General features: G+C 38.0%; 3 protein-coding genes, 1 long non-coding RNA gene and 1 pseudogene across 6 annotated transcripts; 2 read left to right on the plus strand and 3 right to left on the minus strand.

The window, feature by feature from the left end:
• Positions 1–3,144: 3,144 nt before the first annotated feature.
• LOC113729138 (uncharacterized) lies at positions 3,145–4,556 on the minus strand. The gene is made up of 3 exons (XM_027253465.2): positions 4,017–4,556; positions 3,701–3,929; positions 3,145–3,596 (listed from the first exon to the last, which is right to left on the minus strand). Exons 1-3 carry the CDS (start codon positions 4,554–4,556, stop codon positions 3,145–3,147), a joined length of 1,221 nt encoding a protein of 406 aa, XP_027109266.2.
• Positions 4,557–6,469: 1,913 nt separating this feature from the next.
• On the minus strand, positions 6,470–11,131 carry LOC113732556 (uncharacterized). 2 transcript variants are annotated; one of them, XM_027258398.2, is made up of 5 exons: positions 10,816–11,131; positions 9,260–9,339; positions 9,089–9,177; positions 8,629–8,952; positions 6,470–7,567 (listed from the first exon to the last, which is right to left on the minus strand). In XM_027258398.2, exons 2-5 carry the CDS (start codon positions 9,294–9,296, stop codon positions 6,929–6,931), a joined length of 1,089 nt encoding a protein of 362 aa, XP_027114199.1. In that variant the 5' UTR covers positions 9,297–9,339; positions 10,816–11,131; the 3' UTR covers positions 6,470–6,928. The 2 variants fall into 2 exon arrangements, with proteins under 2 accessions (XP_027114199.1, XP_071936661.1); XM_072080560.1 differs by lacking the exon at positions 9,260–9,339 and having other exon boundaries at positions 10,816–11,130.
• A 3,725-nt stretch (positions 11,132–14,856) lies between these two features.
• On the minus strand, positions 14,857–15,759 carry LOC113729139 (probable small nuclear ribonucleoprotein F; annotated as a pseudogene).
• Positions 15,760–16,515: 756 nt separating this feature from the next.
• LOC113732557 (uncharacterized) lies at positions 16,516–23,769 on the plus strand. 2 transcript variants are annotated; one of them, XM_027258399.2, is made up of 6 exons: positions 16,516–16,667; positions 17,095–17,258; positions 17,454–17,611; positions 18,122–18,188; positions 23,116–23,217; positions 23,327–23,769. In XM_027258399.2, exons 2-5 carry the CDS (start codon positions 17,127–17,129, stop codon positions 23,212–23,214), a joined length of 456 nt encoding a protein of 151 aa, XP_027114200.1. In that variant the 5' UTR covers positions 16,516–16,667; positions 17,095–17,126; the 3' UTR covers positions 23,215–23,217; positions 23,327–23,769. The 2 variants fall into 2 exon arrangements, with proteins under 2 accessions (XP_027114200.1, XP_027114201.1); XM_027258400.2 differs by having other exon boundaries at positions 16,531–16,667; positions 17,111–17,258; positions 23,327–23,508.
• Positions 23,770–26,117: 2,348 nt separating this feature from the next.
• On the plus strand, positions 26,118–32,174 carry LOC140037020 (uncharacterized). The gene is made up of 2 exons (XR_011840839.1): positions 26,118–28,330; positions 31,973–32,174. It is a non-coding gene; the product is annotated as an uncharacterized lncRNA (long non-coding RNA).
• The last annotated feature ends 39,383 nt before the right edge of the window (positions 32,175–71,557 follow it).

Genomic DNA, 71,557 nt, shown 5'->3' on the forward strand with positions numbered 1-71,557 from the left:
ATCGGTAAAGAAAGTGGAATGCATCTTTGAATGTCAATCTTGTACTGAGAATGAGAAGGTAAAATTGGCTACCCTTACTTTTAATCATTAGGCTCTAACATGGTGGGATCAATTTGTGAAGGATCGTTGGTTTTGTGGTCTACCATCAATTGCCACTTGATGTGCATTGAAGAGGATAATGCTTAAGAGATATGCTCCTACTTTAGGGCATTGCTGCAAAAATTCCAACTACTTAATCAACGTTCTAAGACTGTGGTTGAGTATTATGAAAAGACCGAGTCAATAATGAAGCAAGTTGGGATTGAGGAAGATCTAGACACTACCATTGATCAAATTTTGGATGGTTTGAATAGGAAGATTGCTAATCGCATTGAAGTACTACCTCATATGAAGTTGAGGGATGTGATAAGTACTACGGTTAAAATTGAAAGGTGACTTTGAAGAAGGAAAGAGGAGGTTTATATGATAACTTCCATGTCTAAGTCTAAGAATGAGTCACATGAGGAGTCATGGTGGGACATCTACCAACGTCTACTATATGAGAAGCAAGTAAAGGAGAAAGCTGAATGCAATACTCAGGCATCTTGTAATATGAACTTTGTGGAAGCTGTTGCTATTAAAAATCAGCCTAAGCCCATCCAAAGTGAAGTCAAACTTGAAAAAATCAATAATGTACAAAGTGTACAAAGTGGGAGGAGGAAGTTGAGAGTGAGCTCAATAATGTACAAAGTGTGAATGAAAAAGAGAGTGAATTGTGCTTAAGTGAGAAAATGAGTTAGAGTTCCCTTGAGATGGAGAGTATGATTATAAAAGCTGTGAGAGTTAGTGAGAGCACTTCTTTGTCTACTAACAATCTTGACTTTGCTTTGTTTAGTATTCATTGTCTTGTACAAGTTAAGCAAGGAGAAGTGAAGTTTTTTATGACATGCACTATTCCTAATCCCGTTGAAGGAGTAATGATTTTTTGAGGAATTGCATATTTTTACCATCTTGCAATGGAGGAGTGCAATGCCTTAGCTATTCAATCTACAACATTGCCAAGAAATTTTTAATTGAGAGAAGTTCAAATTGAGATTAATTCTTTCGACTCTGCTGATCATACTATTTTGTGCATATTGTGTTAAGCATTTTGATAGTTCTACACGTCATCTTAAGCATTGTGTTCATCATAGTTGTGAGAGTCCAGTTTTGAGTCCTTGTGAATTCTTTAAATTGTGCGATTATTGTATTAGTATTTATGATGTTTGTTCGATTAGCAGTTCTAGTGTGTCTTTAGGTCAAGTTAAAAGTCTTCAAATGATGCATGGTGACCAAGTTTTTCCTACTTGTTATCAACTAGGTGAGTTTAGTATTTGTGAGTCTTTCATCATCATTCATTCCTTTTCTTTCATGTTGGACCCAGGTATCGATTCGAGATTGAATCTTTTCTACCACGGAGGGAATGATAGAGGATTGAATGATAAAGAATGTTCATGCTTCATGCAACATGAGTCAGAACATGTGCCTTGGTTCATGATCAAATTGAGTTGTTACGAATCCAAGTGCTACCTTCAAGTGTTACGAATCCAAGTTCTACCTTCAAGAGTTTAAGTTGTGAAGTTCTAGTTCATGATCATTTGAAGTACTTAAGATTTTTGAAGGAATGGAGTATGGAAGAACAAAGCATCAATGAGGCTTTTCCAGGGTTATTTCAAGCTCAAATAGAGGTAAAAGGCCTTAAAAATAATGGAATGAACAAGAGAGGGTGTTGCCTTAGAGCTTGGAAGAGGTTGGCTTGGATCATCGTCGAAACAAAACAAAAGAAACTGCAGTAGAAGCAGATCCGCGAGGTTGGCTTGGATTTCTTGCTTTTCGTTTCAGGTTCTAGCAATGTCCGGTCTCATGTCCCGAGCCAATCTTTGTCGAGTCAAATTTTCATATTTTTAATGATTGTCATGATTTTTAAGTTAGTTTCAATTGTCTAGTGTTCGTTTGAGTCTTGTAAGCCTACTAAGGCATATCTAGTATATCTAATTAGTGTTATTAAGGTTTAGGAAGTTGTGTCAAGTTTAGATGTCAAGTCAAATAAGGAAACTTGCATTGTCTCCACTTTGGATTAGATTTTGCAGCTTGTAAGGCTATAAATAAGCCTAGTTTGCAACGTTTTCAAAAGTAAGTCATATATGAATAAAAATTGAGAGTTTTCTCCTTCTTGTTCCTAGGGAATGCCTTGATACAAAGCGAGAGTGTCACCTTTATTCAAATCTTGGCTTATCAATTAACGACCTCGATTGCTTTTGGCACCGTTCTACCAAACAACCTTAGTTGCCGTTCTACCAAACAACCTTAGTTGTATCTATCACTTATTGTGGGTAAGAATCATTCTTGGATCACAATCAAGGGGTTTATAGGGTATCAGTTTCCATTTTATTGTCCATAGTCTGGTCAAGATAGATCCTTCCGCTATCTGAACGATTCGTTTCTTCAAGAGTGTGAGTTTGGAGAATCGAGATTCATATCATTACATAAAAGAGATTTATCAAGAAATTCAAGATTTGTACATGGATGAAGATTACAACGGTAGGGAAGGATTAGCAAATGTTATTGGTAACAAGGGGATGCAAAATCTAGAAAACATGCTTGATCTATAGAGAAAATAAAAGAAAAAAGAGAGAGATTAGCCAACAACCAAAAACATTTCACTAGAATGTCTCAGGAATTAGCCAAGGGATATCATTGGCCCATGGGCCCAAAAGAAAACAAAAATGATGATAAAAGTTTTCAAATATAGCCATGCGATGGATTTGATGGGATTCAATATTGGCTCCGTTTGGATTGTAAGTTATTTGAGATATTTTTTAGGTTACTTTTTAAGATTGCGTAAATATGAAATAAGCGTTTGGATAGTAAGTAAATCGTGTAAATTAGCGTTTGGACAGGTGCTCATTATTGAATTTAAGCAGGTGACTTTGACTTTGAAAATTTTGACTTTGACTTCGAAAATTTTGACTTTATACTACGTTTACGCTAAACCAATTGCATACTTAATACACAAACGGTACAGATTAATTTAGAAGTTGGAAATCGAGGGCATTTCTAGTACACTCTACACATGGGAAAATAAATTGCCTGGACAATTACAATCCTTTGTAATGCGATGAACACCTAAAAGCGGCGTCGCCCCTGTGCTGCGTACATTTGAGTCGCTATGTAGTCTCGTTTAGCTTTCCATTCCGCAAGCTCTGCAGGAGATACGTTTAATGCGAACGGCTGAGGTACTAGCCCGCCTATTTCTGGCTCTTCATTTAAGTGCACGTCTTCTGATTCAAACCGTTGAAAATGGGCATCTTCTGGTTGGTGCATCCTTAAAAAGTTGTGCAATGCACAACAAGCAATGACTATACTGATTTGAGTGCTCATATAGAAATTATCTACCGGACCCTTTAACCATTTGAATCTTTTCTTAAGCACACCAAATGTGCGCTCAATGACATTGCGAAGTTGCGAATGTCGAGTATTGAGCAAGGCCTTTGCCGGAGATTCGGACCCCACGTTCTTATACGGGGGCATGAAACCTGGAGCATTCTTGTATGCCGCATCAACTAAGTAGTACCGGCCTAATTGACAAAGTTATTCTAATTAATAAACGCGATAAAAAATAGGAGTTGTGGTAATAAAGCATAGCACATGCTTGACTTGAAATATTGGACCCATCACTTACCAGGTTGCGGCAGTGGAAAATCGGACGGATATGCTAATGCTGACTCCAACACTCGCGCATCGTGTGCACTTCCCTCCCATCCAGCATACACATAGATGAAGCGCATGTCATGGTCACAAACTGCCAGAACATTCTGTGATTGCCACCCGTGCCGATTTGTATATGCCATTTGCTCGCCTGTCGGAGGACAAGCTGAGATGTGGGTACCATCCATCGCTCCCACGGCATCCTAATATGTGTAAAAAATATATATAATCAACTTTCTAGAATCGTCTTACTACATCAAGCCAAAAATCACTTATGCTTTCCACATTACCTTGAACCATGGATAAAAATTAGTTGAGTTTGCAATTCGTGGATGAACTGCAGTCTGGTCACCCGGTCGTATTATTTCAGCTACAAATAGACACAGGCCTCGGAGCACCTTTTTTATATTTCGATTAATCGTCTCGATGGATCGATCAAAAATTGTCCCCAAGACACGGTGCGTATGCTTGTGGCTGACCAACATTAAGGTCATAGCAAGCGCCTCCTGTATGGGCACGCGCTGTTGGTAATTGTGTGGAACGTATTGTCTCTCGACAAGGATATTGGACAGCAGCAAGAAATTATCAACCGTGATACGCATGTTGTCTATTGAGCGTCTATGATGACCGTAGAGTACGCTTTCGACCCACTGCCTATCTGTGAATGACCCATCATGTTGCGGAAGTGGTTGATTATTATCCACGTGTGCAAGTGACGGATGCATTAACATTAACGAGGCACTCATAAGAAGTAAGGCCTCATCTTCCTCATCTTGCCTCATGCGGTCCGCATTGCGTCCTCTAGCACCACGGCGGTTGTTCCAGGCCATGATAATTGATATATCTGTATATATGTTTACAATGAGTTTGTTTGAATAATAGATTATTTACACAAATTTATTTACTTATATCATAAACATATTTTTTAATTATTTTTTATTTCATATACGTCACATAAAACAAATATTGTTATGTTATTTATTTATTTCTTTCAAAGACACTCAAGCTAGAACAACACATTACAACCTGTATCCGCATGCTTAAAAGTAAAAATTATGTACCTTTATAAATCTTTCTCGAGACAGATCTATAAATGTAATTAATAATATGTATAAATGTATAATTAATATTATGTTTATTAATATAAATATATAAATGTATTACGTAAGCGTATATAAAACAACAATTCAAGCGAAACTAATTCCAGGCCGTACTATCTCAAAAAACAGATCTCACCAGGTTACTTCAAGTTGTAACACCTCAAAAAGAAGAAGCAGCCGAGGATGGGCTAAAGGCTTCTGCTGGGGTGAATAAAATATATACTAGTTGAAGAGGCAGGGAGAGATGATGAATAAAATATATATATGGTCGGATTGAAGATTGAGAAGTTTGAATGAGTTTCCACCACTGGTGGTTTTGAAGCTGGTATTTCTAAGGACGGTCAGACCCGAGAGCACACGTTGCTTGCTTTCACCCTTGGTGTGAGACAAATGATTTGCTGCTGCAACAAGGTGAGCTCCTGGGGGTGTAATATTAAACACAAATACTGCAGGCCTGTTGTTTATCTCTAACTTCTCTTCAATCTTTTTTGTTGCCTAGATGGATGCCATAGTCAGTACTCCAAGGCACGTTATGATGAAATTGTGAAGGAAGTGTCTTCCTACTTGAAGAAGGTCGGATACAATCCTGACAAAATAAACTTTTGTCCCTATCTCTGGATTTGAGGGAGACAACGGGTTTGGTCGCACGCTCTATAGAGAAGCTTAAGAGAGCGCATTGCTTGGAAACTGCGGTGTTGGCAGACTTTTTTGTCTTCGTTCGTTTTTTTGGCTGATTTGCATTGGAGTTTTTAGAGAACTTCCACCAAAGTGTCCACTTTGTCGTTGCAGGAACTTTCTTTCTTCAGATTCGTGCGTCTTTTATTTTGGACTAGTATGAGGGTACGTGCCTTGCACAGTATGCAGTAATTCTGATATTTGTTGAATAGATTCTAAATTACAAAAGAAACACTGTTGAGATCGGATCAACACTACTGTTTGATAAATCTAACAGATTTTCGTGTACGTTCTCTTTTTTATTTTTCATTTATGTGTATAGTAGGAAATTTCTGATGCATGTCCTTTTCAGGAGTTTGGTTGATAGGTTCCACAATTTTAGCCATAGGACGTCTGATTTTGGAGTCAGTGTAGAGGCCCACCATCACTGATTACGATTTTTCTTTGAATGAAATATATATGAGATGATTAGCCCACCATTTGGATTAGCCCACCATTTTTCCGTACAAAAATATATTACTACTTTAATTTGATATATATATGAGATGAAAAAAGAGATTGAAAAATATATTTAAAAAATTTTTAGAAAAAAAAAGTCGATCTAAACAAAGCGTTCGGTACTGACCCAGGAATTATATTTATGGGATGAGATGATGGGTTAATTTAATGCTGCAAGCAGTAAACCTACAAAAGTTCTTCCCCAATCTTTATTATTATTACAGTACAAAAGTTCAGATTATTTTTCTGGTGCAATAATCTTTCAAATAGTTAAATGGTGGACATTAATCCAGTGGCCTGCTTCTTTTTAGTTCATCGGTTAAGACTCTCACGACTGCTATTTGATACTGCTAATTAATTTCAAATGTAGATCAAAGATGCAACAAACTGATACTACTTATATTTGATGTTAGTCTCTCAACTCTTTCAATGCGAAGTTAAAACGAATAGAAAAGCTTTGACAAGAGAAGTATTTGTTAATACGTTGTTATTTACCATCTCAAGCATAATCCAATTTGCAATTCAGTACCTGTTGCTTTTGGTATGGATTGTAGGCAGATTGATCCAAATAGGTACCTGTGCAGTAACATTCGTGGTCTCAAACTTCCACAAGGCAATATCAATGGTGATACCACGTTCACGCTCAGCCTTGAGCTTGTCAAGCACCCAAGCATACTTGAATGACCTCTTGTTCATTTCAGCAGCTTCTTTCTCAAACCTCTGCATCACATGCTTGTCAATTCCTCCAAGCTTGTAGATGAAGTGACCAGTAGTGGTCGACTTTCCAGAGTCGACGTGACCAATGACCACAATGTTGATATGAACCTTTTCCTTACCCATTCTGAAGTTTTTTTAAAACTGAAAACAGGACAGTAAATACTTTAATAGTACAAACATTCCACATAAGTGGCATGCCACAGAAAGTGTTCTTAGGCCAAGCCTTTCGCCTTCATCAACTTCAGGATGTAGCCGTAGCGATCGGCTGCAGAAGCTCTAATAAAAATAATCCTTGCACCCTCGTTCTCATATTTGGCATAGTGATCACATGCTTCAAGTCTCCACTCGTCCGGAATATCCATTGAGGTGATCACATCCTGGCACTGCATTATGCCGTGGAGGGAGTCGTACTCCGACCTACTCCGTCTGTCCTCAAGAACGAAGTCGGTGTAATTCCCGATCTTGCTTAGAGCATCCTCAAGACCAGTAGATGACCGTGTCGATTTTGAACCTCTACTCCCTTCAGGTTCACCACTGGTTCCTAGGCTTGAGGCTGACCGTTTTTGTCCAACTGCACCAGGAACTGGGGGAACATAGTAGACGTCGTCGTCATCCTCAACTGCTGGTACGTTCACCGGAGTAGGCACCCTCGAGCTAGAGGCTTTACCTTTTCCCTTTCGACTTTTACTAGCAGAGTTGATCCGTTCTCGGCGAGGCGGTTCCAAATGAACGACCTCGCTTGCAGACTGGGCACGGCTGCCTGTGGCATGTCTTCCAAGCAGTAGAGGTGTCAACCGATCGTACCAGTAGCATGAATTCTCTTTTTTGAAGTCAACGTACGAGGCATTGGTCTGGTGAAATGCAAATATGAAGTCAAGACACAGGAATTGATAGTGTACAAGGAAAATATCTTAATATTCGAGTTATTTCAACAAGGAAAATGCTAATTCAATTAACTTTGTCGATAGCTAAATCCAGGATCCAAAACTTTGTCGATAGCTATTTTTTTGTATATTAAACAAAGAGTTGTGAATGACAAATCACCAGCAGCTAAGCCGAGCAAATTCCACCACATTTTGCAGTCAAATAATCCAATCAAAGCTAATCCAGTTAATGACAATGCCCAGAAAAGAATGGTCAACTAAGCGAAGGATAATCCAACTTCAAGTAAATCATATCATGGAAACAAGAACCCAGATTTATAAATTTACTCACTAATGCTGCCTTGATTTGCTACTATCACATCTTACTTCCAATATAACCCATACAGAGAGGATAAAAGAATCCAAAGCCACACTGATTACTTTGTGAAGAAACAGAAAACACAACCAAGTCTCCAAAACACATGGACAAAAAAGCTGATTCAGCAAGAAAGACTAAAAATGAGGATGAAAAGGGATGTAACTCGAGTTGTCATCCGAATTCATTGAAGCTGTATTTTTTTTTAAAGTAAAAAATTCATGCGCTTACTGAAAACTCTAAATATTCAAGTTATTTTAACAAGGAAAATATATATTATTCAGGAACCTCCCCTTATAACCCTTTATAACCCAAATCTAGCATGCTTCAGAATTGAATATTATGAGTTGTGGACCAAATTACAGGTTCTTTTCATCATTCAATCTAATAAGGATGTAATGACTGAGCGTCAATTCGTAACTCATCTCAAGACTTTGCGGAAAAAAAAAAGATGGAATAACAAGTGGAGTCAGCATATAAAACTTGATGAAGTCACCGGCAAACTCAAGGATGAAAAGACATCAAGGATTAGACACAAGTGAGAATAACAAGTGCAGTTTAAACAAGATTGAGTGCTCAGCTTTTAGTTCAATAGGGAATCTAAAGTCACCTTTGAAATCTGAAGTACAGAGAAATTCAATTAACAGAAGTCAAGGAAGCGACAAGTCCATACCTGCTCCAAGTTGGCCCAATGTTCATCATCAGCAGTGAAACAGTAGCTGTCCTCACTCCACCCAACCCCGGTCTCTGTCTTTGATGAAATCCCACGCAGATTGCAGAACAGGTCCCATTTCTTCTTGATGTAATAGAATCTGGTCTGCAATTGCTGGCCAGTCACAGTCAGTATGTGATTGCTCGCCAAATGGGCTGCCAACATGTCGTAGTTGGTCTCTAGCGACTTCCTGTTGTCCCAAATGTTATTTTCCCGAAAACTGACGTAGGCTGTGAGGAAAGCTTCATCCATTGCATCAGTCCAGTGAATCCTAGAAGCCATTTGCTAAGTTTGATGGGGAAAAACAGTTAGCAGTGGACTGATATAACATAAATTGAATTAAAGTGGTTTGGAAACAGATCTGGACAATCAATAGTGAAAGCAAAAACAGGTGCAGAAGGAACTCAACCAAGGCACTTGCCTCAAAGTAGACCTCAAGGCACTTGATGTAGTTGTTGGATGCAGTTGACGAACAGGTAGAGCAATGGGACGTACAGCTAACAGGTGCGGCTTCAAAATTCGAACAAAATGTATTATTAACCAATTAATATGCTGTGAAAATTACTTTCTAATACAGCGTAGAAGGACATACAATCACAAGAAGGCTTCTTCCTCTTCTCAGCGGTCATAACCGAAGAGAGAACTGCCTCACAACAACCGTAATGGCAGCAGCTGGACAGTAAAATTATTAACTCATTGCAAAAAATATGCATCCAAACAGCAAATGGGAGTTTGCATCCAAACAAATTCCCAGCATGTTAGCTTTCAAATTCCAGTGTGAAACAAAAAATCCCATGCGTCTGTTAATTCTGGAAATTAGCAGTCCACTATAATACATGTTTTTAACTCCTAACAATAAGATTATGACCTAATTGACATGTATCTAACCTCATCAAATGAGACTTACAACAGAACCAAAAGTTATGAATTCAAGCATCTATAACTGTGCAGGCTGTGGTAAGCACCGTATACGATTTCTTGGTTGAAAAGGTGCAAATCATCTGCTTTTTTTCTTTTTTCTTTTGTTCTGGGTCAGACTCAAAATGTAAAGAATCTTTTCTCTGGGCCACTCATGTAAACTTTTGTTGTCAAGTATATGTCCCATCTCAGTATTCTTCAAAACCATTTTTTCTATTCCTTCATAAAGTGTCTGAGTTATGACTTATCAAGTAGCATCCCATTAAACAACTTATACTACAATAATCCAGGGACAAGTAATAATAATCAACTTATGAGTTTATTATTCAATAATAATCAACATGATCAATGCCAAGGACAAGTAACTTGCTGCTAACTTCAAAGTATTAATCCAGGGACTCGTTGGCTCATTATCAGTAATATTTTGCATATTACTGCCTTAGGCATCCAGACGCTTAAACATTTAACTTTAAATACTTTAAAAATTTTGCAGCAAACCAGTATATTTTGATTTTATGTTTCCTATCACATCCAATCCTTGTGCGTTATGAGGCAAACCTTTTTAATTGGAAAGAAAGCAAAAAAAACCATGGAAAAAAAGAAAACTGATTGCCAAAGGCCAATGCAACTAAGCAGTGAAAATCCCTTGTATTTTTTCGGCAAAACTTTTATTAAACAACTTCTATCCTTCTTTAATTTACGTCATAGAATATATTTTACTTCAATTATTTTTTTTAAGGGTGATGAATTTATTTTTTTAAGGGTCATAATATATATTTCACTTCTGTCCACCTTCAATTATTTTACTTCTTAAATTGACATATTCCAAAGCAAAATTAACTTCTAACATTGACTTATCCTCCTAATAAATTCAGGACAGATTTTATTTTCCCCATTAAATATTTTGTTTCCATGATAAGAAAAAAGCCCAAAGACGATAAATCTCCCTGCTTGCAATTTATCCAGTTAATCCAGTTTTAATGCTCATAACCTCCCAATTTGGAAGGCCAGAGCAGCTTTATTCCACCATTCATTCAGATTCGGGTTCAATTAATCCTAAGTAGATTTTAATCTAGCATAAACAAAATCTACTCTTCGCACACACCCAACACAAAATCAGGTGTCCAAGGGAGATAATCAGCTGATGAAGCCGTGGACAACTAGAAAGAGAGATCAACGCAGGTTTATGGAATGTAAATTGCAGCTAATGGTAAATCGAGGGAATTGTACCTGCCGCTGTAGATAGGGAGAAAGTGGAATGGCCTCGGAGCACCCAATTCCGCTTGGGTGTTGGAAGTGTCGACCGCGGCAGGGTGAAATGCGTCCGATAGATTCAAAACGCAGTCAATCTGGTTGTTTGCCGGACGTCGCCGCAGGCTTCGCTTGATTGCTGCTGTCTTTCCCGTCTGTTGGTAGATGAAAATGGTGAAGAGAGGCCCGAACAGAGGAGCTCGTGAAGCCTTTGTGCTGTGTTCAGGAGTAAATGCCTTTTACTGTGGCTTTACTCCTCAACCAACGGTTATTTTTATTAAAGCCCTTTGAAAAATTCAGACTCCACGTGAGCGAATGAATTGTTTGCATGACTTTAGTGCAAAAGGCTGCACCTAAGGAATCCAATGTCGGAACTCTACGCAGTAAAAAACCCCACTTTTTATTTTACACAGTACAAACGCCAATTTAAAAAAATTTCAAATAACCTCCCAATTATGCTTTCCAAACAAACCCATTGGATAATTGAGGCTCCACTCTAGCAGCTCTGTTGTCAATAAGCAGAAGAAAATATAGCATCCAAACAAGCCTTCGGTCTCTCACATGGTGATAATTTTGATCAACGATTCAACCTGCAATACAAAAACCTTAATAGAAAAAAGCAATAATTCAAGCAAGTAATAGGAACAATTAGAATCTATAAAAGGATCAAGAAATGAAGATGGAAGAGCAAGCCTTGAAGAGAGCATATGAGGCAACCGAGGCATCAAATATCTACATCAAGCTAGAAACAAAGACAGAGGAGAAGCTCAAGAGTCTCTTAGTCTCTTACAAGCCAATCTAAGACACTTTTTAGATTGTAGCAATTATAAACACTTTATCCTAATAGTAGTATTCGTGCCATAGTAATTGGAATTTTCTCATATTTTCAGCATAAGTTGTATTGGCATCTTCTATAAGTGTAAGTAGTTCTTATTCATTTCTCTATTATTCTATTCAAAATTTTTTTGGTTAAAAAAGTGATATAATAAGAAAAACTTATCCGAGGATTCTTCTATTAACAAGTTTGTCTTTTCATATGTTAAAATTATAAATTAATTTTAAAAGACCTTCGAGCCTATTTTGTGTCCAAAGCACCCATTTCAGGTGTTAAAACCATTTAAGTGGAAAGAAGGGTTTTTGAATCTGAACATGCCAAATAAAATTGAGAAATAATTTTAGTATAAGAGAAAATAAACCTTTTATCAATGTCTAAGAAAAACCTTGCTCGGATTCGAATTCGCCAATCTTTTATTAAATCAAGAATTACTTTATTAGAAAGAAAATTGTAAAGGTTATAGGCGAGGAACTTTAAGGGCGATTTAGGAAATAGATTTTAAAATAACAAAGAAAGAATAAAATAAGAGTTAGTAGAAGGAGTTTGATTCTTTACAAAATTTCCCTTCTCATTCGTCACATTCACATAAGTTCGATACTTGAATTGTTAGCACCCCTAGTCAGAACTCTCACAATTTGGGAACTCTTTTTGAAAGTATCACTATTTGAGAATTCACTAAGCTATTCGAGGAACCAAAATGATAGTTTTTCATGACCAAAGTAACTCTAGAAAATATATTTTTTTGTCATTTTTGTCTTGTATTGAACAATTTGGGTATATATATTATTGCATCTGTGTGTGCTTGGGCATTTGTACATGTATATTTTTTTGAAGAAATCCCGTGTAGTTCTTCAAAATTTTAAAAACAAATCATGTAGTTTCAAAAAAAAATTTCTATTCTTTTTTCTCTTGTAAGTTGAAGCTAGAATTTCAATCTAGTTATTTTGTGCATTATCTTAAGATAACCATCTTACACTTAAGAAAATTATTTGAATCTTAAAAATACACAAAATTGGAAGCCCTTTTTCTCAAGATTTGCAATTGAAATGACAATATTGACAAATAAGTACAAGAATAGTAATATATAGGACAATTTTTTGAACCATTATCAAGTGCAAAAGCAGCAAAACTACACCATATAAATATGGTACATGTGTATCCATTCTCTTGAGCAAAGCTATAACCTTTATGTGAATAACACCCCACACTTACACCATCTAGTTTTATCACTCAAGAAGGGTTCGTGATATCTTAAATTCTTAATATACTATTAGCAAATTATAATTATCTAAAAAGTAAATCGGATGTCAAACCCTACAATTGGATCATAAAAGAGGATTTCATGAGAATTTGTTTTTTATCCCTTTTCTTTTTCCTTTCCCTAACGAATAATAATAATAATAATAATAAATCCTAAGACATAGAAAATTTTACATGGATTGTTATGTGGTCTTCGAGGTCTTGGATTATAGGTTAATATTATTAGAGAAAACAATTTTTCATAATTCATAAATTGGGAACTAAAAACTATTCATTTAATTAAAAAATAGATATATTATAAAATGATTAAATTACCCATTTCCCATTCACTCAATATGGGACCCATCATGTCAAAAATTTCAATAGCCAAAATTTTTCTTTTGACCCTCCAATATTTTTGGTCATTTTATGGCCTTATATTAAGGGTTCATTTGGTTCACTGATTGAATGAAATGGGATGACTCATTCTTGAATTATTAATCCTAAGTTAAGTCATTCTTGGATTTATAATCTAAATTATCTAGTGCTTGGTTAAATGTAGGTTGGATGAGATATATTGGGAAATAATCCTATCATGTATTTGGTTGAAGATTGAACGAGATAGGACTACAATTTTAATGACTAAAGTACTCCTTTAGTCATTAAAAATTTGAAAATTTAATAAAATAATTTAATAATTTGAAACTTTAGAATTATAAAGTAAATCAAGGGTTTGGTATATAAAAATTTGCATTCACTCAAACTCAACCCATTCGAGCCCTTAAAAATAGGTTTTGACCTAGTTTAAACTAAATTTGAAATTCAATTAAATAATGGGCCGTGTTTTAGCTAAATTAAGGTTAAATTGAATAATGGGCCATTTAAGAGTTTTAAATAAGCCAAACTAAAGCCAATATTGAAGATTTTTCTTTGGGCTGAGGTTGAGCTTATTGAAACTCTTATTCGCAAAGTCCAATTGATAAAGTTATGTATTTATATAGAATTTGGTTAAGAAAATAAGGTTAGTAAGGGCAATTTAGTTTAAGGGCAATATAGTTCTTTTATTATACTATAAGTAGAGGCAAATTAATCAAAAATTTTGTATTAATTAATAGGGATAAATTTGTCAAAAAATTTATAATAATGAATAGGGGCAAATTAGTGAAAAATTTTTGATGTAGTTAGTTAGGGCAAATTAGTACATTTATTATCATATTATTATGTGAGACTATAGCTATATAATATTCAATGTGAATTTGTATCATTCGCAAGGGTAAACTAGTTCAAATATTGTTATATTGGTAGTAGGGCCAAATTAGTCAAAAAATTTTAAATTAATTAGTGGGGGCAAATTAGTCCATTCATGTTATATTATCCTATCATGGTAAGGTTATACAATTATGAGAGTATAAATTTATATTATTTGTAAGGATCAATTAGTTTAAAATTTTATCATCTTATCTTTTAGTTATTCTGGGATGACTAATACCACCTCCCCCATGAGATTAATTTAGTTAGTTGGGATGTGCCATCCCATCTATAAAATGCAACCAAACAGGGGATGACAGAATGATTAATCCAATTTTATGTCATTCCATGAACCAAATGGACCCTAAAGACACATTGAAGGAAAAACACTCAACAATCGTAGCTAAAAATTCCCAAAAAAACCAACCAATACAAGTTGATTTTTTATGTGATATTTCACGAAAATTGTGCAACTAATTTTTTTCACTATGGCATATCATATTATGAAATCATATTGAAGACACTTTGCAATAAAGCTGAACCAAAAATCATAGCCAAATATTCCTGGATGAATAGGAAAAGATTGCCCCTTATACCATTTTCGAAGGGGCAAAACTTTGTGTAGACCCGGTCTATGGGCCTATTTGTAAACCGAACGATGGTGAAATTGCCATGTCATGACAATCCACTAGAAACATTCAGCATAGTCCTTGCTTGACCTCTTTATCTTCTAGAACTCCATGAATATAGAGAATATTGTTACATCTTATCAGAATCTCTCCAAGATTTCCAGTAAACTGCCTCTCAATATATTCCTCAGCATTAGCTTAGCTGCAAGTTCATGTACTAGTCCACAGAGGCAAGAAGACCTTTGTACTCCATTGCCCACTTGAGCTTTACCATAACAGGCTCTCCAGTAAGATTGTTCAGGAAAGGTTTAGGATTAATTGGTACAGTAGCCATTATAGTTGACTGGGGATCAGCGGAGCTTATCTATCACCTTGTTTGACTTCAATGCTTTGCACTTTCGTCTCTCTCTGTCTCTCTCAATTTTTGTAAATTCCTCTTTTGAAATACATACAAGTACAAATCAAAATCTAATAGCAACAGTTTTTTAAGCTAGGTTTCCTTTTGCTTTCTTGCCAACCTCCATCTCAGCCTTGTAAAATTTCCAAAAACCCCAGCTCCATGTCTTCAATTTTCTTTTTCTGTAATTTCTAATTGGATTTGGTTTGTTATTTTGGCTTTATTTTTTGTTTTCCTTAAACAATTATGAGCTTCCCTCCCCCCTCTCCAAAAAAAAAAAAAAAGGAAAACCCCCTAAAGCATCTTAGGAAATGAAAAAGGGAAAGAAACCCCAAAGAAGGAGAGTGGTGATGGTTTCAGTGGAGAAGGATCTTAGGAATAGGTACCGGTGAAAGAAAAAAGGAGGAATAAACGAGTTACAACTTTTGGGGAGGAAAGAGAGAGAAAGTAATGAAGGGATGTAGATAATATGGTGATGATGATAAGCGTAGGAAGGATGTGGTGATTGTGGGGGAAGTAGTAGTTAAGGAATAGATGCTGATGACTGGGGTATCATGGAAGGTAGGAAGCAAATTTGGGATTGAATGGGGAGTAGAAGGTTTGAAGGGAGTATAGTGATATGAGGGGCAGATTGGCACATAGTGGTGTGGCGCAACTTGCACCACTTAGTCTACATGTGGGCCCCTATACCAAGTCTATGCAAGTTTTTGCCTTTTGAATAAGGTTTAGCACTGAGTTTGGTCTACTAGAATGTTTATCCTTGGTCTCCAATAGCTACTCTATAGTGTTTGCAATTTATAGATGATCTTTTGCGACACAAGTTCGCGAACTATCTTTGCTAGTAATAATACATCATGTAAAAATTACTAAAGTATGTTAACATTTTTAGAAAAGAGGCATGGAAAGTAAAAGGAATAGCCATGAAACATCCATCTGGTGATTGCACTGTAAACAATTGTTGTGCTATAAACTAAGGATCACCACATAGGTCTCGGCAAAAGAAAGCTACCAGCGAACACATAAGTGGATCTGAGGGTAATTTATAATGGAGGGATTGAGAAAGAAAAATGAAGAATTAAGAGGCCAATTTGTAAAATAAAATATAAAAAGGGTGGCACAGGGGAAAGGAGACCTCCCATTTACACTAAAAAAAATTAAAAAATTCAAATTTTGTGGATATTATAGTCAAGAAATATTAAATAAGGAGCAAAGTGCCTGTTTAAAAAGTTCAAGGGTCAAAATGCATTTCGTGTAAAAGTTGGAGGGGTTTAATGTGCAAAAGCCCTGGCAAGCATCTATTATCATCAAGGCATCGCCTGTACAGTAAATTGCAAAGCACAAAAGAACCCAAAAAAAAGAAAAAAAAAAAAAGGAAATTCCAGAAAGCGAAAAGGATAGCAAAGCCGACGACGTGGAGCTGCCGTTGACGTCACACCTCGCCGGAGCCGACCTCTACTGCCGAAATTGTCATCGGAATTACACAGTAATGTCCTTCTTATGCTCTCAACTTCGATTCCCTTCAAATTTTGTTGGAATTTTCTTAAATGGCATGAATACCTGTTTGTTGGTTTTTCTCGCCTTTTTTAAATAAAAGAATTGAAGCTTGTTTATTCCTACCCCATGTGGATTGTTTTTCTGTTCCCATCTGTGATGTAATTTTGCAATTAACAAGAAGAAGAATTCAATTCCCTTCCAATTTTGTTGAAATTTTCTAAAATGGCATGAATACTTGTTATTGTTGTTGTTGTTGTGTTCTTTTTTTTTTCAAAGAAAAGAACTGAAGCTTGTTTATTTCTACCCAATTTGAACTGTTTTTCTGTTCCCACGTGTGATATGATTATGCAGTTAATAACAAGAAGAAGAGTTGAGTTATTTGTTTCTTTCCCTTTTTTCGGTTGATGTTCATACAGTAATTACAAAATATAGAAGACAAGAATAAAAGATGAACTATCTTCTGACAACATTAACAAAGAAGCAAGAAGTGGATTCCATGATCAGAGACACTATTGATAAAGTCCTTGTCCTTTGCTTTGGTCGAGCCTCTGACTCCATTTTTCTCCAACTTGATGAAATTGTGAGTAATTGCATACTCTTCTTTGCTCTCTTCTACTCCTTTTGATTTTTTCCACCCAATGGAAAGCATTGTTTGTTTTTATTCTTATAGCAAGATTAAGGTTGGCTTCTTTGTTGAATGTTTGGCTATTTCATAATCACAAAAAATGATTGTCACTTGAACTATGCTTCTGATCATCACTTGACGAATGTTCAGCTGTATAAATCAGTGAGGGAGGTATCTAAGTTTGCAACTGTGGCTCTGGTGGATATCGATTCAGATGATGTGCAAGTTTATGTCAAGTATTTTGACATAACTTTGATTCCATCTACGGTGTTTTTCTTCAATGCTCACCACATGAAGATGGATTGCGGGTATGTCGATCTCCTCTTTTAATGTATTCTTTCCAAAAAATACTGTTTTTACTTCTTTGTTTTTGCTTTTGTTTTCTAATAGAGTATGATTAATTTATGATGGAAGTCTTTGTGGTATGGCTTAAGCACTAGAAAAGGTGGGCAATTTCAATCTGACCTAAGTTTTACTTGTGGTAATTTACCTGCAACTAATCTGTTCTGGGACTCTGTGCGTCAAGAAGTCTTTAAATGGTGTTTAGAAAATTTTCTAGGGCACATACTTCTCTTAGGTGAAAGATGTCTTTGGTATTCTTTCTTTTGTAGAAAATGTTGTGATGGACTTCTAATTTTGGAATCTCTTTGCTGCATTGTCAATTGAAAGAATACACAAAAGTATTAGTGCACGCTTACAAATTATCAGATGATTGAAATAGATGTTTCACTCGCCTTCAGTTTTAATACAGAAAGATTTTTAGTTGCTTGTTTGGGTTGGCTGTGTGTAATTTTTGTATTCTCTGCAATCCTTTATAGGAGTGCAGATCACACCAAGTGGGTTGGTACCTTCCTCAGAAAACAAGATTTTCTTGATGTTGTCGAGGTATGGATTTGTTAATTTTAATGTCCCAAAAAATAGCTAGTCATGCTGATGCAAGTAAAATGTTTTATCTTCCTCTTCCTCCTCCTCCTCCTCCTATTCTTCTTCTTCTTAAATGTGTAGTTAAGGTCTGGATGATTTGCATGTGTTACGGTTGTGACAGAACATGAAAAAACACCAAAAACCAGCTTAAAGCTACTTCCTTCATGAGTAAATGTATGCTATGTTCATTATTCTTCCATAAGCATCATACAGATTAGTAAACATGCATTAAAGCCATATTGCTTCTAAGTAAAGATAAGACAAAAATAAAAAAAATGAAATAGACAATAGAGAAACTTATGTGAAGGGTTTTTAAATAATCTTTGGCTTATGTTGCTTCCTCTCCAGAGGATCGGTTACCATGAGGCTATTTGAATAGCTTAGGCCACTATCCTCATAAACCAATTTGAATTTTTTAAATTTCTATATCTGCTTTTATAGTTCATCTCTGGAAAAATAATAAAATATCAACTTTCATGCTATGGGGACTGCCATACACACACTCATACATATAGATATGCACATATATATATATATATTGTTCCATTGGTGTTCTCAGTTTCAGTGCTACCCTGCTTGGTCAACAAGGAGTATAGATATGTTATCATTTATTAACTTCTTGACCAAGCATCATCTATCGTTTCTTGGAAAAAAAAAAAAAAACTTCTTGACCAACCATGGAATTCCATCTCTGCCCTTCTTCTTGCCGAATAGGTTATGAAACTCCAAGATGAACATGAGCAACGTTAAGTTGTAATACTTAATAACTACTGCCCCACCAACACCAACCCCACCCCATTCACAGAACTTCCTCTTATTTTAGTACTATCCTTTGAGATTAAATTATTCAACCATGTAGGAGATGATAAGAAAAAGGAGCTAGTAGCATTTTGATGTTGTCATTGTCCTCAGATAATTCCCATGTGGACTAGAAAAGGAATTAGGGTAATTGATAACCATACAGTGTGGTATATGCTTGAGAAACTATTTACTCAAACTCTATGAATACAAATGAAAAACCAGGATGACATAAAGAAAGGAAAGTGCTATTGTGCTCAAGCAGTAAAATCTGCCCATCAGAAAAAGTTTTTCGCAACCTATGTTTTCATTGTATGTAATTACTCTATAAATGTTTCTTTTTAGTTTCAAGCCTTACTCAAATTATTCATCTATTAGTGTAAGGTGCAATTTTAAAATGTCCAAAGATTGTTTGGAAGGCAAGAGACACAATTCTTGCAAAAATTCTGAATTTTTTGTTTCCATGGTTGCTCTCCATAATTGAGATCAAACTTTTCTCCTCTTGGATGTGTTTTGATGTATAAATTTTTATGTGAACAAATTTGTCATGCACTGCTTCTTTTGGAGGATAATATAAGAGCCATTGGTCCAATTTACCTTCTGTTTTTTACAGTTATAGGACTTTCCTTCATTAATAAATTGCTTTTGGGAAAGGCAGTCTTGGGATTTGTAAATTATTTGATCAAATGAAAGAATCATGAGTTCAATCCTAGTGGTTGGCTTAGATAGAATAGCCTTTGATGGAAATTTCAGCTGCAATTCTGCTTATATATGGAAGTGTGTAATGTTTCTTACCATAGTGTATGGGCAGAGAGAAAGAAAAGTTGTCCTAAGTATGGAGTCTAAGATGGATATACCAGACGAATTGGTATGGCACTATTATTACATCTGTGCCTGTGTAGATTACAACTTGTGCCAGACATCTTCCCTGCTTCATCTTAACTCTTAGATGTTAACATTCCCTAGTATAATCTTTTTACATCGAATGAGATTTTAGCCAAATCTTATCCTTGAGGTGAAGTACTATACCCCATAATATCAATTATTAATTGGAAGAAACTAAACTTAGAAGCCTGGGGAACTTTAATTATGATGATATGGATATTGGATACTGAGTTGAACTTTGGTTTCATGCTCGAATTTACTTGGGACTTGACCTTTGTGATCCTTAATACTAAAACCCAGTAGGAAATTCTAAATTTAGGAGAGCCAGATCTAGCAATTGTTATGCAAATATTATGAACTTTCTGACAGTTCTTGAGCCAGTTTTATTTGAATGAACCAGGCCATTTGTCATTTTTAAAAGATAAACCTCCCTCATTGTAGAAATTGTTAAATGTTGAACTTGTTGGCGCAGCTTCACTGCATCAAATGTGCAGGGTAGACGTTTACTAGTGACAATTTTTGGTGATTACACTTGAGATGGCTTAGCATCTTTATGTTGTTTCTTGATTGCAGAGGATTCTGCACTGATACGTGCTTTTGCTTAAACAGTTTATGTAATAAGTTGGTCAAACCTTAATTGTACCTGGTTAATAAGTTGGTGTAAATGGATTGGGCCTAAAGAGATGATAGTTGGCCCACTATACATTTATGATCCATTTTCTGGTTACAATGTAACCTTCTTTCAACAAGAAAAAGTAAACATTACAACAGCCAATTGCCACCATAGCCACTGGATTCTGCCAGCAACTTGCAGCTGCTGCCCCTGCTACCTCCAGCCACCTTACTGACCTCCGGAACCTTCATCCACTAGTCTGTTTTGTCCGTTGAACTTGATTTTGGCTTGTAAATCATCCAAATTTTCAACAAAGTGTTGAGTCCAGGGCATTTTACGAAGCAGTTTGCCACCAGCCCAGCCAATCCTTGATGAAGTTTACAAATGTATGCTATAACACTCCTCTGAGCATCCAAAACAGCATCCAACCCTCAATTAATGCCAATACTCATGTAAATTTCATTATTTAAAAGAAGGCTTTAAATCTGCGAAAAGAAATTGCTGGAAATCACTGTCTGTTTGGTTAGCATGATTTGCAAAAAATAAAATAAAAAATCCAAATGTTATTCAACTTGCATCATAAAGTCAATTTCCATCCATCTTTTTATTTCACATACATCATATCACAAAATGTGCTATAGTGTTATTCCAAATAATCTCCTATCGAAACACACCCAGTAGTTACCTAATTGCTGGCTATCCGTTCCCCAATACAGAACAGACAACTGTGACCCCACTAACATGTAACAAAGCAATATACACATCTTCCCCTGCTTTAAAGACAAAATTGCTGCAGAGAGAGGGGAGCTAAGGAAGGGCAAACCATGTCAGGAAGAGCAATCTATCATTACTGCTATATTCATTTAAGGATCAAGAGAGAGTATAATGAGAGAGTGAGGGTCATTAGGCTGGCTTTGGCTTTTGCATTCTTGCTCCCTCCATTCCTCTCTCTCTCTCTCCCCCCTTTGTAGTTTTTATCTTTGTAGCTATTGTTTGTCCTAAGTGCATGTAGTTGGATTATGTGCATTATCCATGTGGAGCCTTCAAAGTAAAAGTATTAAATGATGAACATTTGCATCCACTAATACTCGTGTAATGATCCAAAACATTTTAAGAGTAGTGGAATAGCAATTGCTGGGAGTAGGTTTTGAAGAAAATGCTTGTGCATCAAGGTCTCAGCTCTCCTTATCAAGAGCTCCGTTGCAATTTGCATCTTCAGATATATAGTTGCTGGCTTTTGCTGTCAATTACATCTTCCTTTCTCTGTTTAGCTATTTGGTTAACTTTTCTCTGCAAGAGAAAATATTGCATTCCTCTCCACAAACTTATAAAGTGAAAGATCATCTGTTTTCTTGATGCAAAATGACAAACATATGCTTTTGTGTTTCTTCAAATTAGAGAAATTGTGGATATTTGAAGTGCTTTGTGTTAGTATTCCTTCCAACTATGTAACAACAGTGGTTGAATATACTTTTATGGGTTGGGCAAAATTTTCAATATCGTGTCTTGTGTTGCATAGGTTAAGTCTGACTGTTGGTCGTTTCAGTGGCAGGATAACTGGGGGAAGCTTGACTTTCTGGTAGTGCCATTAGTAGATCTTGATTATGTTTGGTTGAAGGATGATAACACCATTGGTTTGCCTTCATCTAATTTATGATACCAAACTGTTGAGGATGTAATAGAAGATTCACAGACTTTGTCTTTCTAACTTGCATTGATTTGAAGACCACGTTTATTTTCTAGATTCACAAAACATGTTCTGGGACTCAGCTTTTCAATGACATGAAACTGTGGTTTGAAACTTTAGCCCTAAGATTATGTCGAATTTTCCACCGCTAAGTGACATCCATTTCTCCCTCAGCCATCTTAGAGAACCTTTCCTTGTATGCCCTCTGAATGCTTTGTCAGGTAGACTGCTTATGTGAGTCTGAAACTAATTTTGCATTCATTCAGTAAAAGCATATAATGTTAATGCATTTTCAAGACTCCATGATTTGTGTGTTTGTTGTCCTTGTTGTCCTTGAATTCTACTTTTTTTGTCCTGAATTGCATGAGGATGTAGCTGATCTAAATTGTTCTAACAAACTATTGGAAAGAGAACCTAAAGTTTGACATTGCCACTTAATGTGGTTTTATTTATCCATTCATGGGCTATTTTTTCTAAACTGGTTTTGCATTTGTTCAGAAGCGGCATATGATGTTAATGCATGTCCAAGTCTCCATGATTTGTGTGTTTGTTGAACTAATTGTCCTTGAATTCCTTTTTTTTTTTACCCCTGAACTTCATGAGGATGTAGAACAGCTTATCTAAATTGCTCTAGCAAACTATTAGAAAATGAAGCTAAAGTTTGACATTGGCACTTAATGTGGTATATGTATCATTCATGGGCTATTTTTTGTCATTTGCACTTAATGCAATCAGAGTTGTACGTTGAAGTGATATATCTCTACCTGAGCTTTTTCGGGGACTATCAAAATCACATTTTGTGGCATATATTGTTTGTAGCTTGATCATAGTTATAGATTGTTCTTGGAAGACAGAAGTTCATTTAAAAGCATTACATCACATGTGATCTTCATTCTTCGCTGCAGGCTATATACAGGGGGGCAATGAAAGGCAAACTTATTGTCACATGTCCGTTGCCTCCAGATCGTATACCAAAGTTTCACTTACTTTATGAGGATGTCTAGAAGGTAAAGAAGCTCTTAGGCCTCTTAGCAACGCTCTAAGAAAAATTGTAATTACCTCCTTTGTATCTTAATGAAGTGCTTAGACATATAGCTTTGATTTAAAAAATTTTAGGTTGATTTGGCATTGGTGGATGTTGGCTACTCAGAATTAGTGCAACACATGGCCTTAACAAATTTGACTGAAGATTAAGCTTCAGATTTCATTAGTTCCACGAATGGACACTGGTTTTCAGCCCATGCTGAAAGTTCGAGCTAGGTAGCTAGACAGCACAATATTGGCATGCCGTTGACAAAGATGACTGAAGGTCTCTAAGCTGAACAAGGTGAACCAACCTGGCATAAGCAAGGGATCCTTGAGGAATCTATGACAATGCCAGGAAGGAAGAGTAATTGTCTTCTAGTGAAACTTTAGGAATATTTATGTGAGTTAGTTAGATATGAGTTTAATTTGAAATTCAATTTTTGCATATATGTTATGGATCCAACGGTGGTAATGTATACACTGTCAGTGTTTATAAGATTAGTCGTATAATTAATGCAACAACAGTTTCTGAAGTTACAATTAGTTTGTTTGGATAGGAAGATTTGCAAAAAAAAAAAAAAAAAATTCAATTTTTTTTTGTACTTACATTATAAACACAATTTCCAATCATTTTTTTATCTCACATATATCATATCACAAAAAGTGCTATAGTAATTATTTCAAATAATCTTTTATCCAAACAAAATGACTTCATAAACTGTAAATTGATTCACCTACTCATTTTCAAATAGGGATTGAGATGTTAATTGCAGCTTAGGTGATGTGTAGATTTTAACTTGTGTTATTTCACATGGTGAATGCTCAAATCTGCATCTTGTATCTTTGTTGACATGTGATCCACATACACATCCAAATAACAAATTGTAAAATGGTTTTCCCGTACGGCTTGGTATGCCTAATAGGTTACTTGGTTGTTTATGCATAACGTGTAATCTTAATTACTATATCTTCTTAAAGTTCAAAAATTTTGGCCAAAACTTGGCCGCGAACTTTTGGAAAAGATTACATCTCACCAGTAGGCATGTGTAGACTCCTCCATCGTGGAAGGAGAAGGAAGTTGCCCGTCAAGTACCCTGCAGCAGATACAGTGAATCTTGCACTCCTGGCTTGCAATTCAAGCTAAATTGGGCCAAACAATCTGCACATGCATTCCCTTCCTTCCAAACATGCTTAGATATTACGCTATCAATCCTTGTCCCTCCATTTTCTAATCTTATAACGAGTCTTTAACTCGTTTGTAAACCTTGCCCAATGTTTAGTATAGGTAGATATGCTAGTTGCATGCATTGATTTTATAGTTAAATAAGGAATTCATACTTTAATATGCACATTTTTAAAATTTTTTTAACACGGGAGGCGTGAGATATTTGAAGTGGGGAGGGGAAAGAAAAATTAGAACTCAGGATATCTAAATTTTAAAGTCTTAACGTCACTGCTAGACCAATGTCCTTGGCTTTCTCTAACATGCATATTTCAATATCCTTCACTTATATATTTCGTATTTCATTAAATTCTTATGTTCATCACTGTAGTCATTTTCAACCTTTGCTTTCAAACGTCTATTATGCATTTTTCAGCTGTTGCTTGCATGATTCTTTTCTTCAATTTCTTTTCCACTTTTTTGAAATTTGTAGTCTTTTCATGGAAATTTTTTATTTTAATTTCATATGTATGTTATGCTTATTCCAATTTGGTTCCCATTACATTTACATTTGCATGAGATTAATCTATCCAACTTAGCCAGTTCAATTGAGTTAATATAATTGATTAATTTTGGCTTGCAAAACCCATGTACATGATATAGAAATATATATCTGGAGATGAAATGACATGAGGAGATCAAAGAAAGGACAAGGGGCACAAACGGTTGCACCTGCAACCGTTTGTGCCGGTTGTGTGCATTTTTCACTGTGCGTAACTTTGATTGCACACGGTGTAACTTTCTTTGCACACGACGTAACTTTAGAACAAATTTTTGTGGGTCCTACACACGGCGTGAAAATCAAGTTATAAGATGTGATCTGAGCCGCACAAAATTTTTTGGCCAAATCATGGCCATAAACTCTGACAACCGTTCCTGCCCCATTTCCATCAAAGAATATGGCAATGAATGGAATTATGATTCTACAGTTGATGCTTCAAGAATCACTATGGCAATAATGTACAACTATTTTTTTTGCTGTGCATTAGCATGGGATCATTTTTCATTGAATGTTACCATTGAATATAGCAATATAAATGTTGAAAACTCTAATAATTATATTAAGCAAAAAACAATTTTTTAATGAATAACTATTGAAAAACAATTTGGGACTGGAAAAAGGACATATGCTATGTTTAAAACATAAAATAAGTAGAATTATGAAAAGGATATGCAATATCGATCTAAGATATAAAATTAGGGTTTGTTAAGTACACTAATGTAAGTCGAACTGGACAATATGCAATATGAATTGTTTACTAGTGCATTTGCACCCACTTTTTCATCTTTGAAAGTTTTTTTTTTAAACAATATTAATAGTGTAGACACCAAATTTTTGATTTTTTAACTTTATTTGTTTAATTAATTTAATAGGTTTATTTGCTTCAATTCTAGGGTTTTTATTTTTATTTTTTTATTTTTATTTTTATTTTGTTCTGGTTTATTTTATTTTTTATTTATTTTTGTCTTCATACTAAATTTCAGAAAAACAAAAGAAAAAGGGAAAAAAGAGAAAAAGGAAAAAAAAAAGAGTGAAAATGACAAGTGGGAAGGCATGCATTTGGACAAGTGTCTCTTTTATGTTTTAGACAACTAAGCACCTAAGGGTGAGGTGTTAGGGACACTTGGTAAGTTTAAGGAATTTTTGGGGGGACAAGGTAGAAAGGGCCGGGAGAAAAAAAAAGGAACGGGGAGTGAAATCTGATGACGGCTGAGAGAAAAAGGGAGAGAAGAGAACTAGGGTGAGAGGGAGAGTTGCGACGGCTGGACAGAGGTGGAGTTTTAGATAGAGGCCGGTTGAAACAAACGAGGGGAGCTTTTGGAACGGCGGCTGGAGATATAACCGAGTGAGCTTTGAGAGTGGGAGAGGGCCAATAAGAGAGAAAAACTGGAAGAGAGAGCTTTGAGGGTCTGGGTAAGAGAACCAGAAACCAGGAAAGTGGAGAAGGCTTCGGAGCAGAGAGGAAGAAAGGGTGAGAGCCGAGCAAGGCAAACAAGAAACTGGTGGTTTTAGGTAGAGGTTTTAAAGGAAAAGCAACGGGTTTCCGGCTGAAACGAGAGGCCAAGAACAAAAGAGTGGAGAAAGGCTGAGGAAGAAACAAGGAGGAGGCTACGGGAGCCGGAGAGAAAGGGAGAAAAGAAAGATTCTGGGCAGGAGAAGGAAACGAGAAACGAGAAGGAAAAGTGCAGAATTCTCTTCTGCCAAAACCCAGCCAGGCTGACGGATTAGCTGACTTCGGGGACGGATTCCTGCTTTGATCTTTACTTTTTGGAGGATATTTTGGTTTATGCATACTCTGGGGAGACCATAGAAGAAATCTCATTCACAAATTTCTGGGAAAGAACAACTCCAAGATAGCTGAATCGAAGTCCGAAGTAACAACTTTGCCAGCGTTAAAATTTTTTGCCACGCAAGTTCCTGAGTTACGTTGTTCCAGAACAGCGCGGTTTCTCCTGCCCCTTACGTGCGTTTAACAAGTTCTAGCGTTCTCAGGTAACTCTTGCCTTTCCTTTTATCAGTTGTTTACACAACTTTCAGGGAAAGTCGGATCTAATGAACATGAAACTTTGGAATGTTTGTTTTCAGTTTGATAAGCTTGTCCCGTCTCTCTACCATGTTGTTTTAGAAAATTTCCTCGCTGAATATTCTTTGTTTGGTTGATGAATCCTTGATGTGTTGAAGTATGGAAATAGAAATGCATAGAGTGCATATTTTTGGCTCCTCTCTATCCCAAATTTCCTTCGTTGCTTGTCTAAGCGTGCGTTCATGAGAAATCTAATGAATGTTGGGCAGCAAGTTTTCTGTGGTTTCTGGGAATGAAAACTCAAGTGGCCGAAAAATTTCCAAATTGCCGCATGCTCTCTCTCCCAATTTTTCATGCATAAAAATAAGACTGTGTGGTTGAAAAATGGGAAGATTACTGGATAATCTTGTTGTTTTGATCTAAATTTGTTGGTGGCCATTAGTTATGTTTGGATTGCATCCAAGAATCCACCAGAAATTGAACCCAACACGCTAGAATTTAGTAGAAGTAACAAAAGATGCTTTTCCAGTCTTTGCGAATCTGTTGGAGAGAAGGGATCCTGGATCCTTGATCTTATGTCATTGTATGATTTGTGTTGGGTTGAGTCTTGTGGAATTGGTTGACAGGCTTGAATGTTTCCTTTGATTTCGTGATCATGGCTGTTTTCCTGCGTGAATGGAAGCCGAAAATTGCAGAAAGCTTCAAGAGTTGTTGAATGGCTTTTGTTGCAGAAGGCTCACTCGTTACATTTGCATGCATTTTGCATGAACAATCTCCAGAAAATTTGCTTTTTTAGCCTCCCTAGTTTCCCATAATCCCATTTTGGCTCATAAGATTGGAAAATTTCCTCAATTTTATTCCTTTAACATGTTAGTTTTCCTTGGTATGTTTTCATTTGATTCGTGGATAGACTTTTTATGAATTGTAGGATGAAATAAGAAAGTTTAATAGTTTTTGGAAGAACTTATAGTTTTGATTTCCGTCTGATTAAGATCTTAGCTAGTTTTATTGTTTAATTCTAATAAATTGTTTTCCATTCCTTTTTGAGAAGTTTAGCACTTACCTTTGATAGATTCTATTTTGAGTCACTAATTTAGTTTAGAACTTTTACTTCAATTAGACTCTTTTCCACTCTAATTTCTTGAATATCGATGTTTTCTTTTATGAAAAATACTTTAAGTGATCCCTTTTTGTGTTAATTTTCATTGCGTGTTTAATTTTTATTTTTTGGTATTTAATTTTTATTTCATGTTATTTATTTGTTAATTAAAGTGATGCCTTGACTCTTTTATTATTTTGGAGGGTAAATAAGTAATTTCACTCCATTAGGGCCCCAACTCATGGGAGGTACACTCTATCCCTTATTTTTACTTTATCTGACCCTACGTGTACTTATGTGATTTATGTGTTTAATTGCATGCCTTTTGAATGTTTTCATTTTATTTATTTATTAATTCGCTTTATTCGTTTTAATTCCGTATATTTATTTAAGTTCATTCTGATTATTTGAAAGGCATTTAAATGCCAAGTTGTAATAGTTAGGTTTATTTTATTTATTTTCATTTCCCCCCGTTAGATTGTAGTAGGCCCCCCTCAAATGTAATAGTTAGGGTTTTATTCGCTTTCTTTTCGCTTATGTGCTATGTGCTTGTGTGTGCCTATGTGTTTATCGCTTTCCTAGGCCTTTGCATCTAGATAAGCATGCTTATGTGCTACGTGCTACGTGAAACTAGGTGCTTTGCATGTCTATTTGCTTTAGTATTATATTTGATTATGTGAATAAATGCACGTTACCGTGGCTAGTCCAATGCTAGTCATGATCTTCCCTTCGAGCTCTCACAAGTCCAATGCTTGTGAGAGAACGTTAGTTAAGGGCTAGTCCATTGCTAGACCCTTAGGGACCTCCCGTGCTAGATCATGTTCGTATGACTACATTACATTCTCATGCATATTTTTCACTTTTTAGGGTCTTTTATCATTTTTTGCATGACATCCCTCCTTATACATATATCCCTTCCCCCGTATTTTCCCTTATATGTATATTACTTACCCCTTTGTATGAAACATGACATTAGACCTGCATTTCATCTAAGCATTAGACCTAGGTTAGTACATTTGCTTGATTAGACTAGGAAGCCCCTTGGATATGGGATATGGACGAGTTTGGCTTTCTAGCCTTAGCACACTCGTATTCCCTCTATTAAAGGAAAAATTGAGTCACGAACATTAGTCTCCCGCACCCGTTATGATGCATCCCTTTAGGTCATGTATATTTGTACATACTTTTATTTTCGTATTTTCTCTTTGAGTCTCATATTTTTGTACGATTCGTGACCTCTTCGAAATAATCACTTTGGGTATCGCAAGTAATGCGATTTGCATCAATTAAAATTCGAAGAGATATTTTGACTCCTCGATACCCTCTTAGGTCTAGGGTTTGCATCCATATAGTACATCCAAATGTGATAAATTTTTAGGTTAAATTAAGAAAATCTTTGACTAAATCACGCAACTAGCCTTGGCTAGGTTGAAAGGGTGCCTTTGATTTTTATCCTTGCCTTCCCTTTCTTCAAATGTGACTCCCGAATCTTTTTCTCTGATTTTCGTAGACTAGGAGTCGTTTAAAAAGGGTCTTCTATCTTTTCTTTGAAAAATTCATTTTTTAGGTGACTTGGTACACCTTAACTCTATACCAAGTGGCGACTCCGATTTTTATTTCAAAAATCCTTTTTAAACTATAATTTGGGCCCAAATCGTGGCATTACAAGTCCCATTTAGGCCCATTTCCTTTTTTAAATCAAAAATTCATTTCTCAAATCAAAAATTCACTTTTTTAAACCATTCGTTTATTTTATTAAAAAACGGGACGCGACAGCTGGCGACTCCATTGGGGACTTAGAGAGTCCGAGCATTAGATTTAGTTGATTTTTTTCTTTTAACCTTCTTATCTATTACGTTTGGATGTTTAGGATTGCATTTTTCCCTTTTTAGGATTTTTGCATTTCGCGCTTATCAACTCACTCCCTCACCCATTTGCGCACGATTGATTTGATGGATGAATGATTTATTTATGTTATCCCGCGCTTTGCATTGTTGGGTGGGGGGTAGTCGCCCTAGAACCTCCATCCGCATTTATGGTATTTAATCCCTCCCCTCAATAAGAAAGCACCTCATACGTGCATGCATAGTCTTATTTACCCTATTTTTTTTCTTTTTCGTGGGCGTTTCCCACACCTCCTTGTAGGATTAGGATCGATTTCCTTGGGTAGGCGGATGGTATGCTCTGCGCCCATAGCGCTACCTAAGGGATCACTCGAGCCACCGTTCAAAGGCCCTAGGAGTGATGACCCTTCGCCTTTAGGTCTGAAGGCTTGGAAGCCGAAACCTTATCGAGTCTAGATGCATTAGTGTACCAAACCTCATGCATCCATAATAGAATTGCCTAGGGTAGAGTCGACCTTATCCTGAATTAGGGACACTAGGCACGAGGGGAGGGATTCCAACCCTCTTTCCTTATTTTTGCTTTCTATATTTTATTATTTTGATTGCCACAACGTGTTATGTGTTATTTAGTGAACTAACTTTCCTTGTCTCTTGCCTTTTGCATTCACAAACATTAAGAAATAAAAGGTCTGGCATGATCTTCTTTTAGAACCTACCTTTGTAGATAGGCTATTGCACGTTTAAGAAATTTTGGTATATTTCGTTCATAAATTAATAATGCCATATCATTTTAGGTCTATCCTGACAAATAAAGGGTCCCTTAGGTCATGTTTCATTTCAAATTACATATTTTACTGCTTTAATAAATTGGCATCGCGCATAAATCATAGAAAGAGAATGCCATTTAAGGGATCCCACGTTAGGAATAAACCGCCCTGTGTCTCGGATATTTAATCCAAGGAGACTGGCACGTTTATATTTTTGTACCATCCAAAGGGGTAGTGCACAAGGTAAGGTAAGATCTGATCCTTTCCATGACCTTGGGGCGATCTTTAGTACATTAGAATATGAGCATCTAACAATCATTCTTTGGCCATTTTAACATAGTTGGTAAAAATCCCTTGCGAAAATGACATTAATTTGAAGAAATTTACAAATGGTCCTTCTTTGTTGAGACGATAAACATGTTGAGGCTAAATCTTGATTTTAGAAGACTCATAGACTAATGCATCGCAATGATTTTTTGAAACTACCAATAGGTAGACAATTCAATAAACCATCATCTCCATTCAATGCATTTGATCAAATTATCCATCAAATTCATCCAATTTATTTGGTCAATTCATTCATTTTAGGACAATATAATCAATTTTGAATAAATTATCAATTTCATCCAGTTCATTTGACTAGTTTACCTTTTTAAGGTAATCCGGTCGATTTTAAATAAATTGTCAATGTCATGCAACCCATTTGACCAATTAGGGTTTCAATGTCGAATTTCAAATTGGGAAACCTAGTCAATTTTGAGAAAACCATCCATTGCATCGAGCCATTTGATCGGTTGGGGTTTCGACCCATGTGTCACTGAGAAAATTTGTCAACAAATATCAATCTCTCCGATAGAAAGTCCGTCAAGGTCAAATCGGTGTGTTTTTGCAAATTCTTGTATCAATCAAAGTGATCAATCCATTTGGACGTTGTCCTCATTTTGACAAATATCTCTTGTCACTCCAATTGACCAAATTTTTCAAATTATTTTTCACTCAATAAGTGGATCGGATCCATCAGGTATTGTATAGTGCCTACCCTAGAGGATTGCATTTTCATGCTAGGCGTACCCTTGGCATAAAAGGGCTCCCCCATAGGACATGCATACCGATTCTACAATATTGGTTACTAACTCTGGGTATTCTTCTTTTATTTTTTCCACTCCCCCCTGCATTCATAAAAAATGTTTCAATAAGGCAAAAATATTTTTGTATATCTGATAACAATTTTGATCTAATAAAGTTTGAAAATAACAAGTATTACTTGATTCTTGGGCAGGCCCTACAATGTAAATTTGAAAATTCATCTGAAAGCGCTCGTGTAAAACATCTAAGAGATTTCATTGCTCAAAGGAAAAAGGGGGCTATGAAGAGAGGAAAGTGTGTATACATGTGTAAAGGAGTTCTTTAGAATTTTTCTCATATGTATTGCCTTTAAAATGTTTCAAACATTGGCAATAATGAAGCTTTTATTCAGACAATTATTTGTTTTGTATATACTCGTCTACATTTCATTCTTTATTGAGCCCATTAAAAAATTTCGTGATGAATTTTAAGAAATAAACTCAAACTGAGATTTTTCAACCTCTTGCCTGAAAATTCATACTAGATTGGTGATCTGAACTCTACAATAAGAGTGTTCGAGATTAAAAGAAATCACTCAAACTGATTGGTCATTCAAAAGGCCCAATAAGATACCTTTTCTCCTTCACTGTACAATTCCTATTTTGCCCACCTCTATTTGACCCCAAAATAAAAATTAGTCACATTGATTGATAAATTGTAAATTGGGGCAACTTTTGCTTGAAAATGTTCATTGTGCCTAATCTAGTTCAATCCACATCTAAGTGAAAGCAAAAATGTGCATTATTCTTATTTGTTTGGAAAATTTGGAATGATACTTCAAGCGTTCGTTTCTCTACCTATACAGATTTTATCATTTGCTCTCCCATTTGAGCCTTTGAAAGAATAATTTCGTTTCAAATAAGAGCCTTAATGATCACTACCCTATATTGGAAGATTTTCGAATATCAAAAAGGAAGTGGATTTTCAATGACCATTTCGTTACTTTGCTTGTCATGAGGTGTAAGAATGATACGTTGATCATCATTTCTACAACCTAATCACTATTTATCCCTCGCATCCTCGTTTGAGCTAAAATGGGTGGTTCTTTCCAAAAGCATTTACGATTGCACCCCACATTGGGGAAGGAGATTGGAGAATTTTTCAAAAGGAGAAAAAGCAAAAAATGCTAAAAATTAAAAGAAAAGAGGGAATCACAAATTGGAGAAATTTGATTCTACCTGGGCTTCAATTTTGAAAAAAAGAAAAGAAAAGAAAAGAAGAAGAAAGAGAAAAGAAAAGGAAGAGTTTTGTCCGGCGGATCACCTATGTTTCACAGATATGGATGAACAAGGGTCTTCCTCAATCAGTTAATTCAGATACAAGTAAGAAATTTTCCATTAATGAAAGTTTCCTTTCAGAGTTAATGTAAGGAACGGAATAAAAGTCAGGCCCTCTTCTTTTCCAATCAAACATTCTATCCCTAGTTATCCCTTTTGGCGACTCTGATTTTTATTTCAAAAACCCTTTTTAAACTATAATTTGGGCCCAAATCGTCGCATTACAAGTCCCATTTAGGCCCATTTCCTTTTTTAAATAAAAAATTCATTTCTCAAATCAAAAATTCACTTTTTTAAACCATTCGTTTATTTTATTAAAAAACGGGGCGCGACAAATAGAAAATATCTAAAATAATAAAATTTAGAATACTGATGCAAACATTGAAACAAAATAGAATAAAAATAGTTAAATCATGCTCAGATTAATAGTTTATTGCTAATAAATTGTAGCCTGTAGTTCAATTTTGATCATTGTAATTGATGGTGGCAAAGTATCATATAGGAAGAGTAGATATATGGTATATGATTTTTCAATTTTGTAAATTGAAGAATGGACATTCTCAATATTTTCCAGAGATTGATCATTCAAAAAATGATTGAGAAAATAAAAATTAACTCACAATCACTACATGAAGGGTGATAATAATATAATAATATACTACAAATGAATTTTGAATCTAATTTATTTGAAGAATAAAAGTTTTAAAAAGGAAACCAATGGATAAAGTGTAACGACCCCACCTACCCTAGGGCGAACCCAAGGGTTTGGCGGACCGCCTACCCAACTCTCGTTAGGACTCATGCACTCACACGAACCAAATCACGATTTTCAAGCCAAACAATTTCTTAAAACCAAGAAAGTACTTGAATAACAATAGTCACAATCCTTAGGCAACAGCGTCAACTATTACAACCATAATATTTCAAATACAAATGAAATCTACACTTCCAAATGTCCAAAAGTCGCTCAGGGAATCACACTAACTCTAGACAAAAGTTGGCTAATCTAGCGCTCCAATTCTTCACTTCAAATTCCTATCAAGGAATAACAACTTAAAGGGATGAGCGGATGCTCAGTGAGGCCAAGAAATCAAGCAAGCAAGTAGAGCAAGTACCATAATTCAACTCAAGTAGCACATATACAGAATAACAACAATGGTTTCATGTAAAGTCACAAAAGGACTAAAACACGTTCATTAAGAGGATACAGGAGCTCTCAAGAGCCAATTTCCCCGTTGTAGTAGCTTGATCCAAACCCGTTGACACTGCGTTAACGTTTAAAGAAGTAAAAATAATGACCGTAGATCTCCACTTTACACCAATTTTTCGTCCACCAAACATACCCATTACCGGGCCCGAACACCAAATAGAAACAGTGGTGATAATACTCGAGTATACCTAAGCAAGAACAAGTATGGTCGATGAGATAACTCTCCAATCGACTTAATCAAGATAGAGGTACTAAGACGGGAATGAGAGGCACCTCCCACTCGAATTGAGTGTGGTATATACTGCCGCTCAGCACTAGGGTTGATGAGATAACTCTCCAATCGACTTAATCAAGATAATGGTACTGAGACGGGATGAGAGGCACCTCCCACTCGAATTGAGTGTGGTACATACTGCCGCTCAGCACTTACAAGTCAAATACAAGCACAAGTCAATCAAGTTTAAACAAGTACATGATCATTCAAGAAGGAGAGGACGAGTGTGATAAAGTACATCCTCACCTCATCAAGTTCAATATTCAAACACATAACACGTGGCAACATGTATCATTCAAATCAAGATATAAAGAAACATGCACTTGACACTCACCAACGAGTTACTGCTTAGCAACGTCAAGGTTAGACCTTACACCTTAGTCACTCTCGAAATCTGTGAGTGAATATCATATAGCAAGTTACAATCAAACAGTGTTTCAAAATGCCCAACTTGTCTTGTCAATATCGAAGGAAAGATTTATGAAAAAGAATAACCCATATAGCTTAGCAAAACATAAGTGAGGCATACTCACTATTTCGGTAGAAAGCCAATTAGAGTGTTCAAGTTAATCATTGGATACAAGTTACTAGAACCCATCGTTTTTCCCTCCTTGTGAAAATGCACAATTTTGGTACACAAAATCAAGCTTATGGTTCAAACAATGTGAATTTAAACAACCTCAAACAAGCTTAGGCCAAACCAGCCTAAATCCACACCACAACCCTTGTCCTTACTCATCTATGCTGCATGAAAGAAAACGGACAGTACCTCCCCTCGTTTGGCCTTAACTTTCCCTTCCAATTCCAAGGCTAAACATCATGGTAAAACAGTCCCAACCAAAGCCACAAATGATAGGAGGCACTTGACACATATTCTAGGTTACAAGGCTATCCAAGTTCACACACACACACACACACACACACACACATATATATATATGTTACACAGACAACCATACGAAGTTGGAATTTTGCAACTAAAGCTGGAAATTTGGTACTAAAGCTGGAAATTCCTTATTTAGAAGCTAAAAAGTTATATTAAAGCTAGAAATCCTCATACCAACTCATTCAAGTCCATATCAAAACTAGACATCATCATATCATGGCTGAAAATACAAAGTGATAGAATTTTGATATAAATGCAAGTTTAATTCCGAATTTTACCCGTTTGGACTGCAGGTATACAGGTCAATTTAGTAGTTTTGGTCAAATATCGGGTCGATCCCACGAGGAGCAACTAAAACAAGTATTAAGTCCTTTACTTACTGATACGAATCTCGTTGGTGAGGAGATTCGTATCAGCTGGCATCAGAGCTAGCTTGTTGGTAACATCGTTATTACTCTTCTCGTGTCTTAATTCGTGTTTGTCTTGATTAGTTCAAAAAAAAAAAATTCTTTTTGCACGTTGCGTTCTGTCCGCGAGTTTCCCTCGTTTTCAAGTCTGGTCACCATTGTTGATCCTGTCTTGGTGTTGTTTGAACTCCTGGAATTTCTGGAAATTAATTGTGTCGTGTTTGATTTAGTCTGTGCGAGTATCTCATCGTTGTTACACAAAAAAAAAAAAAAGGAGAGGAGAGCTTTCTGGTCGGTGACTTCTTCCAAGTCGCGAAGCTGCGACCTTGGAATTGTGCAATCTGTCCGTGTTCTGTTAGTTCCAATCCCTATTGAGTTTTGTGTGTTGAATCCACTCGTGTCTTGCTGACATTACTTCAACCGCTTGGGTCCAGCAACTAAGGATGTCCCACGGTGTTGAGAGTTGTGTCCAAGTCTTACAACAACACATCGAGTCATAAGAATTTCTGTCTTGCCGCACTTGATATTGTTTTCCTTGCACTGACCAATCTGACCGAATTGTCTCCTTATTGTTAGTGCATGTCTATTGTTCAGTTTATATTGTCTGTTGCCTTCGTGATTAAGTGCCAAACCTGAAACAAAAAAAAAAGAAAAAAAAAAATACAGCTGCTAAGGGTTTCTTTGGTTCCTTCATATCGTGTCTTGTGGTGTTGTGTGCAATCTGCTAGAAGCTCTTTGTTGCAAATTGCTACTGATTCCGGCCAGGTTGGAGTCTACTTTGTGTCGTTTGGGTTGTGCAAACAACCCAACAAAAGGGTCAAAAAAAAAAAAGAGTGTCGCATACCGTTGTCCTTGAGTCGCGTTTGCTGGAATTTTCGTTCTTGCATTACCAAACCTGTGTTGCTTATGAGCCTTGAACCCTTGTGTCGATTCTTGCAAATCTTGGAAACCAACACCGAACTTGAATAGATCTTGAGTGTCCTGATCAGAAGTCTTGAAGCTCTTGGATCAACCGCAACTGTTTTGGAAAGCCCTTACTCGCACAATCACAGGTTTCTTGAAAATTGGGAGGAGCACTTCTATTTTCTTGGCAACCTTGTGCTTTGATCCGAAGGATCAACTGTTGGGACAGGAACCTGAGTTTGTGAAAACACTCAGAGAGCCGCAGAAAAAAAAAAAGAAAAAGAAAACAAGAGAAAGAAACAAAAATCTATAGAACCAGCCGCTAGGTTTCTTTTGCTCCCCATCGTACTCTTTGTGTCTCGGTATTGCATGCAATCTGTTTTACTGTCTCTTGCTATTGTTTGCCCAGATCCTAGTCCTTTCGTTGTGTTGTAGAGTCATTTTGGGTGTGCAAAACAGCCACCAAAAGAGGAAAAAAAAAAATTACAGCCGCAACTAGGGCCTTCTTCCCTTCTTGCCGCAACTAGGATTTTCCTTTTAGCGTTGTGTGGTGCACCAATCAGTCCAGAAATTTCGGTCACTAGATGGCTCTAGTTTTTGTCCAGTTTGTAGTTTAATTCGTGTGGGGTCTTGTGTGTTTGGACTGTGTACCAAAAAAAAAAAAAAAAAACAGAACCGAATTTGAAGTTCTTGCACAAAGAAAGTCGGATCTCTTGAACCTTGGGCCAATTGGATTTTGATCTTAAAAGGATCTTGGATTCTTACTCTACAAATCTCGAATTTTTGAATTCTTGAAGGATTGAACGTATTACCAGCTTGCTTCAAAACAGTTTAAACAAAAAAAAATAAAGAGGAGGAAGAAAGGCAAGAAATTTGGGATACATAGCAGTCCAAGGCATACTTTTTCCCAAGTGAGATTCGGATCCCCACTAACCCCCAAATCTGAGTACCTTCCAATTCCTTGTTGGACACTAAATTGGGAACTTCGTGATTCCTAAAATCTAACAACCAGATCCACCGCCCCTACCACAAACACAACTCAAACAGGCTTCCTCAACCGACCAAGTCAGCTCTAGGAAACTCCCCAAACACACAAACCAAAGCTGCCAATTCCAAAACCGATACCATACCATTCCTTGTGCTGACCAGAAACCGACACTAGGACTCAATTTGTCCCAGTCAGCTTTATTGTGTTTTCAAGTGTCCAAGTAGGTTCTAGTTTCAGCTTTGAGTCGGTTAGGACAGGGGTAAACATCCCAAGAAAATCAAGCAAAGCAAAAGGACCATCCTCCTCGTCGGCTAGAGCTTTTGAGTGTCCTTCTTAATTTTTGGTAGCTTTTGTGCCCATTCTTTTTCCAGTTTTTATTCTTGAATATATTCTACCACTCCATTCTTAGTGTCTTAATTTTGTTTTCCAAGCAAATCTCTACTCTTACGAACCTCAAATTCTAGCGTGAACTTGTTTTTGAGCTACACTTGAGCACTTGGAGAATTCTACTTTCTTCAAGGTTTGCAAGGGGCTGTGAGAAAATCTTTGGTGAGGACTACTTGAGGGACAAATTAGAGTGAAAACACTGAGTGACGAGTGCATACACGTGAGCTTGTGTGTTGTGAGAAATTTCTCTTCTCTGCTAACCAATTTTGCAGGTCACTTAACCATGCCTCGTGGAGTTGCATCTCATTCATATCATCAAGAATTCTTAGAGAACAAGCCTCTTAAGAGGAGGGGTTCCAAACGAACTACTACCAAGTACTCTAGTTCCACACGTTCCATCTCCGAGCATTCACAACATGAGTTTCATCCACTTCAGGAGGAAATGGATCATTTTCGTGCCTTGTGCGTATATGAAAGATATAAGCGTACTTGTAATGAGTATGAGGAGGAGCAAAGGAGTTTGCGTCGAGCATCTAAGCCAAGGTCTTCATCAAGCAAACGAGCATCATCTAAGGAGTGTTGTGACAATCGAGTCATGAATTCTCGAATTGAATCAAAGCCTCGTGAATCAAAGGCTGATTTCCGAAGCCGGAATAAAGAATTATTTGACTCTATGATGGGAGAAATTCTCCAAGTGCTGAATTCATATTTTGAGCAACTTACTCATGTGTCAACCAATGGTGGTAAAGATGTTCCTTCTAATCCGCCATTGATTGAAGAAATATCTACGAATGCTGGCAATGAACTTGAGATTGAAAACCTTGAAGTCCCATCTACACAAGTTAGTTGTCTTGAGCTAGTTGAGAAGGAAGACAAGGGAAAAAGTGCGCTGACTTTGGGAAACAATGCGAGGGCTTATTTTTCTAACGAACTTACCTTTGTTATGTTTAGCTTTTCTTCTTTTATCCAGGTTAAGCAAGGAGAGATTGAGTTGATCATGGCATGTTCTATCCCTATATCCATTGGCGAATATCAGAATTTTCATGGAGTTTGCATCTTAAGTGTTGTATCCCTTTACTATCCATTGATATACAACTTCACCCATGAGCCTGCTTTGTTTGTTGGGAGGAGTAATGAAGTTTCAAAGGGAGTCCTTGCACTTGAATTTTGTCCTTTGCCTCCTTACCATTTTGCAACAAGTGTCCCAAGTGATGATCCATCTAATGAAGTCGATCATGTTCAAAGTATTGTTCAGTTTCTCAGTTGCATTATGGAGGATCCAAGAAGATGTGAGCTTGCTGCCAATGTACCATACATTTTACCTTGCATCATGGAACCGAAGCTATATGCGTTATCTTCGAGGAGTCGTTGGAGTAAAGCCTTGAGTTTTCCATGGCTGATTGTGAGCATTTTCAAGCTGACCAAGAGACATGTGTACCAAATTATAATAATCATGACGTATGCAAGTATCATTCATTCTAAGAGAGCCAATATGTGGAGATTTGAGGTTTCATCCTGCCAACTCTTGTTAGTACCATTCATTTCCAACCACGATTTGAGGACAAATCTTTTTCAAGAGGAGGGGAATGATATGAAATATGGGCCGCTTATGGGCCATGTTTCGGGCTGCAAGAGAATGAATCTTTTAGTAATAGTTTACTAGTTTATTTTTCAGATTTCTATTTTATTTGGTAGGAATAAGTTCGGTCCAAGACCTCATGTTGAGTTGGATTTCGATTTATAGAGTCTAGACTCACTATTACTTAAGTTGGTGAATTAGCTTTTATTGGGTTATGTTGGGCTAGCTTTATAAGCTGACCATTAGTTAGCCTTAATTGTGATTGTGATTGGAGAGTCATTAGTTAGTTCCTTTTCCTTACTAGATTAGGGTTTTACTTGTAGCCTATATAAGGCACCCCATTACTCTCACAAAGGTAGACACTTTTATGATAAAAATATTGAGAGAGTTTTCTCCATAGCTTTCGAGCAAACCTTGAACAACTTAGAGTTATACTCTAGTGTTCTTGTTCGGCTTATCAATTCAAGAATCGCACTTGAATTGTGGCGTCTTCTACACTTGCCTGAGGTTCACTAATTCGTTTGATTACGGGTTGAGATAGTATCAACAAGTTTGTAGTCACGGGGATTAGAGGGGTCGTAGGGTTTCCGCTGCCACCATTTCTTGCATCCGACGTCAAATCCAACAAGCGATCTTGGGTCGCGAATCTCCTCACCAGCGAGATTCGTATCACTTACTCTATTATTTAGACTACAATCAAATTAAGCAAGAGAATCTAAAATTACTACTACCTACAATTCTTAACTAGTCAATTGCAAGATAACAAATGGAGAAAGTTCACTAAATACTTGAGTCTAGGGATGTAGATTCCACTTATGGCATAAACAACACAAATGAATAGATTTACCTCTTGTTACAACTCTTGTTTGAATAGGGATTCATTTCCAATATTACCAAATCTCATTCTCATGATGAAATGCATAGAATAATCTAGTTTACCCTATTCTCATGGTGAATAACTAGTCTTACTCTTGTTTCCTTCATGAAATGCAAGTTTAATCCACTTAAGTGTATCTCTATTGTCATAAGTCTACTACTTAAGCTCTACTCATGTTGTTCCATCATTATTACCAATTTTCATTGAATAATAACCACTAAGAGCTTGTTATTGGTGATCAAACAACAACAAGGGCTAAGCATGCATAAGTAGACAAGTTAATACAAGGTGTAACAAGTGTAAATCATATCCACTTCATATCAAATTGCCATAAACTTTATCTACTCCCTAGATCTAGAAGTTTAGCTACTCATATAAGATATAACAAGTAAACTCATAACTTCATTAATAGAATACATCATAAATTACAAGTAAAAGATAGATAAAGAAAACTTAGCCAAGTTAATGGAGAAGCTCCCAAATATCTCCAATGTCTTTCACAAAATGATGCTAAGATGAAGTCTCCAAGTGTTTCTGCAAAAATTGCTAGCTCCTGGGAATATGACCAGCCTCAGTTTTTATGCTAAATTCTGATGTCCCTTCCTTCTCCTACCGTATTTTTCTTCTCCCCCCATTGATTCTCCAAATCTAAGGTGTTAACAAAGTAAACAAAACAATGTTTAGCCTCTTGATTCTACCATATTTTTTTGACTTGACAATAAGCTATTTGTCTTCCTTTGTGCATCAGAAACATGCGCAGCCTAAGTTTTCTCTTCAACCATAGCTGGAAAGTAGTGTGAAAATGAGAAAAATGACTGAGAAAATCACAGAATTTCGGTTGCCATACGTGTATTCACTTTTGAACTTGCTTCAACTGCAATTTTCTCTATAATAGCCGCCGAACTGGCTGTTACGCAAAACATGTAGCCCTTTGAATTAGCATTCCAATGCTTCAAGAATCATCTAATTTGAGATCGGTGGATGGAGATATAGTTGAAATACCGTAGACTGGTCAATTCTGTGTTTCAGCTCTCGACCATACAGATAAGCTTCTGTGTTTTGACTTTTTGTCTAGGAAAACGGCTGAATTGGACTTTGATGTTTTCATAGCAAATGTAGATCTATCTCTTAGCTTCAAAATGGTATGAAGATCACCTCAATCCGATCATTGTGGCTCAAGATATAGTCGAAATACAAAGATGTGTCGAAACTGTCTTCACTTGCATTCCCTCAATTGAATGTTTTGCACTTCATGTCTTCTTTAAACCACTTCAAATCATCAATTATCATCCAATTCTCTTCTCAATTTACTCCAACTGATAATTGAGTCCTTAAATCTACAAAAACATGAAGTTCTTTCCGTTAAAATCCATAGAAATGCAATTTTTGCCAATTAAACCATAAAATAGATATCTTGACCAAAACCCTAGTTAATTAACTATAAAACTAGATAAAACACACTAAAACTAACTAATAAAGCACACTAAAAATACGTAAAATATCTAATTGTCACAAAGCAAAGCTGGAAAATTTCATTTTGAGGAAAAAAAAATGCATACTCTAGCTAGAAGTTCACATGTTAAACTAAAAGAATAAATCAAGGCTGAAAGTAACATCCCAAGGCTGCCATATACATAACAAGGCTGGAAATTTGAACATATCCTAGCACAACCTCACCAAACCCTAGCAAATCCCTAAAATTGCTATAGACATGCTTCTTATCCACATATATAGGATAAACAGCCCAAAACAATTGGAGAAAAGGAGATTTTCTAGCAAAATACCTCAAACCTCAATAATAAGAAGCAAAACAAGGCTGCCTATTCCAACTCTCTTCACCTCAAGCTTCCTTTCTCCCTTGTTGCAAGTTTCTCCGGAGTAAATCTAGAGTTCTTGTGGATTTCTCTCCAAATCATGCAAAACCAAGATGAAATTTGAAGTTTCTCCTCTCATTTCCCCTCTCTCTAGTTCGGCCAAAAAGGGGAAAGAAATGAAGGCTAATGGCTGCTATTAGGAAGATAAATACTAGAAGGCATCTTGGTCAAAGGTGGTTTGGATGATCAAAACTTGTCACTTGCCCATTTCTTCTCTCTTTGTTGTGTTTTTTTTTCTTCTTTCCTCTCTTTTTCCTTCTAAAATTTGTCTAGCACCTCTCAAAATAAGAAAGGAAAGTTTTAAAACAAATAATGAAGGAATTAAAGAAAGAAAAGTCTTGGTCAAGTAAGGGTTTTGACCGTTGTCAAGTGATACGCTTCAGTTCAAGCTTGTTTCCTTGTTTCTCTTGTGTTTTTTGTGAGAGCTCGGAAAATTACATATATATTTTTATTTTATTTTATCTTCATATATTATCAAAAGTGTTGCATATACTATATAATTGATTAAATTATATGTCTAATTGATTTCTTATGAATTGAATATATGGAAATACCCTAGATTAATGTAAGAAAATTTTGTAGGAATATACAAATTGGAACAAAATAAAGTTTTGGGGCGGTGCATGAAGATAATAAAACTATAACACCTTAGTAAGTAAATAAACTAACACTAAATGACCATATTAACCCCAAGACTTGGACAAACAACGATGCAAATGCTAGAATTGTGGGGAAACTTCTAGAACCTTTTGGGAATACTCTAGGAGACATCAGATTTCTAGAGGAATACCAAAAGGGAGTGGAGAGTTCTGCATTCTTCTTTGGAGAGCCACCACTGATAGGAATTGGAAGAGAGAAAACAGGGAAATGAACCATTTCATCCTTCCAACAGTAAAAAATGAGAGCTAAGGTGAGGGATAAGAAGAGAAACTTTGCTAGCTACAACACTTTTCAGCTGCAAACGAGAGAGAGAGAGGAACGCAAGGAAGGAGAAAAAGAGTGAGAGCTGGTGCAATTTTGAGGAACCAAAGCTCAACTTGAAGCCATCTGCACTTGCTGAATTCTAGAGGAAAGGAGGTAAAAAAATCTATAGCAAACTTTTACTTACTAGGTATAAGTGAATATATGAGCTGCATGTTAATTTTTAGCAAGGAAATGAATTTTTGACCGAGGAGAATTCTGGTTTGAGACTAAATAGCTGCTGAGCTGAAATTTTGTGGGAATCGAGGGTTGTTTGTTGAATTGCAGCTTGTTATCAGTGTAGGATGGAAACTAATGATAGGAAATGCATGTATTATGTCTACTTTAAGTATTAGAAGAGATTTAGCTGTAGAAACTTGTGAAAAGTTGGAATTTAAGATGGAACCGATGGAAGAACTTTGCTGGAATTTTTCCAGCTTCATCCGAGAGAGAGAAATGAAGAAGTTTCTAGCTGCCCTCATGAATTTTTGCCTTGAATTTCTATATTAAGCTGTAATATATTGTATAATAGCTTGGTCTGAACATGTATGTGAGATTGGCTATTAAATGAAGAGATTATTGGAGAATTTTCTTGTTCTAAAAACTGTTGGCTGCTAAAGCCTTTCTAATATGGCTGAGAGAGGGAAACAAAGCTTTGTTTAATATTAACTTCGAATCTTTGGCTACGAATTTCATATTACTGTTTAAGATACCCTATAGCATGATAACTACTCTCTGCATGTTAAGTTGGAGTGGAAAAATGAAGAAATTGTGGAGAAAGTTTCCCATTTAAAACTGCCAAATTGTTGGAAGATTATATCTTAGCTGATGACAGATTTATGGTGGCTTTTTGCTGGAATTACATGTTATTTGTTTTATTTCATGTTGGATAGAATGTATGTTGTGTGATTGGTGATTTAAGCAAGTAAAATATGGAAACCTTGTTGAAAATCTTGAAGTAATGTTGCTGGAAATTTGTTTTAATAGCCGAGAGAGAGAGGGGCTGAAACTCTCATGTTCTTTTGAAACATTTCATGATAATTGGCTGTAATCTTAAGTAAAACATCTTATAACATCTTGTCCTAGTTTTCATGTACATCTTATTGATTTTAACACTTGAAAAGCTGATGAATTGGAGCAAATTTAAACAAGAAGCAAACTAGAATCTGGTTTAGCTTAAAAGGAAAGAAATGAAAAGTTCACTAGCCTTAATCTTTAAATTTGGGTTGAAAATAGTTTAACCTTAGTTTAAACACTTCACAAGACCTTAAATTTGGAGTACATGTATATTTCCCTTGTTTGAGTTGATAAATTTGATGAATCTTGAAGAGAAATGTGAGATAGATTGCTGGAATTTTGCATCTTGTTTGATAAGCTAACCAACTTGGTTTCTAGTGATTTGAACCTTAAGTTGGTGAGATTCTAACGGTTAAAACTTCTCTCCTTACACTTTAGAACTTATGCTTGGGGCTGCACATAAAATTCCTAATCTTAAAAGTGTGAATCAAATGGAAGTTTTAAGAGTACTAGACTGCTTGGGTTAGTTGAACTATGTTTAGAGAACTCTAAAACTCTAAATAAACTTATTTGAATTCACATGAAGAATACCTGAATGATTATAGTTGTATTTTACCTCAGGAATTGAGAGTGATCAAGGGTTTAACCCAGAAAGCGAAGCTTAATCTACCTTTAACGGTGAGTGTTTCCACATTTGAGTGCTTAAATTGCCTATGTGTTAGTTAAGTGATGTTTGAGTGAATATGCTAGTGCTTTATTTATTGTAAATTATTTTCAATTGTCCCTCGCTTCTAAGTCGGGAGTGTACTTTATCGCACTCGACTTAGTTTGAGTTTGAAGGTTGTGATACGTTCCTCGATCAACACGTTTCGAGACACGTAGCATGTTTGCCCAAGGATCTAGCGAGGTTGTCTTACGCTTGGATTGCGGAACCTTAAAACAACACGGACGACACGTGTTGAGTTGAGGTGGTAGAGTGACACTCCGATGAAGGTGAATACTCCAGGGGAATAGGTCGGATGAACAATCCAGGACAGGACGCAAGATTGCTCAAGAACCCTTGCCAAAGCAAGTTAAAGGCTCGAATTCTCTCTTAGAAAGAAAACGAAGAATACTAAGAATTTTATTCATAAAACTTGTGTCTTTAACCTTACAAAGCTAGCTTATTTATAGGCTAAAGGTAACACGAAAAAAACCCTAAAGAAACCCTAAGAGGGAGTCGGCCATCTTGACTCCAAGATGGGCCGGCCCATGCCTTCTACTAAGCAACTAATCCAACTGAATAAGTAATAAAGACTAAGGCCCTACCCGGTCGACGCACAAGGAGGCCCACTCGATTCGTCGTGGGCTTGGATCAAGGTGTAAGTTACTCGATTGTCTCTTTCTAAGCCTTCAATATTTCTATGGCCTCCATGTTGGTCTTGGACAACTCGAACGAGGGCTTGGAGGGATTCTTTGAAGAGCTTGGCCCGTGCACGTGTGACTGGGCCCAATGGAACTCGGACTGGGTCATTGCGTGGGCCCTGATCCATGCACACATCAGTCCCCTCCTCTTGAGAAGGATTTGCCCTCAAATCTGGATCCTCCTCATCAAGAAATGGGCTCAGGTCCGCGACATTGAAGGTCGCACTCACATTGTATTCCCTGGGTAACTCCAATTTGTAAGCGTTATCATTAACTCGTTGGAGCACTCGAAAGGGTCCATCACCTCTTGGAGACAACTTGCTTTGTCGCTGTTTGGGAAATCTCTCCTTTCGCAAGTGTAACCAAACCCAATCTCTAGGCTCAAAAACCATCTTGTGACGGTGCTTGTTGGCTTGTTGGAGGTATTGTTGAGTACGCCGCTCAATGTTTGCCCGAACGGCTTCATGTAACCTGCGCACAAAATCAGCTTTCTTTTTCCCATCTAAGCTTGTGTGCTCAGAGTAAGGTAAGGGCATAAATCAAGGGGGGTCAGCGGGTTAAAGCCATAAACAACCTCAAAAGGTGAGTAGTGGGTAGCACTGTGAATAGCTCGATTGTAGGCAAATTCAACATGAGGCAAGCACTCTTCCCAAGTTTTAAGATTCTTTTTAATCAAAGCCCGAAGTAGTGTGCCGAGTGTGCGATTGACAACTTCAGTTTGCCCATCGCTTTGTGGATGACTGGTGGTGGAGAATAACAACCTAGTACCAAGTTTAGACCACAAAGTCTTCCAAAAGTAACTCAGAAACTTGACATCTCTATCACTAACGATGGTCCTAGGCATGCCATGCAGACGGACAATTTCTTTAAAGAACAAAGTAGCGATATGGGATGCATCATCAGTTTTGTGATAGGGAATAAAATGAGCCATCTTAGAGAATCTATCAACCACCACAAAGAAGGAATCATTTCCCCTAGGCGACCTAGGGAGTCCTAAAACAAAGTCCATGGACAAGTCTACCCAGGGATAGTGGGGAATAGGCAACGGGGTATACAGGCCATACGGATTTGTCTTATACTTCGCCTTGTGACAAGTGACACATCTACCAACCATGTGAGAACCTTGAAAATATGTATATAAATATCAATGCATTTTCATTTGCATTTTTATTTTATTCTTTAATACGTTTTAGCATTATAACTACTTGTTTCTAATAAGTGCGTAAAGATAATTTTATGCAATAAATAATATAAATGTGTTAAATATTAAATTATTTGGTTTTGTTATGCTAAATCAACATTCTTTGAGTTAGATAATTTTATTGCTTTAAAATATATTCGTTGAATGCCGATAGTTAGCTTTAATCGTTAAAAATGTCAAGGTGTTAATAGGAACCTTAGTATTAAGATGAAGTCGATAAATTTAGGCAATATCGATACGAGTATTCTTGGAGTTCTTAAGAAAAAAAAAATTCGGATAATTGAACTTTCACAAGATTAGTATATGGTTAGACATTCAAATCACATTTGGGGTAAACTTTGGGATTTGGTTAAAATTTAGGACTTAAGTGGAAAAATTGGAGGAGATGTGTAAGGACTTGAATACCCCTCCACTATCTCAAAAACTTCCATGCAAACCCAAACACTCTCTCGGCCAACCATAAAAGAATCAACATTTCCATTTCTGCCGCACTTCATTTTCTTCTCCACTCCAACACTCAACCTCCTCTAACCGTGCACCATTTTCTCTCCACCATCTCACTTCAAACCTGTGAGAACCCGTAAATTCCTCTTAATAATTTTCCTAGGGTTTATCCCCTTTAATGGCTTGTTTTCTACACTTTCTGTATCCGGAAAATTTTCTAGATTATTTTACGAGTAAATATAGTTTTTCTAGTATCGAATAGATTTTGAGAAATTAAGAACGTATATCGGACGTGGGACCCACTAGTGCGAAAAGTTCGGAAAAATTCGGTCAATTGGGTTAAATTCCAGATACTGTGTAAAATTTATCGGGTGTTAAGAGATAAGTAGAGAGTGAGATTGGATTGATGTGAGAGGAAAAAGAAAGATAAGATTGCATTTATGAAGGTGACAAGTGTCACCACTACATTGGTTTTGACTTAAGAGTTACTATTCATTTTTTTGACTTTTGACCCATTTGAGTTAAATATCTTCAAAAATCACTAAAAATTCACCATTTCTTCTCCTCATATGGCCGGCTCTCTCTCTCCAAAAGGAAGCAAGAAACTCTTCAAGTTTTAGCTCCAATCTTGCTCAAGGTGAACCATCCAACCATTTGATCTTGCAATTACTCCATAAAATCCCTTTAGTTAGTGATAGTGAGTGATTTGGTGAAGCTTTCTTGGAGAGCTAAGGTGTCCTACTACTTCCTCTCTCTTAATTTCTTGGTAAGTGATGCTTGAACACCCTACTACACCTAATGATGTTTATGTTATGCTTAGAAGTAGCTTGGGTGATGGTATATGTGATTTATTTCTTGGTTTGAAGTGATTTGGTTGAGTTTTTTAGTTTTTGAGGAATTTTCTGGTTTCATATGATCTTGATGGTGTGGTTGTTTTTGATGGTTGGTAATAAGGGGCTTTGACTCTAGTAGGTGTGAATTGATGATAAATGCAATCAATTTTGGATTTGGAATGAAATGTGGAAAGTTAGGGTTCATGAACCCCTAATCTGTCCGAAATTTTAGGTCATAGATAGAGGCCGAATTGGACTTTGCTCAAAACATGAAAGTTTTAGGTATTGGTGAGTTTGAAGTGCCTGCAAAATTTCAGGGCATTTGGAGTAGTATAGAGTGAGTTATGCCGTTTTTACTGTTGCTGTTTTTGGTGAACAGAATGTCCGAACTGCGATAGTAATTGCCTGTTTTGACTGGAATTGGTTTGGATTTTGTTGTTGGTGTCTTCTGATGAAATATAGCTTGATATCTTAGCTATCATATGCCTTTGGAATCAATGCATTTGGACCTGTATAGCCTGAATTGGACTGATTACAGTTTTGTGAGATTTGGGAACCTGCAATTGCGGTTCTGGCTGGGTTTTCTGCATTTTTGACCTAGTTGTGCTAGGATTGGGACTGAGAGGCCTTCTACATTGTTGTACCTCTGTCTTTTAGCTTCGAGACGGTGGGTCTTACACCCCCATCCGATAAACGTAGTGCATTTTGTGCCGTTACCGCAAAATAAGGGCAAACCAGTTTTTCTATTCGGGGCCAAGATTAATGCTATTTCTAATTTCTGGTTTGCTATTATGCTTGTTTATGCATATGAAACCCTATTGGGTTATGATTGGCATGGTGTTTTGACTCGTTATCGAGTCTCATTGTACTTGCTTACATGTTTTAAGACTTACTCTTATTCCGGTCATTTCCTAGCTAACTTTTGTACTTGTACTGCTTTGAGCCTAGTGAACGGCTTTTGGTAAAGGAGATGACTTTTGTGTGAACTGTTGGGACTGATTTGAGGATATAATGAAGCCTTAATGGCTGGAAAAGTAAGGAATTTAGGGAAAATGCTGTCCGATTTTCTAGGCCGTTTGGTTCTTTAAGTTGGATTTACCTTTTGATGGAAATGAAGGGCTTTTGGGTTGTTGACCCTAGATCTTCATGTTATCTTTTTGTTTCCAAGAAAATCATGTTTTTGCACCCTTGCATTAGTATTTATTTGGCAAGGCATACGACGTGTAGTCGAGCCTCACTTGTGCATTCCGTTTGCTCGATTTGGATATGAAACCTTCAATTGGTTTATTTTGATTATGTTAGGGTTTCTTGGCGATTAAGGCCAATCTGAAGTGAAAACTTTTGAAGTTGAGCCGGTGAGTGTTCCACTACCTGCTACCCATTATGTGAAATATCTGAATACTTGATTTATGACTATTAAAGTCAAATACTGTTTTGATAAAATGGAGGCGATGGTGTACTTTATCACACTCGTTCTTCTATCTGTTCATATGCCAATTTTGAGTGCCGATCTGAATCTGCCGTCTGAATCTGCTATCTGAATCTGCTATTCTGTATCTGTATCTGAATCTGTTATCTGTGTCTGCATCTGTTCGGATTTCTATGACCTATGAGCTCAATCCTGTGGCTAAGTTATTCGATTCGGGCCGGCAAGGGCCTGGACGATTAGATAACGAACCACGGTAGTCTGTTCGGGGATTTTTGGGTATTGAGACCCTTGATTCCGGTATACTCGAGTATTATCATTTTTGTTCGTTTGAGGTGAGCGGGCCCGGTAAAGGGGTGTTTGGTGGACGGAATTCGGTGCGAAGTGGGTCTACGGACGTTTTGGTTCTATATACGTTGACGGAGAGTCAACCGGTTTGGATCAAGTACTGCGCTGGAAATTTGGCTCCTGAGAGCCACCCGTGTCCTTCTGATTTGAATCATTGGTTCCTTTGCTTTACATCTGGCATGTGTATCTGATTTGTTAAATGTGAAATGCCATGATTTTTCTGCTATATGTTTGGTACCTCATTGAGCGCAAGCTCACCCCTTTCTGTTCCCTTTTGTTTTCCTTACAGGAAAATAAACCCTTTTGGTCTGGATTTGACAAATGGCCGCCAAATTGAGCTAATTGAACATATTTTTTTGTATAGCTCATGTATTAAAACCCTAAGTGTACTTTTGGGGCGTTTTCTCTTTTGATTTGGCAAACCGTGTATATGTATTAACTTTTGAAAACTTTTGTATGTCATTTTGGATTGTAATCGCTAAAGTTCAGATGTGAATGTTTGCGTGCTCTTTCGGTTGGGTTCTGACGGGTCGATTACTATCTTGGCCGACTCCGGATTTTTTTTTTTCTTATTTTGGGTTATGTTGCCATTTTGACTTGCTTACGCTCGTTGGTAAGTTTCGGAACGTGTTAGATTGACGTAAACGGATCCGTAGTCCTGGCGAGAGCTGGGCAGGCAGTCCGCTAACCCCTTTGGTTCGCCTTAGGGGAAGGTGGGGCTGTTACAAAACCTCAGACCACTACAACATTCCTCTCCACCTCGTGAATATCGACCGGGAAAAAGAGAGCTGCATTCTACATCCGAGAGTAGAAAAAGAAAAGAGAGAAACCGCGAGCTGCAACATCCCTGGTTCTGTCCGTGAGCGTGAGGGAGGAAAGAAAGAGTCACTGCGCGAGCTCCATCTCTTGCTGCACCTTTAACCAGCTGCAATCATCTTCCAACCGCAACACCACCACAGCTACCATCACCGCAACCAAAACCAGGACCAACACCTTCAGTTCTTGCGCGAACCGAGAGAGGAAAGAATTGACAGCTTGTGTGTTGCGTGAGCTGTGCTTCTAGCTGAGGTAAATTCGAGACTTAGAATAGCTAATTACTGGTAGATGAAGCTATATCAGAGCTTGCATGTTGAGTTGTGCGTTCGGATAATGAAATCAAAAACACGAGAAAAATCTGGTTTGATGGAAATGGAAATTGCCGTGAGTTGATTAGGAAATGCAATTTTTAATTTGCTTTATTGTGATGATCTGAGCTTGTAATTGTGATTAACCAACTAAAAACTAAGTGATTACGTCTTGCATGAGGATAGTTAGATCGGTTAGGCAAGAAAAATAAAAATGAAATGAAATCAGCTTGCATGCAAGATCATCCGAGGCTAGCTGGAAATTTTAGATGATTATAGCTGTTGTTTGCATATGATTTTGAACTGGAAATGTTAATTGGTTAGTTAAGAATTTACATGTTGAATTTGAGTACCTAATACTCTGTTTTAGCCGAAGGAAAATTGGACATAAGATTAATGAGTTGTTGGAAAATTTTGGAAACCGAGAAGAGGAGCTGGAAATTTTCACTTGCTTCTGGAAATTTTTCCTTAGAATTAAATGGTTTAGAAATGCATGAGAAATGTGCGTTTTTAAGTCTAGTAAGCTGCGTAGATGTGAAACTTTTGATACAATTGATAATTTTGTTGAAAATGGTGAAGCAAAGTGCTGGAAAATCTTGTGAATTGCCGAGGGAAATGAAACTGAAATTTGTAGTTGTTTCTGGAAATTTTCTTGGAGTAGAATGGATGGAAATGCCTGGAAAATGTTGTTTTAAGTCTTGTATGACATTCAGTAGTAAACCATTTGAACTGTTGGCAAATTTGGCCAAAATTGTTGACACATAGCTGCCGGAAATGTTTCAATTTATCCGAGGAAGGGAGAAAGGATTTTTTTTCCAATTTTCTTTAGGAAACTTGGGATTCCAAATTGTTGCATTTAAAGTTTGACAAGCTGTAAAATATTCCACACTTGTTGATTTCACTCTAGAACTTTTTAAGAGAGTCACGCATGTGAAAGTTGGGGTGACAATTTAATTGTTATGGCCAAAATGTTGAGATGGAAATTCTTGGCATTGGAATGGATATTTTGGAATAAAAATTTCTGGAAAATGTTTAAACTGCATTTGGTTACAAACAATGAGATGTTGGTTGAAATCTTGGATAAGATAGTGTTGCAAATTTTGTCCCTGTGTTCATGTACCTGTTAGTGATTCTAAACAGTTGAATTGTTGACTATATTGCTATAAGAAATGAATTTGTTGAAACCTAGGGCTAATGATTGACGAAGCCCTAGTGAGATTTCTATTTGAAATGTGAGTTTGCTATATTGACAAATATGAAATATTACGTGCTTGTGAATCGGAATCGTAAGGAACCCGTTTTGGTCCTGTGAATTTGAGAAAGTTTTAAGCAAGTTATTTAAATATATCTTCGCTCTAATATTGAACGATAAAACTTAGTATTGTACGTTAACATTAGCAATTTTGTGTAGGGATTTTCTAAACTTTGCCGACTCGATATTTCTTCCTTTAGCTTAAACTAGCCTTATTATTTTTGGAAAATGATTTCACTAGTTTCTAAGACCCTAAGTCTTGTTTTACTTCCTTTTCTTTCCTTAAAATTTGTCCCTGGCTAGATGTCTAGAGGAAAATTGACAAAATACGAGATTTTAATAATTTTAACTAAAAAGCGTAGAAAACTTGCTCGGCAAGAAAACTACTTCAAGTAAATTAGTTTTAGTTGCACCTCTAGAAAGAAAAGTATTTTTAAGGAAACTATACGGAATATTTTGCTACTTTTACTAGTTTTAGTCTTAAGTGGATTGTCGAATTATTTCAAGAAAATAAACTATTTATATACTAGAGAATCTTTTATATTGATAAACCTAGAACTTGGATAGAAAACTTATAGTTCTTAAAACTTGGTTTTCTAGGATCTAGCGAGGACGCAGATTTTGATTCCCAGCTTGACTGGTGCCTTCACTCTTGGTGAGTGTCCCTGCTTGTTCTATGCTTATTTGGTTAAAGTGCTTTCTTGACTCGATACGTGATAATTTGGAAAATGGTTTCTGATCCATCGAAGTGAGCAGTGTGTACTTTATCACACTAGCCTTTCGAGTGGTGACTTGCTTAAAATGTTTTTGTGAATATCTTGCTCGCACTTGCTAAGTACTGAGTAGGGGAATGTACCACACCTGCGGGTGGGAGGGCCTCTTATCCTATCTCAAGTACTAAATCACCAGGCAGGGGAATGTACCACACCTTAGGGTGGGAGGGCCTCTTATCCTGACCTGATAACTACGTGTTGTGACGTCGTTGGGTGAATCCTTCGACTAGTTTATAAAAAGGTATACTCGAGTATTACCACTCTCGTGTTGGCGTTCGGGCCCGGTAAAGGGGTATGATTGGTGGCCGGAGGTAAGAAAAATAAAAAGATCTACATGGACCTTAGGTAGTGAGAGTTGACGGAGGGTCAACTACGGTAAATTTTGATCAAGCGTGGAGAATGGCTCCTGAGAGCCCTGTATCCTATCTTGTGCTGTTATACGCTTTCCTAATTGTTTAATTTGTGAAATTGTTACTCGCTGTTTGATTTACGTGATAGCATGTTTTGGGGCACCACTGAGCTTTAGCTCACCCCACGTTCATTTGTTTTCCTTGACAGGTCCTGGCTCTTGTGCAAGACTTGAAATCTAATTGCACTTTTATGCATGTAGTTTGAGTTAAACATTGTATCTTTTATTTTGGATTGCCTCTTGAAGATGAAAAAGTGTAAACCCTGGAATTGTTATTTGGCCTGTACTAATGTATTTGGATTGTATGTTGTTGTTGCCTGGTTTGTAACGCGTAAGGTATTTAAGAGTCGACGATTGGCTATCTTAAAAATGCTGTTATCTCTGAAGTTAATATGATTTTAGTCATCAGCCTATTTGGAAGGAAACTGTGTTGTAATAGTTTAGGTTATTCTTCGGAAGGATTTGGATAGTTTGCTTGTGTGAGTCCTGGCGAGAGCTAGGCAGACGGCCTGCCAACCCTCTGGTTCGCCTTAGGGGGAAGTGGGGTCGCCACAAACCATGCGCTCCATATCCTAACGCATGTGAGGCCAGTAGAAATGCTCTTGTAACATGGCAAGAGTCTTAACCATGCCAAAGTGTCCCATAAGACCACCACTATGTGCCTCCCTAACCAAAAGATCACAGATGGACGAGTTGGGCACACAAAGCTTATCCACATGAAATAGAAATCCATCATGCAAAAAGTACTTTCCATGTGGGTTCTTAACACACACAGCATATATGTCACCAAAGTCATGATCGTGTGTGTAGAGTTCCTTAATCATTTCGAACCCTAATAATTTAGCATCAAGACAGGCAAGCAAGGAGTGTCTACGTGACAAGGCATCAGCTACCACATTCGTCTTGCCAGTCTTGTACTTAATCACATAGGAGAAGGTGTCAATGAAGCTTACCCATTTGGCATGTCTCTTGCTTAACTTGGGTTGCCCCTTGAGAAACTTCAGTGACTCGTGATCAGTGTGTATCACGAACTCCCGAGGGCGAAGATAGTGTTGCCAGGTCTCCAAGGCCCTCACCAGTGCGTACAACTCCTTGTCATATGTTGGGGAGTTTAAAGCAGCTCCTCCCAGTTTCTCGCTAAAGAAGGCATAAGGCCTTTTGTCTTCTATGAGGACAGCGCCAATACCTACACCAGAAGCATCACACTCGATTTCAAAAGTCTTGTTAAAGTTTGGTAATGCTAAAACAGGTGCATGTGTGAGTTTGTTTTTGAGGGTAAGAAATGCTTGTTCTTGGTCCTCCCCCCAATAGAACTTGTCATTTTTCTTGGTCACGGCGGTCATTGGGGCAGCAATGGTGCTGAAGTCCTTGACAAAGCGCCGATAGAAACCCGCCAATCCAAGAAAACTGCGCACCTTAGGAATGGATGTGGGAGTTGGCCATTGCTCGATGGCCTCAACTTTGGACTTGTCTACCTTGATACCCTGTGAACTCACTACATAGCCCAAAAACACAAGTTCATTAGTACAAAAGGTGCACTTCTTAAGGTTAGCGTATAAACGCGCCTTTCGAAGTGTCTCAAGAACTAGTCTCACATGCTCCAAGTGCTCATGTTCGCTGCGACTATATATCAGAATGTCATCAAAGTACACTATGACAAATTTGCCAATAAACTCCCTCAAGACATGGTTCATTAGTCGCATGAAGGTGCTAGGGGCGTTAATCAACCCAAAAGGCATGACTAGCCATTCATAGAGACCATGCTTGGTTTTGAAGGCCGTTTTCCACTCATCGCCTTCTTTCATCCTAATTTGATGATAGCCACTCCTTAAGTCAATCTTGGTGAATATGACAGCACCATCGAGTTCATCAAGCATATCATCTAATCTAGGGATGGGATGGCGATATTTGACAGTAATGGCATTGATGGCCCTACAATTAGTGCACATTCGCCAAGTACCATTCTTTTTAGAGACGAGTACCACAGGCATAGCACAAGGACTGAGACTCTCTTTTACCCAACCCTTACCTAATAGTCCATCAACTTGCCTTTGAAGCTCCTTTGTCTCCTCAGGGCCCATGCGGTAAGCAGGTTTGTTGGGTAGTGGTGCTCCAGGAATGAGGTCGATTTGGTGTTCAATCCCTCGAATGGGTGGTAAGCCATCAGGGACCTCGTCAGGGAAGACATCCTCAAATTCCTGCAAAAGAGCAACCATACTCGAAGGCAATGCCTTATCGAGTTCAGCTACATCCAAAAGCACATGCTTGCAAATCATGAGAAGTACAGGCTGATCAGAATTGACAACTTTTCTAACGTCCTTAGCCTTAAAAATCATGTTTTGCTTCCTAGTGGTAGGTATAGTGGGTGCTTTGTCGTGCCTAACACTAGGTGTGCTCGCTTGACCCTTGGTCGACGGCTCACTTGCAGAAGTGGAGCCCTTACCAGGGTCGGCCGCCTTTTATTTCCTCCTTTGATGGTCTTGTTCACACTCTCATTGTAGCTTTAATTGGTCCTCATACACTTGTGCAGGTGTGAGGACCTTGCGTTTGCCATCATGCAAGAGTGTGTACTTGTTGGCCCTTCCGTCGAATGTGATGTGTTTGTCAAATTGCCATGGTCGACCCAAGATGACATGGGTGGCGTGCATAGGCACGACGTCACAAACAACTTCATCAGTGTAAGTCCCAATGGAAAAGGGGACGCGTACCTGTTTGAAGACACGTACCTCTACATCCTCACTCAGCCATTGGAGGCGATAAGGGTGTGGATGTCTAGTAGTTGGCAGCCCTAAGCTCTCAACCATGAGTAAGCTTGCCACGTTTGTAGAACTCCCACCGTCGATGATGAGGCTACACACCTTGTCACCTACTTTACAACGGGTGTAAAACAGGTTCTCCCGTTGCAGTTGCTCGTCCTCCTTAACTCGGGCGGTTAGCACTCGTCGTGCCACCAAGCACCCTACTTCCCCTTGTGTAGGCGAGCAATCTTCCTCAGTAGAGTCTTCACCCAGGTAGTCACCTTTGGTCAATTCGGGTATCTTCTCACAGTCGTCATCATCGGACACGATCTCGCCATTACGAGTGATTAGCATGACCCGTTGGTTTAGACATTGAGATTGAACATGCCCAAACCCTTGGCACTTAAAGCATTTGATGTCCCTACTCCTAGTCTTAGGAGTCTCATGTGGTGCCTTCGAAGTAGGCCTGGATGTATCGATAGCGTTGTTAGGGGTAGAATTGGAATTTCGATCAGGAATGTTACCTTGAATTCGGCTTGAAGAAGTTGGTGCTGCCGAATGTCCAGCTTCGTGGGTCGCCTTCCGTGGTTGGTTGCCCTTCCATGAGGTCGAGGTTGAAGACTGAAAGGTACGGGCTCCTCGCCTTAGTCTCTTTCCCCTCTCGGCCTTGATAGCGAGTTCAAGAAGGTCATTCATGTCCACATAGTGTTGAAGCTCTAAGGCTTCTTGAAGGTCTGGGTTGAGACCTCGAAGAAATCTAGCCATAGTTGCTTCGCTATCTTCTTGAAGGTTCGCCCTCATCATGGCCATCTCGATCTCTTTGTAGTAGTCCTCCACACTCATGTTGCCTTGAGTGAGGGTTTGCAATTTGGAGTGGAGATCTCGGTTGTAGTAGCTTGGAACGAACCGCTTTCGCATCAATGCCTTGAGCTCTCGCCAAGTTCGGACTCGCGGTTCCCCCATTCGTCTCCGATGGGTCCTCACTTGGTCCTACCAAACTAGGGCGTAGTCGGTGAACTCAATGGTGGCAAACTTGACTTTTTGCTCCTCGCTATAATCGTAGCAGTCGAAGACCATTTCGATGCGGCCTTCCCACTCCAAGTACGCCTCAGGGTCACTCTTGCCTTTGAACGCGGGCACTTGAATCTTAAGCCCCTTCAGCTCGTTCTTGGACGTGTCCCTTCGAGGCCTCTCGGGTCGCTCCTCGTCCTCACTAGCGGAGTAGTCTTCGCTATTCGCCTCCTTGGGGCCATGGTTACTCCGGTTGTGGGATCTCGAACGAGAGCCTCGTGTGAGACTCTTGGATAACTCGTCGAAACGAGTGTGCAACTCATCCATTTCTTGTTCACTGATGCGCCTAAGCTCATTCTTCATTGCGGTGAACAATAAGGAATGATCGGTGGTTGGTGGTTGTGGCTCCATGTCTCACGTGATGTCCTGCAAAAGGTTAGTGCAAGCAAAGAAAATGCAAGTATAACCTCACTTCACTCCCTTAGTGTATCACTCACGCTCGTGTATAACCCTCAAACACTCAATTAGACTTACCAAGTACCTTTACCTGTTGGAATAGGTACTTGAGAAATGCTGCTCGAGTCCAATGATTTGTCACCAACTTCTCCCCCACAAGAGTAAGCAAGAGTGTAGGACACGATTGGATGAGATTTGGGAAGGAAAGGATGGATTTGGAAGGTTATTGGTGGCGGACAGATTAGGAAATAATGCTAGGAAAGGAAACCCTAGGATTCCTAAGATATAGGAGTGGTTCCTAAAATGTAGGAGTAGGTGTGGTCCCTTAAAGCAAGGAGAGAAAATAGGGAGGTGTCCAAGTGGTCATAGGGTTATCCAAGTTTTTACTTAGTTATCTAAACCAATTGGGAAAACAAGTCAGCCTTGAAGTCCTCTCTTGAACAACCTTTAACACTTCCAATGGTTCCTCCAAATCAGACTTAACCTTTCTTCCTTTTTGGGCCGAAGCTGTCCAGAATTTTCTCCCACTTAAAACCCTTCCCCAAGTCGGTTACTCCCCTATAAAACTCCCTCTCTCTCAGCCACAACTAGCCCCAAGCAATTCGGCTCCTTCCTCCTTTACACAAACAAACAAGACAGCTTGGGTTTTTGGTTCAAGACAATGGCTTCCCAAGATAATGCAAGTAATGTTACTCAAGATTCCCCCAAGCGACTTGCTCAAGAAACTCCCAAGAAATTTACTCCTAAAACAAGAAAGCCTCGTATGGATGCAAGATCTTACAAGAAACTTTTTATTCGGAGAGAAGTGCAAGTCTTCAAGACCCAAGATGATCAAGAACCTAAAGAATCCCAAAGGGTGGTACAAGTGATCAAGGTTCAAGGTGATCAAGATTTTCAAGAAGAGATTGGCCAAAACTTTTGAATTCTTTTTCTTGGTGTAATTTTCTGTTTTGGGTAGGAACTCAATGTAAGAAACTGATTTGGTAAGAAACTGATTTGGTAATAAAGAGCCACGTTTTTCCTTTTCTTGTGCGGCCTTTGATCTACCCGCTTTGCTTTCTTTCTCTTCTCTATTTTTTTTTGTTTTCCAATTCTGTTTGTTTGTTTTTTTTTTTTTGACTTGGTGATGTAACTACACCTGGCCGAGAGGTTTACACCCAGATTCTGGTCAGCCCTATCCTTACTACAACCACCAGCCCCAAAACTCCAAGATCTTGTCAAGAACTTCCAAGAACTTCAAGATTAATTTCAAGAAACTCAAGAAACCCAAGATTATTGTAGTTCCTCTTCAAGATTCCAACGCCAAACAAGTTTAACCACAAAATCAGTTTAGGAAGCTACGCAAACAACTCAGATAAGCAATTGAACACTTGGACAGACTTGACAACCAAAGGAAAACCCTAGCCGCACAAACCCTAGCTGCACCTTCCTTTTTTTTTTTTTTTTGTAGTTTCGGCTATGGCCAAATGCTGGGCAGAATCGACGCAACAAGAGTTCAAAGTCTGGTCAGATTAGAGCTAGCAACAATACGCACAACTTTGGACAGAATTGGGCGTGCAACGAACAAGTTCGCGACTCAAAATACTACCAAGTGATGGCCAGATTCGTAACACTACTTGGACAGAATTTTTTTCACCAAGCTATGGCTCAAATCGAGGTCAGATTGGTGGCAAGCTATAACCAGAATTTAGAAGCACTACGACACACAAGTAGCGGACAGAATTTTTTTCCCAATGAACGACACAACAAGGACAGAAATTAACGCGACAAGGACAACAAACTAACGAGCAGGATCTTCCTTTTTTTTTGACACGAAGAAACACTTAACCAAACAGAAATTTTGTCGACGCACGAGACTATGGGTGCTGACAGGAACCTCTTTTTTTTTTTCTTGACAAACGACGCAACACGAATAACACTAGAACGGACAGAATTTTTTTTTTTTTGATGTAAGACAAGGCAGCGGAAAACATGAATACTAACCAAAAAAAACAATGGATATAACGAAAGATACCTCAACCAAAGCTCTGATACCAACTGATACGTTCCTCGATCAACACGTTTCGAGACACGTAGCACGTTTGCCCAAGGATCTAGCGAGGTTGTCCTACGCTTGGATTGCGGAACCTTAAAACAACACGGACGACACGTGTTGGGTTGAGGTGGTAGAGCGACACTCCAATGAAGGTGAATACTCCAGGGGAATAGGTCGGATGAACAATCCAGGACAGGACGCAAGATTGCTCAAGAACCCTTGCCAAAGCAAGTTAAAGGCTCGAATTCTCTCTTAGAAAGAAAATGAAGAATACTAAGAATTTTATTCATAAAACTTGTGTCTTTAACCTTACAAAGCTAGCCTATTTATAGGCTAAATGTGAGGACCCGTACTTTTCTTCATTTCTAGGGTTTTTTTTTATTTAATTCCACGTTTTTTACATTTTCTTTATTAGAAAACTTTTCTAAATCAATTTTATGAGTAAATATAGTTTTTAGATGATTTTTCTAGTATCGGTTAGTTTTTGAAAAAATAAGAGCGTATATCGGACGTGGGACCCGCTAGTGCGAAAAGTTCGAAAAAAATTCGGCCAGTTAGGTTAAGTTTTGGATACTGGGTTTAATTTACCGGGTGTTATGAGATATTTAGAGGTTACCAAGTGGTTGGTATGAGAGAGACAAAAAGTTAGGCAAGTAATTAATGAAAGTGACAAGTGTCACTTAGAGATTCATTACCATTTTTTACCACTATTCATTCTCTTACCAATTTATCAAAATAACTCAAAAAGTTGACCCAAAAATCCCCAAAATTTACAAGCTCATGGCCGGCCCTCTCTAAGGAGAAAAGAAAATAAAAGCTCTCCAAAATTTTGCTCCAAACTTGCTCAATCTTCAACTTCAACCGGTTAAATTTGTAATTGCTCCATAAAACTCCTCCACTTAGTGATTTTGAGGTGATTGGTGAAGTTGTTTGGAAAGCTAAGGTGTTGAATTGCTTCCTTTCTTGTGTTATAAGGTGAGTGACTAAGGAACTACTCTTTTCCTTCCAATAATGTTTAATTAGTAACTTATGTGAGTTGAGGTGATGATTATTGGTGCTATTTCATGATTTGGGTTGAGATTGATGACATTTTTCTATTTAATCATGTGATTTCTGTTTTAATATGATTGTTATGGTGTAGCCATGTGTGATGATTGGAAATGGTATTTAAGGAAGCTAGAAGGTGGAAAAAGTGGTTAATTGCAAGCAATTTCTGTTTTGGAAAGAAAATTGGAAAGTTAGGGTTTCATTGTTCTTCATTCTGCCTGGCACTGTAGCTCATAGTTAGAGGCCGAATTGGCCTTGGGTTAAAACATGAAAGTTGTAGGAAATGATATTTTAGAGATGCCTACAAAATTTCAGGTCAATCGGAGAAATGTAGCTTATGAAAAGACGGAATTACCCTTGCTGCCCTGTTTCTACCCGAATTTGAGAATTGCTTCTGTACTGGGTTATTTTGGTTGGGAATGCTTCGGAATTAGTTGTTGAGGCCTTATGATGAATTGTATCCCTATTTCTTAGTTTTTGGATGGCTTTGGAATTACTGGATTTGGACTTAGGTAGCCTGATTTATGATGTTTGCACCAGAATGCGATTTGTGAATCTGTTTTTGCGGTTCTGGTGTAGTATATTGCATTTGTGACCTGGTTACACTCAAAACTGGGCTGAGTGACCTTCTACAACATTGTAGCCCTATCTCTTGGCTTCGAAACGGTGTCTCTTTCACCTCCATCTGATAATCGTAGTGCCATTGGTGCCAAAACCGTAAAATGATGTCAAAAACTATTTTTTTTTGAGTTAACACTTAACTCCATTTCCGGATTTTTCTGGTTTCCTCTAATGCTTATGTATGCTTATGGAACCCTATTTCGGTAGTATTTGGCAATGGTTTATGACTTGTAATCGAGTCTTAGTGTGCTTATTGGAATATTTTAGGGCTTGACTTTCCTTTCCGGTCATTTTCCTAGCTAAATTTTGTACTTGAATGACTTTAAGCCTAGTGAACGGCTTTTGGAAATGAGATTATTTTTGTACGAGATGTTGGGACTGATTTGAGGAAATAATGAAGCCATGACGGCTGAAAAAGTAAGCAAATTTAGGGGAAATGCTGTCCAATTTTCTAGGCCGTTTGGTTCCTTTAAGTTTGAATTGCCTTTTGGTAGAAATGAAGGGCTTTTGGGTTGTTTGAGCCTAGGTATTCATGTTACCTTTTCGTTTCCAAAAATCATGTTTTGCACCTTTGCATTAGTAATTATTTGGCGAGGCATACGACTGGTAGTCGAGCCTCACATGTGCATTCTGTATACTCGATTTTTTACAGTGGAACCGTCAATTGTTTTACTTTGATTATTTTAGGGTTTCTGGGTGATTAAAGCTCTCTTGTGGGCAAAAACTTTTGAGGTATCTGTACTGACACCGGTGAGTGTACCACTCCCCTCACTTGTTGTTGTTTAACTCGGTTTCTGTACATGCAATCTGTGATATGAACGACTGAACTATCTGTTTATTCTGTTTGAGACGAGGGTGTACTTTATCACACTCGTTCTCTTGTCTGTTCATATGCCAATTTTGAGTGCGTATCTGAATCTGCTATCTGTATCTGGTATCTGTATCTGTATTTGTTCGGATGTCATTTGGAAACTTGTATCCAACGACCTTTCTGGGACCTCTGAGCTCAACCCCTGTGGCTAGTTACTCGAGTCGGGCCGGCAAGGGCCTGGTCGATTAGATAACGAACCACGGTAGTCTGTTTTGGGATCTTTGGGTATTAAGACCCTTGATTCCAGTATACTCGAGTATTACCATTTCTGATCTGATTGGATTTCGGGCCCGGTCGGGGTATGTGAGGTGGAAGGAGTCGAAGAAAGTGGAGTCTACGGTATTGGTTACTTCTGTAACGTTGACGGAGTGTCAACTGTTATTTCGATCAAGTTTCGGTGAAGCAAATGGGAATTTGGCTCCTGAGAGCCACCCGTATCCTTTCTGTCTATGGTGTTTGTTCTGTTTGTTCACTTCTTTATTTGATTCGCATATGTGATTAATTGACTGTGAAGTTCCATGTTTCTTACTTGCTTTTGGTACCTCATTGAGCGTAAGCTCACCCCCTTCCCGTTATCTTTGTTTTCCTTACAGGGAACCACTTTTGGCGCTAAGATGTTTTGAAGCGCGAGTCGAGCTAGTTTTAATATATTTTGTAAAGCTCCTCGATAGTTGGAAAATCCAATGTTTTTTTTGATTGGTAAACTTATTAATATGTACATTCTCTCATGTCAAAATGGGTGCTTGTACCTGGTTGGATGATGACGTGGCAGCGGCCTGTCCAATTCGATTTGATTCTTGTAGTTTTATTTCGGTTTTGTTTGAGTGATCGACTGAGTCCTGGCGAGAGCTGGGCAGGCAGTCCGCTAACCTCTTTGGTTCGTCTTAGGGAAAAGTGGGGCTGTCACACTAAAGGTAACACGAAAAAAAACCTAAAGAAACCCTAAGAGGGAGTCGGCCATCTTGACTCCAAGAGGGGCTGGCCCATGCCTTCTACTAAGCAACTAATCCAACTGAATAAGTAATAAAGACTAAGGCCCTACTCGGTCGACGCACAAGGAGGCCCACTCGATTGGTGTCTCGCAGGGAACCCCAGGTAGAAGGGGACAAACAAGAGGTGTCTCGCAGGGAGGTCAGACCTCAGGCCCTCCAGTAACTTGCGGGTATTATGGGAAATCTTACCATACCGAGGATAATTGCTGGAGAAAAGCTCAAAAATGCTTAAGGTGTGGTAGTACTAAGCATCAGATCGCCAATTGCCCCCTAATTAGTGATGCTCAATCAGCTGGCAAATCAAGCCCTAAACAACCGAATGTAGGAGGGGATAAACCCAGAGTGCCAGCCAGAGTGTATGCCTTAGACCACCAAGGTAAATTTCATGTTTTTAATTATCTGGCTAAAAGTTTGGCTACTAGTGAGACTTGGGAGCTAGAGACGGGCATGCAAGAAAAAAAATACCCTGAGTTATTTAAGAATAAATGTATGAATTTAGAGAACGAAAATCTTTTAAGGGGGAGAGAGTGTGACGACTGGAAAATTCGCTCATAGTTTCTTAAAATTTCCTTTTATTTTGACTCAATTATTTTATGATAGTTTTACTACTCATTTACTCCCTCAATAGTTGTAATGAATAAGAGATTTAATAGTTTTACCCTTAGTTTTGTAATTCGGGTAAATTAGGGTTTTCGTATATTTTGGCCGTGTGATCACTTGGTGAGGTGTGTGTACTAAATTTGTTGGTTAAGAGTGAGTTTTATATAAGAAAAAGTGTGTGATTGGAAGTGATAATAATAAGTGAATGAATCATAAATGAAAACACTAGTATGCGCGAGTTAGGGAAAAACGGCTTGAACCGACGTGTACCGTTTGCTACCGATTGTTTGCACCATTTGAACACCACTTTATTACCATAATATCGTTTCTTTTATTTCAGAAATATCAACCCTAAAATTATTGCTAGAGGTGGCCGAAAATGTTGACCAAGAAAAAAGGAAAAAAAAAAATTGAGCTTTAATCTCGCGACGACACTTGGCGATGATCTATCCAACTTTGACCAAACAAATTCCTATCTTCTTATAATTCTGTTAACTTCATTTCTTCTCCATTTCTTCATGTTGGCCGAGCTTGAGGAGGGAAAAACAGCAAGAGAGAAAACTCCAACTTTCACCGTCAATCCATCCTTGTTTGAGTAAAAACAACCAAACCAAATCGTTAAACTTCTCTTTTGGTGGTTGGAAAGATTTGTGTGGGAAAAGTTTCGGAAGAAATGGGTGTGGTTTTCACTTACAAGCAATTATTGGAAGGTATCATGATTTCCTTTCCTTTTCTTGTACTTAGTCATGTTAAAATTGGGAAATAAGCTTATGTTCTTGGTTTCCTATCGTTAATTAGTTAGTTTTGAATGATATGGTGGAATGTTTAGCTAGGGTTTGAAAATTTGAGTTACGATTATTGTTTTTTATCTTGTAGATGATGTTGCTGAGCTTGAATAGGGACTTGGGGTAGTGATTCAAGACATGAATGTTAGTGTTAAGCATTGAAACATCAAATTCCAGCAATTGTAGTATAATCTGCCCTGTTTCTGGATTGTATATTCTCCTATGATAAAGGCCAAATGAGGTCTTTCTCAAAACATAAAAGTTGTACGGAATGAAGTTAACTATCTACATACAAATTTTCAGCTCAATCGGAGTACTGTAGAGTACGAAATGACTAAACTACCCCTGACTGCCAAAAGCCTATTTCGCGGCAGCTTTCTGTTTTCTCTGAAATTTCACATTTTGACCTTGAAAATGCACGAACTGGGCGTTGATGTCTTCAGAAGAAATGTAACTCTCTATCTTAGCTTCAAAATTCCATAAAGTGTACCCCAATCCGATAAGTGTAGCTTCAGCTGTGACCAAAACGCTGGAAGATGTCAAACCTGTTACTTAGTTATTCTTCTTTAATACTAGTTCCAGCTTTGATTTTGATAGTTGTATTGCTAGAACTGCCTTGTATTTGGAAGACATTGAGCCTAGTTGAAGGGCTATTGTGTTAAGATTGCTTATCTATGAATTTGGGATGAGTTGAGGAAAATAATGAAGCCATAAATGGCTGGAAAATAGCTAAATACAAAGGGCATGCCGCCCAAATTTTCACTCGAGAGTAAGGCGTGTGTACTCGCGACTTGAGCAAAGATTTGAGGTCGAATTGAACTTGGATTGTCTGTGGTATTCGAGTCTTCTTTTGTAGAGGTATATAAGCTGAAATTTGGCCGAAACTCGTACCCTTGGAAAAATGAAACTAGTGACAACTCGGAATATGTTTTCCTTGTATTTTAGACACAAATGCGAATTCCAAAGTTTTAGTTGCTTCTTTAACAACACCAAAAGATCGAGCATGAATTTTCTAGAGTTGGATACGTAACACGAATCCTATCTAAATGAGTTTCATTTACTTGATCTTCTTGAAGCGAAACTCCTATGTTTCGAACCCTAGTTGATTTCAAGCTTTTAAATGATATTGTATCGCAGATTTGGCCTCCAACCAAGGAGTTACACCTGAACGTGATTTTTAACAAGCACTAAATCTTTGGTGACTGCTTCCAAGTACATGATTGAACATGAGACTTGATTTAAATACTTGATATTTGATTGGTTTGGTCGGACAAGGGTGTACTTTATCGCACTTGCCCTAATGTGATATGTACTCGTTTATTGTTGTAATTGACTTGATATACTTGTGCTTGACTTGTCAGTACTGAGCGGTAGCATATACCACACTCAATCCGAGTGGAAAGTGCCTCTCATTCCCGTCTCCGTACTTTTATCTTGATTCAGTCGATTGGATATGTTATGTCATCGACTTCTTGGGGACCCAAACCCCACTGGCTAGTTAATCGAGTCGAGCCGGCAAGGGCTTGGTCGATTAGATAACGAACGATGGGTATCTGGTGTTGTCGAGTGGAGTGTTATCTCCTCGACTAATCGGTATGCTCGAGTATTACACTAGTGTTTAGTGGTGTTTGGGTCTGGTAAAGGGGTTGGATGGTGGACGGCGATTGTAGCTAAGTGGTGCTCTACTGGACTGGTTACTTTACTCGAAAGTTGGCGGAGTGTAAACTACTACTTGATCAAGCTTTGGTGAAGCAATGGGAACTTGGCTCTGGAGAGCCATTCGTATCCTTATACTTTGACATCATTACTACTTATCGGGTTATTGTTTCTTTTGAAAAAACTTTACACTCGCTCATTTTGAAATTTGCTACTTGAAGTGTTATTGCTCACTTTTATGAACTTATTATCCTCGCTGTTTTGCTACGTTGATACTGGTACTTTTAAATAATGGTCAACTTGATATTTGGAATCTCATTGGAATTTTAGCTCATTACACGCCATTTGTTTTCCTTACAGGGGATACGAGCGAGGCGTGAGACTGGTACAGGCTAGCGTAGTCTAGTTTTTTTGGAAATTTTGTAATTGTACTTGCACTAGTCACTCGATTAAGGTCAAATGTATTGAGAACTCAAATCTTTTGATGTCTTTGGGATTGTATGGATGTTTAAGATAGAAATGAATGTATTTGTACGTTCCAAATTTGGTAACTCTTTTTTCTCTTATTCTTGAGGTTGTGCCCTAATTTCTTGACATGAGCGAGTGAGTCCTGGCGAGAGGTGGGCAGGCGATCCGCTAAATCCTGAGGTACCCCCTAGGGGGAGGTGGGGTCGTCACAGATGGTATCAAAGCTCTTATCGAGCTCGTGCTGTGAGAGGATTCTCGGACTGTGGGGATTGGCTTGTTAAGTTTGGAACAAATATCTATTGTTAGGGACCTTAGATATGTATGTTGGGTAGGAATCTCAAAAGTGGTTGATTTCCTCTTGAGCCTAGCTAACTCGAGTGGTGAATTATCATATTTTCGGATTCCTCTACCCGAGTACCAAAGAGTGGTACCTTTATGACAAGTCGATATCCCGAGAATAACTGTGGATGGCGAAAGCCAAGGCACGGGGGATGTGAATAGTCTGGACTTGGGATATATTGAAGATATGAGTGAGATTTGGGACCTTATTATTCATGCGTACGTACTTGGTTGTACTTTTTCAGGTTTTGATTAAGTATAGTGCTTGAGCAATACGTAGGGTTAATCTCCCATAGGATATGTAAATTGCTATGATATGTATATAAAGAAAGTATGTTATTATCAATGTGTTCTATTATTTTTCATTTTACGATTTGAAAATGCTTTTATCGAATTTTATGGCTACTTTATTTTGCTTATACTTATATAGACTATTGTTCAAAAGAGTTATGGAGGGTAGGCGGAGTCAAGGACGTGGAACTACCCAAGGATGCGGTTCTAGCCGTGGCCGTGGAGCTAGACAGGCACAAGAACCAATACGGGAACCAAGAGAAGAGAGAGGTGAAACGGTTGAGCCACAACCTCGACCCCGAGCTGAAGGGGGGACTAGGTAGCAACGGCAATTCAGCAAATGACCAATATACTTGCTCGACTGGTAGAGCAGCAGGGTCAAGCCCCTGTTAATCAACCCAGGGATCCTGAAATGGGGTAAGATAGGGCTCTAGAGAGATTCCAAAAGTTTTCTCCTCCTAAGTTCCTGGGAGGGCCGGACCCTGAGATAGCTGAGAGGTGGTTAGAAATGATGACTAATATATTTGCTGCTTTAAGCTATGCGAATGATAGGTAGGTGCATTTTGCTATCTTTCAGTTTGAAGGACCAACTAGAGCCTGGTGGAACGTAATTCGGGCTAAATGAGAGAGAAAGGGGACTGCATGGATCTGGTTGAAGTTCGTAAGTGAGTTTAATGAAAAGTATCTTCCACCGTTAGTCCAGGAGAAGAGGGAAGACGATTTTATTAAACTTCGTCAGGGAACTCTATGTGTATCTGAGCACGAGACCCAGTTCACTAAGCTATCCAATTTTGCTCCCGAATTAATAGCTACGGAGCAAAGGAGGGTAAGGAGGTTTGTACAGGAACTAAATGTGAAAATACAGGATGCCTTGGCAGTGGCACAAATTAATACTTTTACAGAGGTTCTGGAGAAAGCCCAGAGAATAGAAATTTCCAGGGCACAAGTAAAGGCTTTTCATGCAAAGCGGAGAGATATGCCTGGTGGAAGTCAAGGGCAGGAACAAGGTGATCTAGGTATGCCACTCTCCAAGGTAGATCAAGGAAATAGTGTTGAGCAAATTTCGGGGACACCTAAGGAAGTTACTGTGACGCCCCCACTTCTTCCAAGGGCGAACCCAAGGGTATCCGCGGAACGGCTGCCCAGCTCTCGCCAGGACTCGAGACAAATCGATTCAAGTTTAACAATATATAACAATTTATACTAGTCTAATAAGGAAAAGTCATTTCCATAATCGAATATCCAAGTGTTGCACCACGTGTTCAAAATACATCAGTTACCCAATTCTTACTTCAGGATCCAAAAGATACATCAATTCCCAAATATATACAACAGCCAAAATGTCTAGTCGATTATATTTGAAACCCTAATACAAAAGTACATCCAAAGGGTTCCACCGAGTTTCACTCCATCCATTCCTGTTAAGGAAAACAAATCTACGGGGTGAGCAATTGCTCGTGAAGCCAAGAAAACACACATGCAAGCATGTTGTCCAAGTAACAATCCCAATATTCAAGTAGAACAATAATATTCAAGTAAATTACAATTCGAGCGAGAAAAGTAAACATGTGACAGCCCCACCTTCCCCTAAGGCGAACCAAAGGGGTTAGCGGATTGCCTGCCCAGCTCTCGCCAGGACTAACGGTTCAGTTTAGAGCGATCTAATACGTTCCGGAACATACAAACGCGCATAAACAGGTCAAAATGACAAAAAAAAAATGAAAACGGAGTCGGCCATGAATAGTAACCGACCCGTCAGAACCCAACCAAATATCAAGCAAACATTCACATCTTGAAATTTAGCATTTACAATCCAAAGTGGCATGCAAAAGTATTCAAAAGTGGATACATGTATGGTTTGCCAAATCAAAAGAGAAACGGTCCCAAAAGTACATTTAGGGTTTCAATCTAGGAGTTATACAAAAGATATGTCCATCTAGCTCAATTCGGCAACCAACTATCAATTGTAGTCCAAAAGTATTTATTTTCCTGTAAGGAAAACAAAAGGAATAGGGTGAGCTTACGCCCAGTGAGATAATACCACTCAAGCAGCAAAGTTCACATAAGCATAAAGCTTTTCATTCCAATTGATCAAAAGTAAGCAAAGGCACACATCAAAAGTGGTGATAAAAGGATACGGGCGGCTCTCAAGAGCCCTTTTCCTCGTTTGCATTCTTGATCGAACCTCATTGACTCTCCGTCAATGTTTCAAAGTATCCAACCGTAGACTCCACTTTACTTCCATTCCTTCCACCCAACATACCCCTACCGGGCCCGAACTCCAAACACTTGCAATGTGGTATTACTCGAGTATACCGGAATCGAGAGTCTCTCATACTACAAGATTCCATACAACAGTCCCCAAGGTTCATTAATTGACACGACCAAGCCCTCGCCGGCTCGATTCAATCAACTACCAATGGGGTTGAGCTCAATGGTAACAATCATGGTCGTTGGATACTCGTCCAAACGATACCAAGTCAAGTACTTTCATTTCATGTAACATTCCATGTAACATTCCAATAACATGATAAACAATGATATAAGGCATATAAGTGAGAGTGATCAAGTACACCCTCACTTAAATCAATATCGAAGGTGCAATAAACATTCAACACATCCAGTTCAAATATCAAAGCCATACAGTAACACACAAGTGAGTAGTACACTCACCAAGCTTGAAAATGATATTTCATACACCTCCGTCAAAGGAGCGTCGTGAACCACCGTCACGCCCTAAAACATGCAAACAAGTACAATGAGACTCGATAACGAGTCATAAACCAATGCCCAATACTACCAAAACAGGGTTCCATAAGCATACATAAGCATTAGAGGAAACCAGAAAAATCCGGAAATGGAGTTAAGTGTTAACCCAAAAAAAATAGTTTTTGACCCCATTTTGCGGTTTTGGTACCAATGGCACTACGATTATCGGATGGAGGTGCAAGATACACCATTTCGAAGCTAATAGATAGGGTTACAATGTTACAGAAGGTCACTCAGCCTAGTTTCGAGTGCAACTAGGTCAAAAATGCAATCTACTACACCAGAACTGCAAAAACAGGTTCAAAAATCGCATTCTGGTGCAAACATCATAAATCAGGCTACCTATGTCCAAATCCAGTAATTCCAAAGTCATCCGAAAGCTAAGATACAAGGATACATTTCATCAGAAGACCTTAACAACCAATTCTGAAGCATTCCCAACCAAAATAACCACTTACAGACGCAACTATCAAATTCGGGTAAAACCAGGGCACGTGTAGAGTGATTTTCTTCTTCATATTATCCCACCAATAGGTTCCTTTCAGGTCCTGATACATCTTGCTACTACCCGGATGGATTGTATACTTGGACCGATGGGCTTCCTCTAGAATCTCCGTTTTCAACGACTCATCCTTCGGCACCACTATTCGGTTTCGGTATTTTAAAACACCTTCAAGACTAAAATTGAAATCAGTTGTTTCTCTTTTTTCCACTTTCTCTCCCCATTTCTGCACCAGTGAATCTTCCTTTTGAGCGTCTTTAATCCTTTCCAAGAGGGTGGAGGTTACCGTAATGTTACCAAAAATCACTTTATGACTCCCAAGGTAGGGTTTCCACTCGCAAACCGACTCGAGTAAATTCCACTCTTTAATCATTAACCCTGCTACTTGCGCCTTGCGACTCAAAGCATCGGCCACTACGTTCACCTTGCCTGGATGGTAGTTGATGGTACAGTCGTAATCCTCCAGAAATTCCATCCACCGTCGCTGCCTCATGTTTAATTCCTTCTGTGAGAAGAGGTACCTCAGGCTTTTGTGATCGGAGTAAACCTCAAAGGTTACCCCATATAGGTAGTGTCTCCATTTCTTCAGAGCAAAAACAACGGCGGCTAACTCCAGATCGTGGGTTGGATAATTCTGCTCGTGGGGTTTTAACTTTCTCGAGGCAAAAGATATCACATTTCGGTTTTGCATTAGCACACATCCTA

This window comes from Coffea arabica, chromosome 2e (assembly GCF_036785885.1).
Source record: "Coffea arabica cultivar ET-39 chromosome 2e, Coffea Arabica ET-39 HiFi, whole genome shotgun sequence".
In the NCBI taxonomy this organism is placed as follows: Eukaryota; Viridiplantae; Streptophyta; class Magnoliopsida; order Gentianales; family Rubiaceae; genus Coffea; species Coffea arabica.

Excerpts from the sequence above, each read along its gene's own strand:
- LOC113729138 (XM_027253465.2), bottom strand. The coding sequence starts at position 4,556 with ATGGCCTGGAACAACCGCCGTGGTGCTAGAGGACGCAATGCGGACCGC. Across the intron at positions 3,930-4,016 it reads ATTTTTATCCATGGTTCAAG|GATGCCGTGGGAGCGATGGA; the intron begins GTAATGTGGAAA and ends TACACATATTAG. Across the intron at positions 3,597-3,700 it reads TTTTCCACTGCCGCAACCTG|GCCGGTACTACTTAGTTGAT; the intron begins GTAAGTGATGGG and ends TTTGTCAATTAG.
- LOC113732556 (XM_027258398.2), bottom strand. The coding sequence starts at position 9,296 with ATGACCGCTGAGAAGAGGAAGAAGCCTTCTTGTGATT. Across the intron at positions 9,178-9,259 it reads GAAGAAGCCTTCTTGTGATT|CCGCACCTGTTAGCTGTACG; the intron begins GTATGTCCTTCT and ends CGAATTTTGAAG. Across the intron at positions 8,953-9,088 it reads GCCTTGAGGTCTACTTTGAG|CAAATGGCTTCTAGGATTCA; the intron begins GCAAGTGCCTTG and ends CATCAAACTTAG.
- LOC113732557 (XM_027258399.2), top strand. The coding sequence starts at position 17,127 with ATGAACTATCTTCTGACAACATTAACAAAGAAGCAAGAAGTGGATTCC. Across the intron at positions 17,259-17,453 it reads TTCTCCAACTTGATGAAATT|CTGTATAAATCAGTGAGGGA; the intron begins GTGAGTAATTGC and ends ACGAATGTTCAG. Across the intron at positions 18,189-23,115 it reads ATTTTCTTGATGTTGTCGAG|GCTATATACAGGGGGGCAAT; the intron begins GTATGGATTTGT and ends TCTTCGCTGCAG.